This window comes from Mytilus galloprovincialis, chromosome 6, assembly GCF_965363235.1.
Source record: "Mytilus galloprovincialis chromosome 6, xbMytGall1.hap1.1, whole genome shotgun sequence".
Taxonomy (NCBI): domain Eukaryota; kingdom Metazoa; phylum Mollusca; class Bivalvia; order Mytilida; family Mytilidae; genus Mytilus; species Mytilus galloprovincialis.
In genome coordinates, this window is record NC_134843.1 from 11,870,657 (window position 1) to 11,932,407 (window position 61,751).

At 31.7% G+C, this 61,751-nt stretch overlaps 2 protein-coding genes and 1 long non-coding RNA gene across 4 annotated transcripts in view; all 3 read right to left on the minus strand.

The window, feature by feature from the left end:
- LOC143077985 (uncharacterized) overlaps nucleotides 1–5,175 on the minus strand; it is a 15,943-nt gene extending 10,768 nt beyond the window's left edge. The window contains exon 1 of the long non-coding RNA XR_012978977.1: nucleotides 4,911–5,175. This is a non-coding gene — a long non-coding RNA (uncharacterized LOC143077985). The remainder of the gene's footprint in view (nucleotides 1–4,910) is intronic.
- Nucleotides 5,176–30,612: 25,437 nt separating this feature from the next.
- LOC143078942 (uncharacterized) lies at nucleotides 30,613–46,177 on the minus strand. Of its 2 annotated transcripts, none has more exons than XM_076254018.1 (10): nucleotides 46,034–46,177; nucleotides 45,630–45,786; nucleotides 44,754–44,972; nucleotides 41,398–41,679; nucleotides 40,822–40,959; nucleotides 37,842–38,003; nucleotides 35,580–35,624; nucleotides 34,097–34,157; nucleotides 33,244–33,343; nucleotides 30,613–32,184 (listed from the first exon to the last, which is right to left on the minus strand). In XM_076254018.1, exons 2-10 carry the CDS (start codon nucleotides 45,772–45,774, stop codon nucleotides 32,011–32,013), a joined length of 1,326 nt encoding a protein of 441 aa, XP_076110133.1. In that variant the 5' UTR covers nucleotides 45,775–45,786; nucleotides 46,034–46,177; the 3' UTR covers nucleotides 30,613–32,010. The 2 variants fall into 2 exon arrangements, with proteins under 2 accessions (XP_076110133.1, XP_076110134.1); XM_076254019.1 differs by having other exon boundaries at nucleotides 46,004–46,085.
- Nucleotides 46,178–49,095: 2,918 nt separating this feature from the next.
- LOC143078943 (uncharacterized) lies at nucleotides 49,096–60,053 on the minus strand. Its single transcript, XM_076254020.1, has 10 exons — nucleotides 59,682–60,053; nucleotides 56,088–56,306; nucleotides 55,265–55,546; nucleotides 54,654–54,812; nucleotides 53,309–53,473; nucleotides 52,328–52,465; nucleotides 51,664–51,696; nucleotides 51,106–51,178; nucleotides 50,514–50,613; nucleotides 49,096–50,145 (listed from the first exon to the last, which is right to left on the minus strand). The coding sequence occupies exons 1-10, from the start codon at nucleotides 59,815–59,817 to the stop codon at nucleotides 49,999–50,001; spliced, it is 1,452 nt and encodes a 483-aa protein (XP_076110135.1). The 5' UTR covers nucleotides 59,818–60,053; the 3' UTR covers nucleotides 49,096–49,998.
- Between the last annotated feature and the right edge of the window lie 1,698 nt (nucleotides 60,054–61,751).

Below are 61,751 nucleotides of genomic sequence, written 5' to 3' on the forward strand. Positions count from 1 at the left end.
CAATGACCAAATAAGGAAACTTCCTTATAAGGTAAATATCTTTGCACTTAACGTCTAGTCAAATGACTTCAATACAGCCCTATTACTTTGAAAAGGTGCGCAACGTCGGTGCAAAAATAGTTCATAAGAAGTTATTACTATAATCAGAATAAAACTCTCTTCTACATAAACCTTACATAAAATACTCTAACATTTATCCCTATTTTGAAAAACATACAAAAATATAACTACAACATGTTCAAGACAGTCTACAAATTATACGATTTTTTCAGTATCTATATTTTTAGACAATATACGTATAGTGTCTTGAAATATGAAATATATTTATATGAGGCTTAGAAACGGGGAAAATGCGAGGTTCGTGCCGTGTAATATTCGTTACTTCTGGTAAAAGCGAAAGTGAAAGTAATGTACAATTAATCAAAAGCTGCCGGTAAAAAAAACCACAAGTTTTCTATCATTCTGGAACATACAATATTAAAACGATTAAACAATATAGGTAATAATGAAATAGAATACACACATTTACTGCTTTAATAAAATAATACAAAGTACGGTTGACAGAAATATAGACAAAAAAATGTAAATGGTATTTAAGTTCAAACATGAAGTCTTCATTATACATAAAGTATTTACCAGATTAGCTAAATAATATCAATAAAAATTTTAGGCACTGCTATCTGTCAAAAACGTCACAATATAATCTTGTTTATTGGACTACCTTCGTGATTATTTTGTAACATCACAGCTTCGATTCTACTTACACATGTATACAAAAACATGTATTTATAAAAAATATTTCCAATAGACCGTTAAAAAACACCCAGCTTTTCTGGAGTTTATTAGAATCAATACTGCACATTTTTATCACAAATTAAAATTTCATCCGATGGAATTTCATTGTTTATGAGTGAAAAAAAAACTCATTTAACAGTCACATAAACTTAGAAACATTAATTAAATTTTACAAGATCATGTTTCACTTTATTCTTTTATACATTTTTATAAAGAGGACTTGGTTTTTCAGTTTTAGTATGTTTGCGTCCCAGTTTATTCTTTTGCATTGATATCTTTGTTAATACAATTCTTTATAATTACATTAGATGTATGTTTCATTATGCCATGATACGTTATTTTGATTAGCTAACTGCACATCACGTGTTATTCCGTAAGCAATTGCATTTCTCAATAAAACTTTTCGTTCATGATAACACGTGGTCCCACAATAAAGTGCACAGGTGAATTAAATAAAATCATAATAAAATTCGTGTTTTCATGATCATTGCTAAAAAAAATGTAATTATAAGTATTGAATGCTTCTTTTTGTAACTTCATAGGGTTGTAAAAGTGTTGACCGTACGCACATTTTTAAGCGCTTCATACAAAATGTACTTCGGCCAACGCTTTGACACCCTAATGAAGTTATAAAAAGAAGCATTCAATTCTTAAATAAATGGCTTTTAACAAAGCGTGTTCATTCAAATTTATGTATGTTTATTGAAGAACACGTTTGTTTTACAGCATATTCTCTAAAAAGAATGAATGTAAATCCATATGTTGGTCAAAAAAACATTTACATGACAATAATGAATATTGAATGAATGAATACATAATACAAGATCTTTTTTTCTATTTTATAACTTATGTCTATTCTTATCAAAATGATTCGATTTTGACATATTTTTTTAAAACTGTTATATTCACTCGCGATACTCGGACACGCGTTCTTAAATAGTAAATTTGGTACCGATAAATTTGGTACGCTACCGAAATTGACCAAAAAATTTGCAAAGCAAAAAGTGTAAAATCTTAGACTATAAACAACAAACAAGACCACGTTCTTCAGTCACTATTGGATGGTTGTCCTATTGGCAATCTTGTGGATTTCTGTGTCATTTGGTCTCTTTTGATCCTCAATATTCTTCAACTTTGTACTTGTTTGGTTTTATAAATATTTTGATATGAGCGTCACTGATGAGTCAAGTATGTAGACAAAACGCACGTCTGGCGTACTAAATTATAATCCTGGTACCTTTGATAACTATTGAAGTGTTGTTTATTGGAAATCATATTCCATCTTCTTATTTATATATTCACCACATCTCATTATTATTATATTATATTGCACTAGTTGCCTCCTTTGGTCCCTGTTGGATGGTTGCATCATTGCATTTTTACCACATCTCATTATTTCTTTACGTATAAAGTCTATTAGATTTAAATGCCAATGTCATGTCAGCTCAACTTGAGGAAGATGTAACCTAATTTGTTTCATCAGGTACAATTTGAACAGATATTTGATGAAACATTAACCAAGAGGATACTGATTTACAAAGTGACTTTATTTATTGAAAAACCGCAGCACAGTGTATATTGTTTTCGTGAATTTTTACTTCCAGATTCGATTACCAGTATTTATATAGAATATAGGAAAATGACTGAATAATTGAGAAATAACACTTTCAAAATTTTGCACCAGTAGAGAACTTCATAAAATATAAAAAAAAATCAACATAGCGATCAATTGAACATATTGACTACTACTATAAAACGTGTCACGGTACTTTTCTATCCCAAATTCATGTATTTGGTATTAATGTTATATTGGTTATTCTCATCGGATTTTGTCTAATGCTTAGTCCGTTGCTGTGTGTGTTACATTTTAATGTTGTGTCGTTGTTCTCCTCTAATTTTTAATGCGTTTCCCTCAGTTTTGGTTTGTTACCCCGATTTTGTTTTTTGTCCATGAGTTTTGAACAGCGGTATACTACTGTTGCCTTTATATATGTTTCTACAAACATTTAGAAGGCATATTCATTTACATTTTGTCTCGACTTCATGATCTTACAAAGAAAAAAATACGAATCGTATCGATGAGTGGAACATTTGTGTATTCAACATTGCACATGTCAACATTTAAACTTTAACTGACGTTGACTTGGGAATATGAGCCAAAAGAAGCAAGCCTTAACAAATATAAAAAGCCGTTTGGGCGATATAAATAGTCAACATTTAACGGTTTCGCCAATATTTTTTAAATCAAAACTCAACGTTATGAATATAAAAGAGGGGCGAAAGATACAAGAGGGACTGTCAAACTCATAAATCGAAAACAAACTGACAATGCCATGGCTTAATAATTAAAAAGCAAAGAGACAAACCATAGTACACAAAATAGTTAGAAAACTAAAAACTAAGCAACACGAACCCCACCAAAAACTAATGGTGATCTCAGGTGCTCCGGACGGGTAAGTATATATACTGCTCTACACGTGGCACCCGTCGTGCTGCTCATGTTATTAAAAACCCGGTAGGTCACATTCGTGGTATAAATTTTTACATGAAATTTTAAAATAAAATTCTAAATAGCTAATAAGGGTAAAAAAAATCATATTAAAAGAAAAGTCGTTTTCACCATTAACAAAGAATTTCTTCATAGCTAGGGATTGGGCACTTGCATTCAAAATTTTTAATTTTCAGCTCTGGAGGAATCAAAGTTTAAATATTTTTGAAACGTTTATTCCTTTTCAATAAACAATAAAGGAAATTCTACTTTCTTTTTATGACAAAAATTAAACATCAAATAATATATTTTATGATTCCTGTATACACTGTTTTTGTTTTGTTTCTTTTGTGTTGGTTATTTGCTGCATCGTAAATGTTTTATCATTTTACGTTAACTTGTCGATTTATGATCGAAAATTATAGAAGCAATTAATTTTCAAGTCACATTAAAATTATTTTCATGCTACGCCGACAGATCGTTAATTTCTCCTCATGTCACGAAGACGTTACACAACTTTCAAAAGAAATACGCAGCATTCAAGATGTACAACACACAGTACATGATCTCAAAAACAAAACTAAAAGAAATATTCAATTCCCAGAATTTATGGTTTCCCGCAGAAGTAAGTGTTATTTTATATGGTTATCTTATTAATGATTTAAATTTCCTCAACTGTAGAGAGCAATTGTAGGTATGCTTTCTAGCTTCGTGATATTTTCTATCATTACATGTATAATGAAATATTCCCCCAAAAACTAGATCTAAACAGAAGTCTTGCTCAGAATTTACACATTATTATTATGAGTTTTACATGAGAACATCATATATTTTTCATATAAATAGTTATAAAAAATAATATTGGTGAATAAGAATAAGAATAAGAATAGTTATTATTCCAATCAAGGGCCCTTGATGGGCAGCATAACATGTACTGTGTAACACATAAAACAATACTTCAGGATTTGTAACAGAAAAACATTTTTATATATTGAAATGAAACATTGAAAAGTTCAGACAGATGTTATCATCTTCATTCAATAAAAATCACATAATTCCAGGCAGGATCAGAACTATAAAATCATTACAATTATCATGATGTGTGTTTGTTTATTTCTAAATTGGCTAAAGGTATACAGGGGAGGGTTGAGATCTCACTGAAATGTTTAACCCCGCAGCTTTTTTTTTTTTACATCTGTCCGAAGTAAAACTTCTCTGGCCTTTCTTAGTCTTGTATGTTTTTGTAATGGTGAATTTGACATCCATTTCCATTTCATCAACATACATTTTTGTTACAAGATGTAGGAAAACATCTATTTCGATGGGATTGGCCACGATTATTATACATTTTATTTTTATTTTATAGCTCTTCATCCTTTAAATGAGCTTTGGATTTCCAAAGAAATGTACCACAGTTAATTCATTGAATTTAAAACAAAAAACAATTTGTATATTTATAAGTTTTTACAATAAACCATATGTTTTGGCTTATAACCCTTTATCGAATAGAATACGGTATTCAACAGAGAAAACAGAATACATGTGCCGTTTGGCGGACAAAATATATCGGATGTTTAAATATAAAGTTTTCTATATCGCAAAAAAAAATAAAAATATATCAACATACCTTTGCTTTCCGTAATCGACGTGAAGAAACTCCCAAATATAATTAGTTTGATGTATATCATACCGTGCGTAGTATATCATACCGACTTCCAAATATGATTGTTTTGATGAATATCATACCGTGAACATAGAATTAAAACATCCAAATATTAAAACTTCTTGGATCGAGTGTTACATTTTATACCCTTTATCTGATCAACTCTGATAAAACAATAATTATTAAAACTAATATTCCCGCAGAAGGAACAAATAATCATTTAAAATGGTTAAACTATTCATTCCATGTCAATCAGCATTAATTTTGCTTATGATATTGTTCAAAGTTGGTTCAGTTTAAACAGTTTTATACTTTTCTCTCTGTAAATGTATACTACGTATTCAATCAATAATAAGTTTGTATAGAATTCCACAGGGTTCTTGCACTTTGAATTTAATCTCATGATGACAAGGCTTATCCAAAAATACACAGCAACTCAACCAGAAAGAGGACTGATATATAAGAAGTTGAGATCCACCAGATGCATGTTGCTTAATGCGACAAAAAAACCGTCGAACCAAGGGCAACAATATTGGACGCATTTTCGGATAAAAAAAAAACTTCGGACAAAAAACAATACCAAATAACGATAATAAATTGTTTCTGTACAACTTTATAATATCTATTATATAGTTAAACTGTCAAAATTAAAGAAATATCAAATTGCACGGAGAACTGTAGTGGAATCTATTTCTCTCCTTATTTTTAGACGATATGTTTGCAAAAAAAAGTATAACAAAAATATCGAACTTCGAACAAATTCAAAAAGGGACAGTCCATAAAAAATCGAAGAATCAAACTCTATATCAATTAACGGAAAAGTAAAAATGAAACTGCCGTCTTCTTGACTTAATACGGGCATTTCTGGAAGAAAATGGTGGTTTAAACGTGGTTTATAGCTAGCCAAACTTCCTCCCTTGTATGACAGTTATTTATTGTATCGTTATATTGACAAAATTGGGTAAGCAACCGAAACATACATAAAAGGGTAATGCAACAATATTTTGGATCCAGCAGTCAAAACTTTATAGTATACATTACTGACAACAACACAACCGACTAAAAAATGAAAACAAACATAAAATTAAATGGTAAAAACATGGTCCTAAATGCTCTTTAACATTTTACTTTATTTTGTCTTTTTAACCATTTTAATTTGAGCGTCACTGTTCTTGCAGACGAACAGCATGTTTGCGCAAATTCAAAATGCCAATATTGGTATCTATGATCAGTTTATTTATATTAAGCTCGTACTTGCTAGAAATATACGACACCTTAACATTAGTGTACTTTTGACACAAAACATGCTTCAATGGATTCACGAATGGGAACAATTGAATTGTCACTGCATACGTTTAATGTTCTCCATCAAGACTAACTTTTAACATGTTTTCGCGTGTTTTCATCTTTAGATATCAGAATAATCGTATAATCTGTATTTACTAATTGTCTATTATTCCTGTTTGTCACATTCTAAGTGTGGATTCGCATGGCGGTTGATACGCGCCTAGCTAGACACGGACACGGTCTCTCTTCTTTTCAAAATCGTGAAATCTAAGTTTGCAGTGTGGCTTGAAAATGATGCACTTTTAACATAAATTACAAAATAGTCTCGCGTCATTCATTTCTAATTCAGATCATGAACACCACTGCATGGTACTATGAATAATTGAAATTTGACGTTATCAATAAATGCAGTATGTCGGTTAAATGCAAGTATACAATGTCTTTTGTGTTGTATTTGAATGGTTTCTTAGTTAATAATATATTTTATTTTGAAAAATATTCTTTGACAATTATTGTAAGCATTAAAGTGTAAACCTGCTGATTGGATATATATAGAATCTACCACTGCATCGAGTGCGATACGATAAATATAGTTTTTCAAATTTAAATCGTGAGGCTTGCCGGTCGAGTGTTTAAATATTTAAAAATTAACTGTTAACAATGGATAAATATCGTTTGACAAGAGATATGGTGGTGGAATCAGTTTCTCAAATGATTTTTATGCAGTATGCAGGCAAATTTATTCCTCCTTTTCGAGAGATGTGTTCTTTCTATGTGACGTTATCAGACATGGTCGCCTTTTTTCATATTCAAAGGAAAACGATAAGTGGCCTAAGCATTAGACAAATGTTTTACACTTATGTTCGTACTTCAGCGAAACGTTCACAAGATGAGGAACGTTACGAACCAAAATGATAAATTAATAGGTGAGCTTAATCGTCCTTGATAGGGGTATCTTCTTTGTTTATTTTGTTTCTTTTAAGCCATTTTCTTATATCTTTTACAAAGTTTGCCCATTTTTCTCTATATTTTATATTTCAGCACCCCTTTATTCTTTGTTTTTTATTGCCTTTACTTTTCTATTCTTTATTTTTTGGTCCAAAGTCGAATGGATAAGTCTGTACTATAGTTGAAAACTGGACCGAGTTCAATCTTGGAAACTCTAATGCTACTATACAAAAATGAGATAGTTGCAGTTGTTGCCAGTATCAGTAAAACCAGCTTTAGACTTATAATTATAATCAGAAATGAACCCATTTATACAAAATCAGTTATTTGCAAGATACGGCCTAAGAATGGAGATAGCATGTCAGTAATTGATTAATTATGTTTATCATTGTCATTTTGCTTAACTTCTATTTTAACTTTTCGGTATAGGGGAAGGGTTGAAACCTGACAAACCTATTTCGCACTGCAGCATTTTGGCATCTGTCTTGTGTCAGGAACCTCTAGCCAGTGTTATTCTTGTGGTGTTTATTTTTATTATTTTGGTTCATTCGTATGTTTGGGAATGTAGCGTCATTTTAAAATAAAAACAAATATCTTCACAAAAGTACTTATAGGCTCTAAAGTGAGCACATTTGGAATTTGATGTAAGACCGATAATGTTTTGCATTCTTCACACCAAAATGCACCAGAAAACTTTGGTTGCAATCTACAAACATAATGTTCTATGACCAAAGTTCCAAATATTTTAATGACAATAGACACAGTAATTTCGAGTAACAAGCATAATGCTAAACTCAAAAGCTGTTGTGTCGTCTCTCTTATGCGAAGCTGACTTGCATTAAGCGTGGCGATGTCGCCATTATTTCGAAGTTCAGCATTAAGCTCTAACAGTATATACAATATCTAAAATATTTATTCAACTGGAAGTTGATTTATATTTATTTATTATGTTTTAATATCATTCATATAGAAAGAATGAGATATAGAATAAATGTTCATATGTTCGCGCTTCATACAAAATGTGCTTCGGTCAACACTTGTTTGCCCTTATAAAGTACTAAACGGCCAGCATTCAATGCAGGGGCAATTTGAAAGTTTTTTTATATTTCGAGAGCGACACAAAGTAAAGAATAATTATAACAAAACAAACTCTTTAATAAGAACGTTCAATGAAATGGTGAAAATTTGATTAAAAAATGTGCAAACTATTCGCGAAAGGTAAAGAAAAACAACGAATTGAATTATTTAAACTTTTTATTATTTCTAAAACAATAAAAGAGTATAAACTAAATAATTGTAAAATCTAAGCGATTTCTGTAATTTAGTTCTTTTTTTATTTCGATATTATCGCTATTTCTCCTATTAGTTCAACAGAGAGAAAGGACATTAACATCAATGTATGCTGGCAGATTGTGAGCGTAAATGAACGGTGGTCCCATTTTTTATTTCTTTTTTTCTACTAAGTATAAGATATATAAGTTCATTTATAGAAAAATACAGCGAAATCCTATATTAAATAAAAAAAAATTGATTTAGACCCGCGATCCCCCTTGTGTAAGGAAACAAAATATCAAACCAATAAATTCGCCTATCCGGTGATTCTAATCTGTTATTTTGACTCCATTGTATCTACATGTTGTCCTGATGTTCTCTGCGTTAGAACATTTTTTTTTAAAGCATCTCTCAGTTTTTCACTCATAACTATATTTGTAAGAATTTCCGTGAGAAGTTTTAAATGTTCCAAGTTAATGTAATCGGTTCACTGTACGGCGGAAAAACAAGTTTCCCAACAGAGTTTTCAAATTTCTCTGTTTTATGATAACTTTTGATTATTTTTTTTTCTAAAAATGACATGTTTTCTTATACTATACTGTAAGATGTTATCATTGTATAATCATTGTTATGTGGTTTATATTTTTGCTCATTGTTAAAGGCCGTACAGTGACCTATAGTTTCTAACATCCATGTCATTTGGTCCATTGGTAGGTAATGTGTCACTGGTTACTCTACAACATCTCAAAATACACACGATTAACAAAGTGATGATATATTGTGATTGGGGCTCGTTCGTCCGGATCAATTTCTTCAAAGGATTAATTCCACAGAAACTTTCTTATATATATTTGTGTTTCTGCTTATTTAATTGTTGATCAGAATTAATAGGAGAATTTTCTACACAAAAAAGCGTGGACTTTCTATACTAATTATTAATATATTCCTCATCCGCAACTCCTCCAAATCTAGTGAACGGATTTAATCAAATACATAGATTTTTCATGACGTTAATTTTTTTTACTCCGTTTTATTATTTGTTTTTTTTACCACATCATGGACTTTGTGATTGCATTATTTGGGGGTCATATTTTGTATATTGAACTCTTCCTTAACCGCTTATTACAACTTCCCACTATCCTATCTATACAATGCTAACAGATAGGTTAGATCATATCTAATTTCAAACTAAATTCAATTATTTTTTATGTATCCTACAAGTCAGTCATCAATCCATTTACCAACATGTTTTTCATACTGTACGCACGAACTCCATTTTGGTTGAATATGGTGGTAGGGCCAATAACTGCATACCTTTCCTTTGTGATGAACATTATCATGTTTGTTGCTTTGTTTCATAAAAAGATAAGGTCACCTACAACCTTATTAATGCAAGGATTAGCTGTTGCCGACGGACTCACGGCTTTTTGTACCTATGGATTTGAACCTTTTTTTAATTTGCATTATGAAGAGATAGGAAATGATATTTATAGTAACAATAACATGAAAGATACACAGATGGAAGAATTCAATAAGCTAGTTGGACTACAGTTTCCTTACTGTTTGATGCATTACTGTCTTACAAACTTAGGAGACACATTCCACCTTGTGTCTATACTGCGAACAGCGTGCCTTGGGTTACAGAAAATTTTGGCTGTGGCATGTCCAACATGGAGCAAAACAAGGATCAATAAACGAAAATCTTGCATTGTTTGCTGTACATGTTCTATGTTTACTCTAGCCGTAAATGTGCCAAGATTATTCATAATCAAATTCAGTCGTGGGAAGGAAGAAGGTGTGTGTTTAGTCTCCAAACCACAACGTACCTTTCAGAAGTATATTCTATCATTTTATCCGATTATGTTCTCCGTTATTCTGGTTGTTGCAGTAACAATAATGCTTATATCAACATGCTATATCATATATATACTATGCCGACGGAAACATGTACGTGGACATGCCACGGCTTCCAGAGCTGAAAAAAAAACTTGCATTTTAATTGTGTGCGTCATGATAGTATTTTGTCTCGCAGAAGTACCAAGGCTTTATGTTAACTTAACTCTGTTCAGTACATATGGATTTAATTTGGACACGCAGAATAAATCCAATTTGGAAATGCAAAATAAATCCAATTCGAGTATGCAGAATGTTGCTATACAGAAACTGACGACAGAGTTTCATCAACTGTATTCAGCATGTATCGATGCTAGCCTCAGTCATATCTCGGGGGAGCCATGCCTCTCTAGTTTTAATGAACTGCCACCACTTTATAAACAAAAAATGATAAATCATTTGGATAGATCATTGTCTACATTTGACAAAGAACAATCGGTAGAAGCTGCTCGGCTCGCAGTCGATATAATTTATAAAGATCAATTGAAACAAACGTACTATGAATATCTAGTTGACGACTTTGTTGATGTTTACACTTTTCGTGTAAAGGAAAGGATTAAATTGTACAAGCAGTCCATTAATGATGTTACATTGATAACATATTGCAGAATAATGTCAAAAAACAAGTCGTTTTTAGAAAATGTAATCACATGTTATGATCATAAAACACAGAAATTTAAAAACTCAGTTGTGGTACTTGTTTCTTCGCCGTACAGTGAACCAATGAACTACTTACTGAACATTATATGGGGACATATTAACATTAACTTGGAACATTTGAAACTTCTCACTGAAATTCTAAAATTGTCAATGATCATTGGCTGTGCTTCAAACTTTCTTATCTATATAGCCATGAGTGAAAAACTGAGAGATGCCATGAAAAGGATGTTCAAATGCAGAGAACACCAGGAAACAAATGTAGATACTATTGAGTCAAAATAACAGATTAGAATCACCAGATAGAGAATTTATTGTTTGTTATTTTGTTTGCTTTCTTAATGAAATCTGTAACTGCTTTTATTGATTTAGAAAATGAAGAAAAGTTTGAATTATTTAAATATGTTTTTCCTATATCGAATAGTTTGCACACTGTTATTATCAAATTTACTCCATTTTATTTAACCTGCTTCTTTTCTGTGTGTCTCTCTCGAAATAGAATTTAAACCACTTGATCTACCCTTGCATTGAATACTAGCCGTTTTAGTTCTTGATTAGGGCATATACAAGTTTTGACCGAAGCACATTTGTATGAAGCGCGGAAAATCTTTCGAAGAACTTCTTTTATCTCGGACATAGCCGAAAAGCTTAGATTCTATAGACATAAAAAATTCACGACCAATGTGGGGACCGCATAGCCGCGACATTGTTAATTCAAGCATGGGCTTTCATAAACTTTGCATTTTATTTGAAAATAAAACCTAGCATTGTAATGACTCGCGATTGCAAATCAACATAACGGAATTTTATGTATCATACATGTAATGTAGTTATTGAGGGAAATTTTGGCGTCAGGATTTTGTGGCTGTTTTCACTCAAAAGGCATGTGTTTTATTTTGGGGTGTATAATTTTGATGCTTCGCCCAAAATGATATGTTTAATTTTGGAACAATAGAAGGGTGCAAGTTCATTCTTATTTGCTAAAATTTACCCGTTCATGTTTATTGACATAAGATATTTGCCCCAACTATTAACATAAACGATATCTTCGTACCGGTCCTCAATTTTGGCGTTCAATATTTAGTGTTTGCTTTATTTTCATGTGTTTAATTTTGGCACTTTCATTGGAGGCACCAAATAAACCAAAATAAAACTACAACCAACATAACCCAATTTACGGTATATGATATATACCACAAAATTGAATAAGCGGGTTGAGTGTAAACACAATTTTTTTTTGGTGTTATTGTGAGTTGCAACCTCATCTCCTTCTTTCTATATGAATCATATTAAAACAGAATAAATAAATATACAGCTGAATAAAAGTTTTAAAAATTGTAAATATTGCTTGAGCTTAATGCTGATCTTCGACATAAGGTCAACATCGATACTCTAAACGCAAAGTTTGCGTCGCGTAAGAGACAACACTACCCCAGTTTCGGAGCTTGGCATTACACTCGAATATTGCTGTGTCTAGAAAGTCATTATAATCCATTTTGGTCACAGAATATTTTTTTATCGTATATTGCAGTCAAAGTTTTCTGTTGCACTTCGGTGTAGCTAATGCAAAACATCATCGTTTTTACACCATAATCCAAATGCGCTGTCTTAAGATATTGAGATCAGACGTGGCACGGTACTTGTCTATCCCAAATTCATGTATTTGGTTTTCTTGTTATATTTGTTATTCTCGTGGTGTTTTGTCTGATGCTTGGTCCGTTTCTGTGTGTGTTACGTTTCGGTGTTATGTCGTTGTTCTCCTCTTATATTTAATGCGTTTCCCTCGGTTTTAGTTTGTTACCCCGATTTTGTTTTTTGTCCCTGGATTTATGAGTTTTGAACAGCGGTATACTACTGTTGCCTTTATTTAAGTGCTTAGCCTATAATGTACTTTTATGAAGATATTTGTTTTGTTTTAAAATGACGCTACACTAAATTCCAAAACATACGAATGAACCAAAATAAAATTAAAAACACACAAGACTTACACCGGCTGGAGGTTCCTGACTTGGGACGCGTGCCTGAATGTGGCAGAATAAAACATGTTTACATCCACTTAATTTGAGTTTAATCATTGGTAATCATACCACTTTCATGTATATATATTTATTTTGACAATCTATGTAAATTCCGAATCGCATCGGTGCGCGTTATTCATGCTCGTCTTCATTTTGGGAGGGCTCGGTTTTTATTCAGTCTAGATTCTTTTGCGTTATTTCAGTGAAAATAAATTTTCAATTTTAGATCATTTGGTCAAAGGACCAAGTAAGATTTTCTCATCACTTTTAGTCTGTGGTCCGTCGTCGTTGTCTGAAACCTCTGGCCACAATTATCCTAAAAGTATCTCATCTAAAAATTGTGCCTGCCCGTCATCCAAAATGACCGACATGGCTAAAAATAGTGCGTAGGGTTAAAATGAAAAATTTGTCCATTAACCTTTAAATAAAGGCAACAGTAGTATACCGCTGTTCAAAACTCATAAATCCAGGGACAAAAAACAAAATCGGGGTAACAAACTAAAACCGAGGGAAACGCATTAAATATAAGAGGAGAACAACGACATAACACCGAAACGTAACACACACAGAAACGAACCAAGCATCAGACAAAACACCACGAGAATAACAAATATAACAAGAAAACCAAATACATGAATTTAAACGGCTGTTAAGGTAGAAAATCTGAATTGCAGAAATGTTCAAAAGGTCGGGATCTTCACATAGAGGTTGGGAAAATTTGGCTAATAACTCTTTAATGATGAGTTTTACTTTAAAAACGTGTTTTTGCATCTTATCTTAAATTTTGATTTCGATGATAGCAAACTATGTTTTTTTTCTCCATAATTATTTTATCAAATGATATCTTGAAATTTACAACCAGGAAAAAGAAACGAATGTTACCATTATACATTCCGAGATATTGTGATAAATTCTTGTCACGATGTTTCTTCAGTTAACGTATACAATCTTGTTTTTAATGTTCAATTTAGTTAAATTTTTTCATCAATTTTCCGGTTTCCTTTTCTCAGAGATTTTATGATAAATCTTAGTTTTCCCACAAATATGATCATTATCACAGCGTGGGAACGGAACTTATCTTATAAACTATTTGAGATATCATATAAACCATTTACGAGGTCTAATATCACATTTAAGAGATATTTATGGAACGCCACAGCTGTCTTATGTGGAATTCTGATATTACTTTATGTTGTTTTATTATTACTTAATGATATTTTGTCTTTTCTTAATATGGTTTTGACATTACGTAATGATTTTTTAATATAACTCAATATGGAATAGTCATTACTTTATGATATTTCGATATTACACGATATGGTTCCGTTTTGACTTGATATAGTTTTGTCATTACTCAATATGGTTTTGTCATTACTCGATGTGGTTTCACTATTATTTAATATTGTTGTGTCATTAGTCAATGTGGTTTTAACATTACTTGATGTGTATGTGACTTAACGTAATGTAGTTGTTTCATTACATGATGTGGTTTTGTTATTTCGTAATGATGATTTGTCTATTCTTTATATGGTTTTAACATTACGTAATGATGTTTCAAAATTTGACGATTTTACGCTACTTGATGTGTTTGTTTCATTATTTGATGTGGTCTTGTCATTCTCATCGTTTAAATACATTGGGTGTAAGAAATCATAAATAGGCAACCGTACAGCCTTCAACACTCCGTATAGTCAGCTACAAAAGGCAACCATGCACTATTAATCTATTTTTGAACCGATTTCAATATGTCGTTTGTTGAAAGTGCTTTGGATGGGTATCACCAAAGTTAAAGTTCAAATTTTACATGTTAAACTCCGCCCCGTGCACTTTCTTTATGTACCTACCCCAAGTCAGGAGCATGAAGTTCAATTGTTATCCTTGTACACATATGTGTCAAATTTTTTTGTTGTAAAATAGATCGTTAGTTTTTTCGTTTGATTTTTTTTTCACATGGTGCATGTTGGCCTTTTGTAGCTTACTATACGGAGTGTTGAAGGCTGTACGGTTGCCTATTTATGATTTCTTACACCCACTGCATTTAAACTCTGGTGGATAGTTGTCTCATTGGCAATCACACCACATCTAACTTTATTTCAACTCATATGTTGCGTTTTGTATACTGCAACATTATTAATTTAGTACGCATATCCCGGAGCCCTCTTACCGGAAGCCCGAGCAAAAGCCCTTGTTCCGCGATAGAAAATTTAATTACGAACTCAAAAAGACATATAAAATAGCTCGAATTTCAACTCGAAATCTTAATTAATCTAAATTAAACTTAAATTCGAATCTTACTCAAACTCTACCTCAAGAAGTGACTCAAATTCAAAGTTGTAACTAGAACTCTGCCTTTAAATGTGACTCAAACTCGAAGTCCAACTCGAAACTCAATGCTAACTAGAACTTTAATTCTAAACATGACTTGAATTCGAAAACTAACTCAAAGTTTAATTCAAACAGTAACCCGAACTTTAATTTGAACACTAATTAGATCATTCAAGGCACATACAACATGGAAATCTATCTAAAAATAGAACAGGGTTTTCCGAATTGGTCACGTGGTTTTACCTCATCAAGTAATGGGATAACCCCATCAAAGAATGACAGGACCACATCAAAGAATGACAAGACCACATCAAATAATGAAACAAACACATCAAGTAGCGTAAAATCGTCAAATTTTGAAACATCATTACGTAATGTTAAAACCATATAAAGAATAGACAAATCATCATTACGAAATAACAAAACCACATCATGTAATGAAACAACTACATTACGTTAAGTCACATACACATCAAGTAATGTTAAAACCACATTGACTAATGACACAACCATATTAAATAATGGTGAAACCACATCGAGTAATGACAGAACCTTATTGAGTAATGATAAAACTATATGAAGTCAAAACAGAACCATATCATGTAATATCGAAATATCATTAAGTAATGACTATTCCAAATTGAGTTATATTGAAACATCATTACGTCATGTCAAACCCATATTAAGTAAAGACAAAACAACATAAAGTAATATCAGAGTTCCACATAAGACAGCTGTGGCGTTCCATAGATATTGTATACTTATATTTTATAAGATATTTATAAAACTAGTTATATTAAGATCTTAAAAATATCTTTCAAAATTTAAAAATATCTTTCATACTTTTTAAAATATCTGATATAAGTTATAAGATATCTGTTATAAATCTTAAGATATCTCATATTATTTTTTTTATAAGATATCTATATAATTTTCCTTGTAAAATATCATTTAATTTCAAAATGTATCTTATAAACTATAAAAGATATCTTTTATACTTTACAAAATATTCTTTATACATAAAAAAGATATTCTATTAACTTTAGAAAATATCTTATAAGGTATATTACATATCTTGGAAAGTTTAAAAAATATCTATGAAAATAGATTATATGTTTGTATCTTAAAACCTTTATGAGTTATTTTGTTTTCCGTTTGAAGAAAACATTTAGCAAAATTAGCAGAATCATTTGATGAATATGATACCTCGTATAGATCTATTGCAGAGTTTGTACTTTCCTTTAGGGAGTATGTGTGTTTTTTTGCTTACGATCCCATGATTAACAAAAATGTGTCAATTGTACACGGGTGCCCCATCCGCACTATCATTTTCTCTTATTCTCTAACTTGGCATCAACCTTAGAAAGATCATAGCATAGGGATCATGTGAACTAAGTTTCAAGATGATTGTACTACTAACGAACGGACGGACGGACGGACGGACAGACGAACGAATGGACGCGCAGACCATAAAAAATAAATAAGGATACAAGCAAGTAGCAGGGATCAGAGCGTTCGTTTGAGTCATAATGTTCCCTATGTCTTGCCTGTTATAAATTATGGACATGTATATTGTTCACGTCCACAAGAGGAACACGTTATGTTTTGTTGATAACGTTATCCCCATTGTCGCCTTATATGTTGATAATAGTTATATGACTATGACAAAGAAAAGTATTGTGACAACATAAAAAAGAAGATGTGGTATGAGTGCCAATGAGACAACTATCCACAAAAGACCAAAATGACACAGACATTAACAGCTATAGGTCACCGCACTGCCTTCAACAATGAGCAAAGCTCATACCACATAGTCAGCTATAAAAGGCCCCGATAAGACAATGTAAAACAATACAAACGAGAAAACTAACGGCTTAATTTATGTAAAAAAATGTATCATCTTTTCATGTGGAAATGTTTCGGAACAATTGGATATAGGTTCCTAATAAAGTCAATAAACCGCACTTTTTTAAACGGACATTAATTTTTCCCTATGGGAAAATATTTAGCTGTTGTAATAAAATGAAATTTTAAAAGATAATAGGCAATTGGCTATAAACATAAAAAAAAACATAAAACACACATAAAAATACAATAGAATTGACTTTCATCAATATCTATATCAATTATTTATTACAATTCATATTTTCAGTTTCAGAATCTACTCATCTTAAAAATAAGTCGATTGGCTTGCCACAATATATATCTGTTTCACTTCGGTTTATATTACGATATAAAATTGTTTCTATGTGTATATATTTGTAGTCAAATCCATGTTCAACCTAAAATCTACGACCTGTCTTCCTTAGGTAGCACTCCACATTTAGATGTTTAGTCTCGTATTTTGGCCCCTGTGGATTTTTCCAATATGAGAGCTAGTGTCACGCAATAAAATTATTTTTTGGATAGCTGAGGATTAAAAAGCCATCATAGTGGGTTTATATGAACCACAAGATTATGTAATGTATGTAATATAGTCTGTTTTCTGTAGGTCGGTCCGTATTTGCATATCCATACCAAACCTTGGTCCGGCAATTATTGTACTGTTTTTTTCCCAAATGTTTGAAAATTTTACGAAAAAATGGGGCGAAAGACACCCATTTTTCATATGATCACTCAAAGGCATTGAAATTCTAGTTTGATCCAAATTTTGGAGGTATATGTGACATTTTCAGCCCCCTTTTTTGCAATATTTTATTGAAAATAAATGCAGAATGTTGTCATGAATACACAAGAAAGGATTATATTTCACACTTTTAACTTTTAAAAATCAAATCTATGGAAGATACTGATTACATACATATACACATGCATAACACTAACATTTAGGTTAATGTATTAGAAAGCCAGAAATAGAAGATGATAAAACATTTTGTAGTTCAATTTTTATTTTATTTTCTAACTGTGGAGTGCTTCCTTCACGTAAAAGACACTCACATCTTAGACCCTTGGTTTGTTCTGATCAGTGTCTTTATTTTATGAGATAGACAATAACAATTGTAGCCTTTTACGTGTTGCACTTAAAATATCTGTTTTCGTAAATTGCAGGAATTCAGGAATTGCGCGTCTAGCGGAAGTTTGTTTGTGATATTTTTACGGCAGTATTGCAACGCTGACAGTTTATGTAAAATTGAGAATGGAAATGGGGAATGTGTCAAAGAGACAACAATCAGACCAAAGAATAAAAAACAGAAAACAAACCAAAGACTGAAAGGGCGAAAACAGCCCAAGTCCTAAAATTCTTCTTCAACTCAGCGAGAAAATCTCGCACCCGGAGGCGAGCTTCAACATGTAAAACATGTTTTGTGAGGTCTCAATCTCCCCCCTCATACCGCGCAATGAAACAGAATCTAAGCAATACCTCAATTGTTAGCATAAACTAATAATAACTGTCATGCTATTTACAGTATTTAAATAAACTAATTGAAATGTTATGTCTTCATAAAATAAATATCAGCCACAGTCCCCGCGTTAAAGGTTAAGTATTATGAAATTATAAAATATTCAAGGAGAATATACTGTGAAAGAAATTTTGTTCTTGGGTACCAATTTTTGTGGTTTGCGCAAAAGGAATATGTTTGTGGGTTCTTAAATTCGCGGAATTTAGATATCTTAAGAAATCGGTCTAAGAATTTGAAGCCATCGGAAATGATGTTCTTTAAAATAATTAACTATTGTTTTTTTATACTGATTTATGGGACATTGCAAAAAATGTGTTTCTTTTCACTTACTTGTTCGTCTTTGATAAATTTTGCAATTAATATTAATTATGACAACATTCAATAAATATTTAGTAAAATAATTGTCTTCGGATATAAGCTATGCTTACAAATTGTCTCGGTTGAAGGATATTAAAAAGTAAAAACTTTAAATGTTGCATACGTTACGTCAGAAGTGTTGACATTATTTCACCTTGATATCAACAGATCAAAGATTATCAAAGGTGTTTATTGGACCATCAACATGTCACTTTCAGAAAACGCGTTTTGAAATAATAAACTGTTTTATATTGATTTGAGAGACATTGCAAAATCAGGTGTTCTTTTCAGTTCCGTTTTCGTATTTCACCAATGACAACATTCATCAATTATTTAATAAAATAATTGCTTTCGGATATAATCTATGCGTACAAATTGTCTCGAGTGAAGGAAATTGCAAAGTTAACATTTTTATTGTTGCATACCTGAAAACAGATGTGGTGACAATAACTAACCTGAGATCAACAGAGGTTTTAATTGGGCCAAACACAATGCCATGTCACTTAATTGCATTGTAGAATGTAATGCTTTAAATTTGAAATTGACAAAATCCAATCCAACATGGGATTTTATTTGGGGGGGAGATATTATCTCTTGAAACATACGACAAGGAAAAAGAAACTAATGTTTCCATTATACATGCTGAGATTTTATGATACAAATCTGAGTTTTTAATCAAAATAATAATTTCTGGTCACGACGTTTTTTCAGTTTCCGTATACATGTATAATCTTGTTTTTACTGTTCAATAGAGTTAATTTTTACCAATTTTCCGGTTTCCTTTTTTCAGAGATTTTTTGATAAATCTTTATTTCATCCCAAATATTATCATTAAATTTCCTTGTACAATTATCACAGTGTGGTGGACCTCCGAGTAAATCGATAAAAAAAAAAGTGACACAACAGCGATAAAAATGTGTTGTTACTATATTTTTCACATGTACATATTCTGATATATAGTCTTACCTACCTAAAAGTTTAAAAGACATTGTCCCAGTAGAAATCCAAATGTATTCATTATCTCAATGTCGGGTGTTTTAATTGACTCTACAATCGCTTGCGAAATTGCTACATACAATCACTTGGGCCTTTTTCTTTTGACAGGCTTGTCTTTATAAACTATAGAAGATATCTTATGAGCTTTGGCATGTATCTTATAACGTATATGATATAAAAATAGATTATATCTTTATATCTTATAAACTTTATGTATTATCTGGTTTTCTGTCTGAAGAAAATGGTTAGCATAGCTATTCGATGAAAATGACACCTCGTATGGATCTATTGCAGATTCTGCCCTCCCTTGTCCGACAGGCGGTGTGAGTGTGTGTGTAAGGGGTTAAATGTTTTTTTTGCCTACGTTCCAATAATTTAAAATAAATACGGATACAAGCAAGTAGCATGGACCCTTCGCGTTTGTTTGAGCAATAATGTCCCCCTTTGGCATGCCTGTTATATTTAACGGACATGTATATTGTTAACGTACACTAGAAAACACGTTATATGTTTTTTGATGACGTTATCCCCATTGTCGCCTGGTAGGTTTATAACCGTTATATAACAAGGAAAAGTATAACTAAATTTGTTATGCATGCTTATCGTGACAAGCAATGTATCATCTTTTCATTGAGAAATGTTTCGAAATAATTGTCAATAGACCACACTGTTTTAAATGAACATTTAATTTTTCCCTATGGGAAAATATTTAGCTTTCGTAATAAAATGGAATTTTAAAAGTAAATAGGCAATTGGTTATAAACATAAAAAAACCATAAAACACACCTGAAAATACGATTTGAATCTATATCAATTATTTATTACAATTCATATTTTCAGTTTGAGAATCTACTAATCTCAAACATAAGTCGATTGCCATAACATATTTGTTTTACTTCGGATTATATTACGATATACAATTGTTTCTAAATGTATATATATATATATAGTCAAATCTATGTACAGCATACAATCTACGTCCTTTCCTCGGATCTGTCTTCCGTAACGTAAAAGACACTCAAATCTTTGACCCGTTGTTTATTCTAATCATTGTCTGTGTTTGATAAGTTAGACAATAAGGTGCAGAAATTCAGAATTGCGCGTCTAGTGGAAAGTTAAAACACAAAAATACTGAACTCAGAGGAAAATCAAATCGGAAAGTTCCTAATCACATGGCAAAATCAAATGACAAAACACATAAAAAACGAATGGACAAGAACTGTCATATTCCTGACTTGGTACAGATATTTTCAAATGTAGAAAATGGTGGATTGAACCTGATTTTATAGCTCTAAACCTCTCACTTGTACGACAGTCGCATTAAATTTAATAGTATTGATAATGATGCGTGAACAAAATAAACAGACAAAATAGGTAAAAATGTCACAAATAAAGGTAAAAAGTCTAAGGTAGTTTGTTTAGGACATTTTTACGGCATTGTTGCATCGCAGACAGTTTATGTAAAATCAAGAATGAAAATTGGAAATGTGTCAAATAGTTATCAAATGTACCAGGATTATAATTTAGCCAGACGCGCGTTTCGTCCACAAAAGACTCACCAGTGACGCTCAAACAAGTACAAAGTTGAAGAGCATTGCAAAAAATTCCAAAAAGTTGTGCCAAATACGGCTAAGGTAATCTATGCCTGGGATAAGTAAATCCTTAGTTTTTCGAAAAATTCAAAGTTTGGTAAACAGGAAATTTATAAAAATGACCACATTATTGATATGCATGTCAACACCGAAGTGTTGACTACTGGGCTGGTGATACCCTCGGGGACGAAACGTCCACCAGCAGTGGCATCGACCCAGTGGTGTAAATAGTTATCAAAGGTACCAGGATTATAATTTAGTACGCCAGACGCGCGTTTATCAAAAGACTCATCAGTGACGCTCATATCAAAATATTTATAAATCCAAACAAGTACAAAGTTGAAGAGCATTGCAAAAAATTCCAAAAAGTTGTGCCAAATACGGTAATATATGCCTAAGATAAGAAAATCCTTATTTTTTCGAAAAATTCAAAGTTTTGTAAACAGGAACTTTATAAAAATGACCACATTATTGATATTCATATACACTACTGGGCTGATGATACCCGCGGGGACGAAACGTCCACCAGCAGTGGCATTGACCCATTGGTGTAAATAGTTAAACATATAAATAAACTAAAATGTTTATAATAATGTTGGTTTTTTTTTATGTAAGTCAGTTTTTTTGTTTGCCCAAAGATTTTCTGTAATAATTTTTTTTTAAATATTGAAACTATTTACAGTTTTTTTTTTAATTCTGTGTTGACCCAAAGAATCAAAGAAATATCTTGACAAAAACTGTTTTACCATTCTGTAAAAAATGATAGCTTACTTGATATATTATATTCGTCATGTGTGTTATTCCAGCTCCACTTTTATCCCTCTACGTAATCATTTTATATCCACAATGTCCTTTAGACAACACCTAGGACAGAGCAAGACCTGTTAAAAAGAACACAGCGTAGAGAAAAGAAAGGATAATTTTTGATTTGTCACATATATTAAAACAGTATTAAAACATTTGACTTTTCTACTCTTTACACAAGTATTCCACATTCCAAACTAAAAGACAAATTGAAAGAGTTGGTATTACTTTGCTTCATAAAAAAGAATGGCCAACGTAGATACAAGTATCTTGTCTAAGGGAGGGATAAATCATACTTTGTAAAGAATCACTCTGATTCAAACAAAAAATTCTCTGAAACCGATATTATCAAGATGCTTGATTTCTTGATTGACAACATATTTGTAACGTTCGGAGGACGTGTTTTTCAACAGACTGTCGGCATCCCAACTTGCCGACTTGTTTCTTTATTATTATAAGGGTGACTTCATGCAGGAACTTCTTATGAAGAAAGATAAGAAGTTAGCAATATCCTTTAACTCTACTTTCCGCTATATAGATGACGTTCTTTCACTAAAAAATTCAAAATTTGGTGACTATGTGGAACGCATCTATCCCATCGAATTGTGGATAAAAGATACTACAGATACAGTTAAATCGGCGTCATATCTTGACTTACATCTAGAAATTGACAATGAGGGTCGGTTGAAAACAAAACTTTACGACAAAAGAGATGATTTCAGCTTTCCAATTGTGAACTTTCCATTTCTAAGTAGCAACATTCCAGCAGCACCTGCATACGGGGTATATATCTCCCAATTGATACGATATTCCCGTGCTTGCATTTCCTATCATGATTTTCTTGATAGAGGGTTACTGCTCACAAGGAAGCTATTAAACCAAGAGTTCCAAATGGTGAAGTTGAAATCATCACTTCGTAAATTTTACGGACGCCATCACGAGTTGGTTGACTGTTATGGAATAACCGTTTCACAAATGATATCGGATATGTTCCTTACGTCGTAACTACAAATCCCTCCCCTTTCATGAATGTGACCTACCGAATTACACTATTTACCGGATTTGTAATCACATAAGCAACACGACGGGTGCCACATGTGGAGCAGGATCTGCTTACCCTTCCGGAGCACCTGAGATCACCCCTAGTTTTTGGTGGGGTTCGTGTTGTTTATTCTTTAGTTTTCTATGTTGTGTCATGTGTACTATTGTTTTTCTGTTTGTTTTTTTTTCATTTTTAGCCATGGCGTTGTCAGTTTGTTTTAGATTTATGAGTTTGACTGTCCCTTTGGTATCTTTCGTCCCTCTTTATTACCACTGGGTCGATGTCTCTGCTCGTGGACATTTTGTCCCCGAGGACATCATCCGCCCAGTAGCAAAACCACAATTGCATGAACTTACGAAGATCAAACAGGAAACTGGCTCGGACGTCGCCTAGTATAAAAAGGTCCGAAACAGACGTGACCATGGACACGGTGTCGTCTGATATGGCAGGTGTCCCCTCATCACCAGACATGACAAATATCTCAAACACGACTCATTCAGATCATCGTCCTAGTGACAATAGCAATATTACACATATACAGCCATGTTCAGTTCTCCTTAAAGACATTTTGGTTTTTGATGACACAGTACAACACTGTCGCATTTCAAAATGGGAGACCAAAGGCTACAAAACTTGTGCTATTTTAATTACAGATGCTGAATTCACTAGCAATTTGACCAAGAAGTCATATTTTACCAGAAGTTACGATGATCTGAATTGTAAATCGATAAATGTCGTCTACGGATTAGAGTGCAACCTTTGCGGATTGGTATACGTCGGTGAAACGAAAGGAAGGCTAAACAAACGTATGTGCGGTCATATATCAGACATTAACCTCAATGCTAACGACATTCTATACCAGCATTTCAATCAGCCCGATCATTCCATCGTTTCTATGACAGTTCGCATTATCGATGATATACCATAGCTCTAACAATCCTAATCTTTCAACGACTCTCCGTAGACAAAAAGAAGACTATTGGATTAGACAATTGGGAACTGCAACACCGTATGGCTGCAATGACAAAATTGATGGTATAGGTATTCTATCTAGTCCTTCGTGTAACTCGGTGAATGTGATGAATATTTTCAACTCGACTACTCGACGTAGACGCAGTCATGGTCATCGTCATTATACATCACCTTCTCTGCATGATGTCTCTATTAATGACTTGCTGTCATTCATACAAAAGCCGTTAGGTATTCATCACATTCGCACGAAACTTTATTCATTACTCCTTTCAAAACTTCATTCTCTGTTCTATTTATGTTTGGAATCCACTGTTACAAACCCTCATTCAAACCAATACAAACTTCAAGCTATAATTTCGGATATTGCAAGTCACAGACTTTTCAAGCCAGTGCGCATTGGAAAAGATGAAAAAGAGAAAAGATCTTTTCTAAATCTTTCCTTTGCCAACAAAGGTCTCGATGGCGTCAACCTAGGCAATATCCTTCATCATAAATTAGTTCAATCGAAAATACCTCCTTATTTGAAAGACCAGTCTGTACCAATAAATTCTTATACCTATACCAAACCTATTGCAACTAAAATTTTCAATTACAAACGCGTTTTGCAGAATCTCGATATTGACGACTTCAAGTCTAAACCTCCTGGTTGCACTTGTGCTAGTTCCCAATTCACATATAATCCTGCTGGCCACGTTATTACCGGTGACCTTAACATTGTTAATAACACTTCTCTACGAAATGTGTTATCGAAAGGTCCGAAATATCGTGAGCCTAAATCCATCAATTGGAAATACAACTTTAAAATTTTGATAGACTCAGTCGCGGATTATGCCAGGCAATGGGCTTAACGTGAAAAGGAAGACGTAGACACTCTATCCGAATGGATTAAGGCAGTGAGGTCGTTAATACAAATCAGAATTAAGAAACTGAATGGGTCCATCAATGCCCATGCTACGTCAATCTTTAAAGACCCAAATGTTGCTAAACACTTATCCGACCTCCATGATAAATATGTTGTTGTCCCCGCAGACAAAACCCCAAATAATATCGTTTTTGTCTGTAAAAGTCACTACATTAATTGCTTGATAAACGAATTAGGTATAGACAATTCACTTGGAAACTCAACATATACCCTCACGACACTTACTAAAGAGGAAATCCTGGATAATCATAGGTCTGTTCTTTGTTCCTATGGTATTTCAACCAAAGATGAAGAACTGGATCTTCCATCACTGTATTGGATACCTAAACTACATAAGTGTCCTTACAAACAAGGTATATTGCTGGGTCTTCCAAGTGCTCCACGAAACCTCTTTCTAAATTATTAACATCTATTTTATCAGCAATCAAAGGCGGGCTTCAAAGTTATTGTGAAACTGCCTATTCTAGAGGTGGCGTGAATCAGATGTGGATACTTAAAAATTCCAAAGATCTTTTAGAGTACATACAATCTAACTCTCTTTCATCTTGTAACAGTATTAAAACATTTGACTTTTCTACTCCAAACTAAATTTCATTTTCCTAATTCAGAGACTTATTTATTATTAGACAAAATCAATTTCCCTATTATCTATTTTAGAAAGCATGAATAAAAATACTTTTTTTGTAAGAGTTGTCTCGCATAACAATTAAAAAAAACAACAGTCTGTTGAATGGCGTTATAAGCCAATAATTACCACAATACCAACATCCTGAGACACAATTTACAAAGTAACCACGTGGTGGTAGTCCATGAATTTCCTCCGATAGTTGCCAGTAGATATGGACATTATACAATTACTTTAATGATGAGGAAAATAAGCTGTTTATTCTATAGAAAAATATTTTGTAAAAAAAAATTAGATTCCATCACTGCAACAAGTGTGTTACAATATTTTTCTTTTCGATACGGTTAATTTTGTTTTAATTTAAAGCGTGAGGCTTGCTTTTAAAATAACTAAAATTCAACTGTTGAGAGTGGAGAAATATCGTAATACACGAGTTACAGTTGTCGAATCTGTCTCTAAATATTTTTGTTCTACTTTTTCAACGATTTGCAGAAAGTTGTGTTCTCTCTATTTTACGTCATCAGGCATGGTCGCCTTTTTTCATGACGTCGAAATAAGAAAATTCAGAAGAAACCATTAGAGTTTGACATCATAATTGAATTTCGACCAATTATTTGGTAAGAACAATTATCTTACTAGTGAGGAGAAATATTTTCTTACAGTAACACCGATCAAGAAATATGAAAAAAACTTTTTGTTTAAGGTCAAAAACAAAGGGGATAATTCTTATACGGAGCAACTTAAAGATTAAATCTTAAGACCTTATCTTTTAATTGAAAAATCTATGGGTTATGTAAAAACTTAACATATGTCGAACATAGATATGGAAACATGCAGATATGTATTGTGACAATCGACTGATTTTTAAGATGAGAACAAACACTGAAAATATGAATTACAAATAATTAATGTTGAGATATTGAGGAAAATCAATTCATTCGTATGTTCAGATGTTTGTGTTGTTTTCATGTTCATAGTATATTGACTATTACATTAAAAAATTTCATTTTGATACAAACGCAAATTATTTTCCATCTGGAAAAATCAAATTTCCGTTTTTAACAGTTCGGTCATTTAACATTATGTGGAATCTATATTCCATTCTTTCGAAACATTTTCAAATTAAAAGATGATACTTGTTTGTCATGCATATTAAATAAATGAGCATAATTATTCTCGTAATATACACGGGTAGTAACCTCGCCATATCGAGAAGCGTTTAGTACAGTGATTTTGTCATAGTTTGGTTAAGTTAGACATGGTTGTGTTATGTAACTTCCCCGAACGATTGCCTCAGTTCTATTCAAACGTGCAAATAAAAAGCATATACTATGTTTAAATCTGTTTCCTAGTCAAACTATATACATTAAGATTATTGTTTTCAACTGTTCCAGTCATAATGACGTTCGATAACTCTGCATGTGACTGGTTTAATTAGGATTTTGTAAAATGCACTGGTTACCCGTGTGATGATTTTAAAAATATATATATAGATATTTCATCTTTGTTACCATCCATTCGAGGTTTTGTTTTGTTAATATAAAATATTATCATAAAATGATTTCATAAACAATCGCACAATTAATATTAATATATATATATAGGTCTTGTCAAAACATCGTGATTACGCCATGTTGCCATGTTTGTTTTCTTTGGTCACGTTGATGACTTAATAAGTATCTAGCTATATCTTTGATTATGATATAAGTTACAATAACGTGTCGTTTTTAATTGCAATATAAACAGTTAAATCATATTGAATTATTTGCATAGGCAAAATAAGTGTCAAACATTCTCTACGTTTGAAAATTATTTGGTCGCTATTTTGTTTTATGTAACTTCGAAATTTTATCAAAACCAATAGCATGTATCCAGTTTAACAGAGAGAAACAATGTTTAATTCTATGATGCTTTAAGGTAAGACAATTATTGAAAAGCCATGCATCTAACATTTTTTCGATTTTCATCGTACAAATCTTTAAAAATATATATTCACATGTCGACCCAAGCTATCAATGTAAACTGCATGGTTTATGCATATAAATCTTTATTTTTAGTGTGAGAGACTGTTTCTAATTAATATATTAAAGAACATGTAAAAAAAGAAAATTTTTAAATACAAAAAGACACACTCCGATAAATATTTGAAATAATACTTTTTGGTTTATACTTAAATGAATACCGGCATGTCGTGTCGTTGCTATTTTGAAAATATTGCTATGAACGAATGCCAAAATATGAACTTTTCAATCAAATTTTGAAGCAAAAAGTTTGATACCTAAACTGATATGGTTTTCGATTTTATTTAAATGAATATGTTGTCGATCTTTTTAGGGGTTGGGAGGATATAAGTAACAATAAATAAGTTTAGAAAATTGATAATACAAAAAGGTCCCATTGCGATTTTATCGAGTTTTAACGAAGAAGTCAACGGAGGCTGTGTTGTTTTGTTACCTCAATTTTCAAACTTATTTCGAAGCACGGAATCATATATCTGAACTGAAACTGAAAACATTTTTAATTGTAAAAATTTGTATACTGTAAAACGCGGGGTTGGGAGGTAAAATACACAATATAACAAAAAAGTTATGACCGTTTAATATATGTACCCCGTTCACTTTCATTGATAACCAATCGGCCATTAATGATATACAACTTAAGTTTCAAAGTCACGTGATGGTTGAATATGAAAATAAGTAAATTATCGAAATTGCTATGGTTTGGTAAAGCTATGACATGGTTCAGTTAAGGGTATAGAAATTCGTTATGGTTTTGATCAAATTTGTCTTGGTTTAGATCCAAATTAATATATATGTGTTTCAGCTCAATATTGGTAGAAAAGGGCCTTTTAAACCAAATTGACATGGTGTAAATGGCAAAGTGTACATTAAACAATTTAAATATTCGTGACTTGTCTTTGTATGCAAATTGTACTACTACGAGTGTCGTGTAAAAGAATTAAGAATAAATTAGCACTCCCGTAATCCCACAAACAAAAACATCTTATGACATACTTATATGTCACGAATATTAAAAATAACTGAGCATAATTGTTATCGTAATATAACGGTTATAAACGTACTAGAAAACACTGCATGGATAATTTGTTATCAAGTTCGGGTTCCTATTGTGGACCATGATAATTATAAACATGACTGTTATATTATAAGAATATTTATCTGTTTAATTTCAATTATTTTTTTTGAATGAAAAATATGTCTCTTTATGTATATTTTACAGCCAATTCCTAAGTAAAGGCATCATTTTTTTCCAAAATGCCTGTGTTTTTCAAGCATTTTTATAAATTGTCTATTTTTGTCATGCCATCTTTGAAATGCCTGAAAAACATGTATAGTTTTTCATAAAATGCCTGAAAGTATAAAACAATAAAATGTATACAAAAATAGATCGATTTCAATGGATTTGACATACCATTGTAAGAAAGTAAATGCTACTTTAAGGTTTTTTGGAGTATTTGACCTCTTTTTGCACTGTTCCCATGATAACGGCAGCCATTTTGGCAATGTTTATGTCAAATTCCACATCTACAAATGCTGCCCATCGTTACTGTGAAGTTTCTTAAAATTGAACGCATTTTGATATTTTTGAAATTTTTGGTGTAGTTTCCATGGCAACATAGTAATTCCAATGATTGTGAAAATCAGCCTAATCCTGTATATTGCGGACAACTTCATAATAAATTTAATGATTTAAAGTTAAAGCATTCTCAAATTATTAAACTAACTAAAAAAAAAAAATTTTACACCTTTTTCAGTTGCCATGATGATGGCAGCAATTTTTTAGTTTAGTTCCAAAGTTAAGCCGAAGAAATGTGTTAATCCTGTTGTCTATGACGATAAGGATAAATGAAGCTTACTGAACATGGATCAAAACTAAATAGTGAGTATTTGTAAATCCAAATAAATATTAACTGCCAATGACACTTCATTCGGTTGTTTTGGTAACGACGGAGCACATGGAAAATCTGTGATTATTATTTAACTAAATAAATGGCTGGTGTCAATTGACTTTGGAGAAACAGAAATTATGATTTTCCCAAATCTTTAGTGTTCAAACTTGTTTTCTTTAATGACAAAAATACCCCTATAAGTTACATTAAGAATTGACTAAACACTGAACAATGTAATTGAAACGAAAACCACACGTGTAAAAAAACACCTTCTGCATAAACATAAATACATAGATATAGGAAGATGTGGTATGAGTGCCAATAAGACAACTCTCAATCCAAGTAACAATTTATTAAAGTAAACCATTATAGGTCAAGGTACGGCCTTCAACACAGAGCTTTGGCTCACACCGAACAGCAAGCTATAAAGAGCACCAAAAATTACTAGTGTAAAACCATTTAAACGAGAAAACCATCGATCTAATCTATATAAACACGAAAAACGAGAAACACTTATGAACCACATAAACAGACGACAACCACTAAACTGTTTCGAAATAATTCCGAAAACTGTACCTATGTTTGAATATACCACGGAAGTGTGGGATAATTGTAGCACTGTGGATAAAACATGAAAACTTGAAATTGGAAGCTGAAATAATTTCTTGTTTTATAACATGAATACAATACACTAAAAAAGAACCCACGTAATCTAGTCTCTTCTCGTTTAAACAAATATCCTTCTAAAATGGTTAATATATCATATATATCATAGTTAAATTTTGTAGACTTTCATTTACTATTAACTCTAATTTCTTCCACCATACGAGAATGCAATGAGATTGATCTAATAATTTGCATTATCGATTCGATAATTTTTAAGACCGAATTGCAAAGAGTACCGGTGTATTTTCATGAGAAACACGACGAGTGCTACATTTGGAGTAGAATCTGTTTACGTGTCGGAGGACCCGATACACACTCGAATTTTTCGGATGTTTATCAGTCTTTGTGTTTCGTACATTTTTTGGGGTCTTTATTTATTTAAAACAATGTTTTATTTATTTTGACTTAATTGCGATGGTCCGCTTCATTTTAAAACTATGACATTTTCAAAGAATATAAAACACTATACTAGATTCTGCATGGGTCAGTATAAACACAGAACCTCTGTCATGCAAGGAGGGTTAGATAGCTATAAAACAAGGTTTAACAAACTATTTTTCTTCGAAAAATGTCTGTTCCAAATTAGGAATATGACACCGTATTCTAGTTGTTCCGATGAATGTTTGCTGATGCTTTTGGTATTGTCGTATTTTATGGCTTTCACTCTTTGAATTAACCTTGGAGTTCGGTATTTTATTTTTTAATATACATTTCGTTAAGATATTTAGGGATAATTTTCTTTTCGTTTGTCCACAAATATAACATGTAGAGTAACTGTACTTCTCTGTTAATTTATTGTTTATGAAATGTTGAATTATTCTAAATACGTAAGCTGTTTCTTTCATTAGTCATACACATTGCTTATATTTTCTGAAATCCATTTTATTTAGAACTCTAGTGGATAGATGTCTTTTTGACAATCATACCACACCACTTAATGTTTATGTAAATAGCTTCAGCTGTATTTGGCAAAAGAATTCGGATTTTTTTTTTTTAATTTAAATGCTATTTACTTTCATTTTATATTTGAAAGTTCAACTGTTATGATTCGAATGCTACTAATGAGTGCAAAGAAGACAAAATCCATGCACCTCTGGATTCACAAGTTGAATATCAAAAAAACTCAGACATGCATACGTATTTAACTGTACAATAATTACTCTCTCTCTCTCTCTCTCTCTCTCTCTCTCTCTCTCTCTCTCTCTCTCTCTCTCTCTCTCTCTCTCTCTCTCCGGATTCACAAGTTATACATTTAAGAACTCAGACAAACATGTATTTAACTGTACAATAACTACTCTCTCTCTCTCTCTCTCTCTCTCTCTCTCTCTCTCTCTCTCTCTCTCTCTCTCTCTCTCTCTCTCACACACACACACACTTTTAATCACTATCACTGGAGTCATCATCGTCATCAGTGTCAATATAATATGTAGATAATTGGTTATAATCAGAGCCTTCTTTTTCTGCAATTGCATCTTCTATACTGATCAAATTTAGAACTGCCGCATAAACCTCGTCAAAGATTTCACTATTGACTAGTCTGTGTATGTGATCCTGAAACATCAGTTTTATAAAGCATGAATTGACAATTTTTTATATTGCATGAAATTATTTTCCATTAAAAGTTACTGATATAATTTACTAGTCACAAAAGAGGGACGAAAGATACCAAAGGGACAGTCAAACTCATAAATCTAAAACAAACTGACAACGCCATGGCTATAACACACTTTCTTCATATGAGTTTAATATAAAGGTGAAATTTAATCGTCCTTGTTTCCTTTTTTTGTTTGTCAAACAACTTTTATTGTTCTCCAGTCAAATATCTGACACATTGTAAATAGATTAAAGTGAAGGAGCATTTTCGACTTTTTTCTGCTTTAGAAATATCTGCATATTATATTTTGTATCTTATATTTTATTTTATTTAAGTTCAATTTATATTTTATTTTTACGATACGAACTAGTTTTCACAACGGAGTGGGCACAAGATATGTAATGCTCTTTGTATCAGATACTTAACACATAAACATATAAAAATCATTTGCAGTTAAATTTGATTTTGTAATGAATAAAAAGTGCGCACCCTGACAAATAAAACAAACTTTCCATAAGTAATTCTTCAGATATTTTTCTCATGAATATAATTTATGTATTTCCATCCTTCAGTGCATAGTACTTTGTCATGATAGATATACCTTGTTAAGCGAGCATCTAATGAAAATCTCTCGACTTTAAATGAATATTTAAGGTGGGTGGCACTACAAATGATCCACTTTTTTTTAACAATAACATCTTTCTGAATTTCTATGGATAAGCTTTGGTTTTATTGAGTGTGAACTAAGTTATGAATAAAAATAACAGAAACAATATAAAAGAGTACATTTAGAAAACAAGAATATAGACAGAAGCAAACTACTGATTGGGTTTGGCAATGTTTCGTACTTTGGACAATCATGTGAATATTTGTTGAGATTAAAACTGTTTGAAAATGTCTGCATGATGTCAGAATAATGTTTTCGAATCGTAAACATTTTACCATCATTAACACAAATAAAATTAAACAGCTGCAATGTCACTGTTATCACCACATGTGATATAACATGTAAATACCTTTAATACGTCGATGTCCTTTCTGTTTTTCTGTACAGTTCTCATTATGTCGGAAGTTATTTCACATGCTCTACTGGTTTGAAGTGCTTTTATAATTTGCCTTAAGAAACATACATTGAAAATAACATTTGTTTGATTCGGAAATTTTGACGTAGCAATTCTGTCATTCTTTCAATGAAAAGTTTTCAACTTTGTTCTTGTTTAGCTTTATAAATATTTTGATATGAGCGTCATTGATGAGTCTGATGTAGACGAAACGCACGTCTGGCGTACTAAATAATAATCCTGGTACCTTAACTATTATCGACACTTTCATACCGTAAATTTTGTTATCATTTTTAAACTAAGGATGATAACAGTTATTCTGTTCTATCAGAAAAAGAAATAAGTATCTTGTCGACCACAAGCAGCGTCATTCGTACATAATTATCTATGTTTTTACAATCAGAATATTTTGTTTAAAAATAGAGATATAAAAAGAATGTATGTTATGATTTTTTTTATTCACCAACACAAGTAATCAAGTTAATTTATTTTTCCTTGACATTACAAAATAATGATTTATAAAGTGTAACACAAACGTGATAATCAAACACATTTTTAAACATTGGTATTATGTTACATGTCAGTTTGCCTTTCTTGGGAAAACCTTTCATTATTCATGATCATTATCTTCTCATGTTCATTTTATTGGAGTGATTGTATCATATTAAGACTTTGATAGAACATTTCAGTGGTAATTTTTCCAAAATAAGCTATTAGTTAAAGACTGTATTTAAGAGGTAAAGTTCTCTTGTTATTTCTCAAGTTATTAAATGATAATCAGATAACTCTATTGAAAAATATCTCTTACCATTGGAAGAAATTAGACTTTTTCTCTAACTCTGCTTTATTTGCCTGGGAAATGGTTCTTCCTTAAATGTAAGCAAAGTTAATATAAACATGTGAAGCAGTATAGGCGTATATCGCTGTCTAATCCTCACAAAATTAAGTCCTCTCGTACAAATTTCGACAACCGCACTCCACGGTAATTTCAGCAGCAAAAGCTAACAGTTTTAATAATCAGATAACATTGTTGATCAACAATCACTGAATGAAATCCTTTTTTGTTATTTACACGAAGGATTCAAGTTAAAATTTTAACAACGTGCGTAGATTAATTTAGTACACATAATATTGAAATTGGAAATGGGGAATGTGTCAAAGACACAACAACCCGACCATAGAACAGACAACAGCAGAAGGTCACCAATAGGTACCTTGGTACGACAATGTTCTTTGCATTATAACAATAACCTCGTTTTATATATAACTTTAAAACAAGTATAAGTAGTACAGCTTTTAACATAATTTTACAGCCCATACCATTAATGTAACATCATTTAACATAATTGTACAGTTCGTCAAATAAATAATACAATTCTTAACATATATAGAACAATTTATAAAGAGTTTTTTTGGGTTTTTTTTAAACAAAGGTAAAGATGGTTGCATGCTTGTTCTCGAGTGTATCATCAACTGAGTAGTCAGTGCTTCGGTACTGATATGATTGTTAAATGATGAAGTTAATTGTAGAACGTTTTCTAAATTTCCTGTTAAAAAAACTTGGAATTTTTCGAAAAACTAAGGATTTTCTTATTCCAGGCAAAGATATCCTTAGCCGTATTTGACACAACTATTTACACCACTGGGTCGATGCCAGTGCTGGTGGACGTTTCGGTCCCGAGGGTATCACCAGCCCAGTAGTCAAAACTTCGGTTTTGACATGAATATCAATAATGTGGTAATTTTTATAAATTTCCTGTTTACAAAACTTTGAACTTTTCGAAAAACTAAGGATTTTTTTTTATCCCAGGCATAGATTACCGTAGCCGTATTTGGCACAACTTTTTGGAATTTTAGATCCTCAATGCTCTTCCACTTTGTACTTGTTTGGCTTTATAAATAATTTGATATGAGCGTCACTGATGAGTCTTAAATAGACGAAACGCGCGTCTGGCGTACTAAATTATAATTCTGGTACCTTTGAAACAATATTCAATTGATAATTGATACATTTTGTACATTATCAAATAACTAAGGTTCGAAAAACGCAGTCAAAATGTAGAAATTTGTTTAGGTTTCTTCTAGTCATTTAGTTTCTCAAGTATTTATATATTCCTGAATTTCTAAATTTTGGAGTTTGACGTTCCTGATGAAAGTTATTTCAGAAAAGCGCTTCTGATAAACCATTTTCTTTAAGTGCTATTTTAATATTATTAACACTTATAATACAGATATAACCAAGAAAAGTATGGCATCTAAACATGAATATTATCATCAACTACCAAACTTACGTAATACAGTAATTCCACCACTTTTACGTGAGTAAACTTCTATTTCTGTTGATAAGAATTTAGAAACCAAATCATTTGTTATTTAATTGATATAATATTTGCATTGTTAATTTTTCGAATAATCAAAATCTGAAGCTCAAACACATCAAACAATTGGAAAACAAATGTCATATTCCTGACTTGGTAAGGTATTTCCTTATGTAGAAAATAGGGGACTTAACCTTGATAAAACCTGGGATAAGTTTCAAAGTATTCTTAAATAATTCAAACTATTATATAAAAGCGTTATAAAAATGGGAAAGGAAATGGGGAATGTGTCAAAGCGACAACAACCCAAAATGTAGCGAGACACTCCCGCACCCGGAGGCGTCCTTCAGCTGGCCCCTTAAAAAATATGTATACTAGTTCATTGATAATGGACGTTATACTAAACTCCGAATTATACACAAGAAACTAAAATTAAAAATCATACAAGACTAACAAAGGCCAGAGGCTCCTGACTTGGGACAGGCGCAAAATTGCGGCGGGGTTAAACATGTTTATGAGATCTCAACCCTCCCCCTATATCTCTAGCCAATGTATAAAAGTAAACGCATAACCATACGCACATTAAAATTCAGTTCAAGAGAAGTCCGAGTCTGATGTCAGAAGACGTAACAAAAGAAAATTAACAAAATGACAATAATACATAAATAACAACAGACTACTAGCAGTTAACTGACATGCCAGCTCCAGACCTCAATTAAACGGATTGAAAGATTATGTCTTCATCATATGAAAATCAGACACAATCCCTCTAGTTTGTTATCATACTAACATAGAATGTATGAGAAGAACATAACCCGTGTCATGCCAACAACTGTTTTTTTTTTTTTAAATACATATGTCTAGTTCCGATGCAAAGAACCTATAAGTGAATCAATATTTAAGCCAAAATATGCGATCTTTAATGACCTGACAACAGTATCGTAACTATATCCCTTCGTAATAAGTCTGTTTAAAGGTTTTGTAAGCTTTTGAGGTGAATACTGACATTTTTGTGCTTTATAAAGAACATTACCATAAAAGATTCGATGTGAAATACCTGAACGTATAAGATGTATGCATGTTGATTTATATTTACGAATTATTTCCTTATATCGATGATATATCTGTTTCAGAAGTAACCATTATATAGATTTCTGGCCTATGAATTCAACTTTTTAAAACATGTATTTTGTGTAGTATTTCATTATACAGATTTTATTTGCAGATGTGTCCTCCATTCACCTAAACTGCTGCGTTATGATGAAGATTGCCTACATAAGTTTAACGGTCACCATAACGGTTACCCGACTTCTTTGTCTTAACTAACTAGCTACATGTTTTCGCAGTCTTAGATCTTTTGGGTAGTAGTCTTAGTAGTTATAAAGATCATATTCTATTCCAGATTGTAACAATTTGACATAGAGTGGATTCGCATGGCGGGTGATTCGTCGCACCCAGTCTCGTTCTATTTGGAATTCAAGCGATTTCTTTACTATTTGCTAGTTACCTTGATTTTTTTTTAATCGTCCATGAAATTTGAACATCGATAAATAAAGGCAACAGTAGTATACCGCTGTTTAAAAGTCATACATCGAATGAGAAAAAAAGAGGATTACAAAATAAAACTTAGGGAAACACATCAACGATATATGTAAGAGGAAAACAACGTAACAGAAACACTGAAGTACATTAAAACAACCGTCAATGTAACATACATAGAAACGATCTATTTGACAACAACTGTCAATCCCTGACTTTGTACAGAACATTTGGTTTTATGGCTAGCCAAATAAGCTTTTATGACAATGTTAAAAATACGATTAAAATGACAACATTACGTGACAGGAATACAGATCAAGTAAATGCAAGAACACTACGGACACAGAAATACATAAAACAAACTATAAGGTAAACTACTGTTGTGGTAATTCAGACTGTATTAACACTATTTCAGAATTAAACACAGTTGATGACATGGGATGGCAGTATGTTAGAGCAGTTATTTAAATGTTTTGCACTCAAGATTGAACTATCGTTTAAAGCCTTTCAGACTGAACTGTTATCAGAAACCGAGGTACAGTTCCTGTTTGAGGCTTCCCAAACAGCTGTTGACCGCATCTTCATTCAACAATGGTTCCACTTCATGGCATAACAGTTACTTATTACGAATTGTCTTATCATAACCATGACTTATTACGTATATCATGAAAGTTACTTATTCTTAATTAATATTACCTTGATCGTCATCGGTTAATATTGCTTTCCGAGTCTTTTCAAGATCATTTGATAGTTGTAAGCAACTCAGTTGATACTCGCGAATCATATTTTTAAGTTTTCTTATATCTGCATGTAGTTCTTCGCTTCTTTCTTTAGCATTTTCCAGTTCTCCTAAATATTCTAAAAAAGATTGATTATTAAACGTTAGTTTTATAAAAAAAAATCTTTTATGATTCCTCAAATGTAGTAAAGGTTTGTCAGAAATAAAGGTTGGCTCGAATCAAATTTGTAAAGCAATTTATCAAGCGTTGAAATTCAAAAACAAATGAGACAACTCAGAACAGCCACGAACCCTGAACAGGGATAACTATTTTGTGTGGTCCGTGTTGCTCAGCCTTTATTTTTCTACGTTGTTATGTACATGTATACAGCTTGTATTTTTTCATTTTTTTTCCATGACGTTGTACGTTTACACTGTTTACATTTTTTTGATTTTTTTGAAATACTAAGGCTTTTCTACCACATGCATAGATTACCTTAGCTGTATTTGGCAAAACTTTTAGGAATTTTGGTCCTCCATTCTCTTCAACTTCGTACTTTATTTTGGCCTTTTTAATTTTTTTGGATTCGAGCGTCACTGATGAGTCTTTTGCAGACGAAACGCGCGTCTGGCGTATATACTAAATTTAGTCTTGGTATCTATGATGAGTTTATTTACTCATGAGTTAATATTTTAATTTTCCTTTGATATCTTTGTCACATCGTTGTCAGTATAAGGGAATTTAGTGCGACTGGCATACAGGCGAGAGGTTTTGCTAGCTATAAAACCAGGTTTAATCAACCTTTTTCTACAAAAGAAAATGCCTGTACCAAGTCAGGAATATGACAGTTCTTATCCATTCGTTTGATGTGTTTTAGCTTTTGAATTTGCCATTTGATTACGGACTTTCCTTTATGGATTTTCCTATGAGTTCTGTTATTTTGAAATTTTACCTTTTACCTCTATTCGAAAATAATTGGGATGAATAAGCCACAATTGTGTGAACATACAATACAGACATACAACACAACTTGCTTAAAAATTCAAATAAAAAATAAATATAAAAATGCCAGAAATGCCAACAATTACGTTTTGAGTAAAAAGTACATAGAGCGTATTTTAACGCAATGCCGTACAAGTGTACAGTTTCTCAATAAAGAACAATTAAAATTTATACTACTGAATGCATAATGAAAAAAAAACTTTTAAAAAAACCTTGCTTTCTCACACCAGTATTAAACGCATAATGCCAAAATCCCGATAGCGGGATGCACAAATATCTAGTCACGTCACGAGTCATGCGACTAAAAATTAACATGATAAGACAAATATGAATATAGGGAAACTGTAAAGTAGATAAAAAGATTTAAAACTTCAAAAGCTAAAATCTATATTTCAAAACCATCACTATTTAAAATAGATACTAAATATTTGTAATCTTTTGGGTTTTGGAACGTTTCAATTATTTTTTGGAGAAAAAGCATGTGCATTTCTTTCGAAAAACCCTGTTTCATTATTTACAAATAAAGTCTCCTGTTACCCGCTTCCATATTGAGCAAGCGGTAAAATGTGTATTTCTTTCAGAGTAACAGTTCAATTTCTTGGTAAAATCAGAATCAATGATTTGGATTTAAACAACTAGCGATCAAGTACCGGGTGTAAATTGCAGGATAAAAACAATATATATGTACATAGTCGGGGGAAATAAATGTATTTTTACTAGCTACAAAACAAGAGAAAAGCTCGACGAGCCTCGCTTTTCGTCTTGTTTCTAAAGTTCGTACAGATGAATATTGTATTTTCCGACAATGTCAGTATATCGTTTGTCATAGATTCTATTATTGGGATGACAGGTGTAGTCAAATGTTTAGTATATATATAATGTGTCTTTTTTACAAAGTATTTGAGCCCAATATCTGTGATGACCTTTTAACAGGATTTGATACCAAATCTATGATTTATGTTTCCTAGACACCATGTTTTCAACACAATAGGTCACATTTTGGGGGAATTTATGATTTCGAGACTCTTTAATTTGATTTTGTTATGGCCTCTTTTTTCTATTTGACTGCTACAGACGGGAACAATACAAATGTCTAGTTGAAAAACAAAGACAAAAAAAATAATAATAAAAATAATAATCATATGCTTCGAAAGGGTAAGCAATTGCTGATCTATAAGTGTCATTATATGTGCTATTCATAGCACGTAAATCATCAATTTTACAATTGAAACGAAGAGGATGGGACTGTGGAATGTTATTCCTGGTAATCTGGCAAAGTTGTTTCTCAAAACTGATTACTTGTCTGTTGAAAAACACTAATTTTTAACACTAACGAAAAAGTCGACGAAAATTTGAGACAAGAAAATTATGAGTATGCCTGAAACTATGGAAAACCAAGGAATCAAACTTTAAACATTGTATTTCTTTTTTAATTGTTAGTATGTAACTTTTAATAACTAACGCTTTAATTCTTCTGTATATGTTACAATGCAACTCGGTGAATAAACGTCAGATAAATGAAACTCGGTAAATTTATGCCTGAATTTGCCTGAGGGATTTGATGGCTCAATTTCTTCAATGAAAGATATTTTGTAAATCATATCAATAGTCAGTAACAGCGGAATCGATCAAGTGCTGTCAAGTGCTGTAAAGATTAAAACTTAAAATCGCAAGTGTCCGAAGCGCGTTTTTGGATCTATCATCATCCGTGACGCTCAATGTTGAATATTTGAAAGGTAAGAATGTATGAGTTGTGAAGCTATATAAAAAAGGGATAAAAACGTAACAGCAAAATCCAATTAAAGTCAATTTTGCATGATCAAGTTGAAACTTTACATAATAAGAATTGCAAAGTTGAAATGTTTTCAGCTTTTGGCTTTCCTTTAAAAAATAACTTTATTCCCTTAATTCAATTTAAAGGCATAGTTTAAAAATGTGAATGATGAAAGAAATACCAGTGTGATATGAAACCTGATCTTCATATGCTATCTGATACCGTTCCAAATCTTTTTCAAGTTGTTTTTTAGTTTGCAGAAGTTTTGTAACAGCAACATCTTTATCTAAACTAGGTATATGTTCGTTCTCTTTAAAATCTGAAATGTAGGATAAAATAACAATAATTTATTTATAGAGTTTTATAATTGATTGATATAAGACAACTAGTATAAAGAAAAATCATCGGAAAGAGAAAACGGAAGACAAATACATATTTTTATTTTGTTAGACACTTACCTTGTCGATCAATGTCGAGTTTATTAAATACTACCCAAGCTATTTTGTTTCTACGTTTGTATATCTCCAATTGATTTATGCGTTTATACCTAAAGTTATATACTAGTTGTCCTAGTCATACAATATACTTTCTGTTCCTGCTGAACAGATATACATAAAAGCGCTTCGGACGCACTAAATTTAGAAAGTCAACATATATTTTTATGTAATCTCTATTTTATGAAAATAAAGAGATTTGTATATCTATCTACAAAACACAACATAAAATTTAATCATGTCATTGCACCTTTCTACCTTACCTATACAATCAACGAGCTGTTCTTCGACTTTGAATCTATCTACACCACACGCATATAATCGTCCTTTGTCAGCTTCTGTTATCGTAAGTAAGTGTTCAATGCAGAACTCTGGAATCATGAACGTTATGTGAATACTACTTGTTGGTTCTATTCCATCAATGATAATATGTCCAGGTGGACAACAAAGCAGATTTGACAAACTATTTCGGAGCTCTTCCAGATCTTGTAGACGAAAGTCTTTTGTACCTCGGATGTGAAAATCAACATGGATGTAACCATTTGCTGTTAAATTAGATCGATCAATTTAGGGAAGGAAATTGAATTAAGTTATACAAACATACATAATTATCATTATAAGTGTTACGAAACCTCTGTTTTCTTGGTAATAGTAAAACGTAAATACAGTCTAACACATCAACATTTTAGGAATGAACATAGGGTTAAAATCTCACAAAACATGTTTAACCCGTCGCAATTTGCGACTGTCTCAAGTCAGGAGCCTCTAGCCTTTGTTTGTCTTGTATGATTTTAGTTTTAGTTCATTTGTATGTTTTGGGGTTTAATGTGACATCCATTATCACTTAACTATATAGTACACTTGTATGTAAGGGGCCTACTAAAGCACGCCTCCGGGTGCTGCATTGAAGAACCATTGGTTCGGCTGTTTTCTACTCTTTGAACGGGTCGTTGTCTCTTTGACGCATTCAACATTTCAATTCTCAATTTTACACTAATTACAAATGACATTATTTAATAAATATGATTTGGCAGGTAGCATTTATGCACGCTTTGAAGATGATTATTTTAGGTCCCTTTTGTTCCACATTTTGTATACACGTGCATTTGATATTACTGTTAATTCTATCACTTAACGTATGAACCAGGACTTGATGTTTCTTTTTATGTTTATATATCAAAATGATATACAAATGCATGCATTCTACAAAATCGTTTCTTTCTACACTGTTCATTGCGTTGTTGTATTAATAAATAAAGGCAGCATTAGTATACCGATGTCCAAACTCATAAATCGATAGAAATAAAACAAAATCGGTGTCACAAACTAAAACTGAGGGAAACGCCTTTAATATAAGAGGAGAACGACGACACAACATTAAAATGTAACACACACAGAAACGAACTAAGCATTAGACAAAATCCGATTAGAATAACAAATATAACATCAAAACTTAATACATGAATTTGGGATAGAAAAGTACCGTCACACGTCTTATAATGTGAATTCACACTTAAATATAAGAGGAAACAAACGACACAAAAGAAACACAACGTTAAAATGTAACACACACTGAAACGAACTATAATATAACAATGACCATATTCCTGACTTTGTACAGGACATTTTTTAAAGACAAAATGGTGGGTTGAACCTTGTTTTGTGGCATGCCAAACCTACGGCTCTAATGGCCATGTTAAATATAACACCAAAATGACAACAAAACATTACAGGACTACAATACAAATAGATAGGAGAACATATTAGACAAAGAAACACACGAATAATAGCTAACAAAAGGCACCAGGTTTAAAATTTAATACGCCAGAAGTGCGTTTCGTCCACACAAGACTTACTAGTGACGCCCAGATACAAAAGTTCGAAAGCCAAAACACGTACAAAGTTGAACAGCACTGAGGACCAAAAGTTCAAAAAAATTCTGCCAAATACGGCTAGGGTTTTATGCTTGCGATAAGAACATCCTTATTATTTAGAATAATTTATACTTTTGCAAACAGTAAATTTTATAAAATGACTATATAAAAGATATACATGATAAAACTGAAGTATTAACTAATTACAGAAGAAAGAAAAAAAACGGATACATAAACCAACCCGAGATAGTCAAGGCCACAACGCAAAAAGTGACGTCACATTTGAAATTGTAAAAAAGTACAAAAAATGACGTCACATTTGAATTTCTAAAACAGAACACAAAAAATGACGTCACATATGAATGAATAAAACTATATATCAAAAATAAGATAGAATAAGGATTGATTTAAGATTATATTTGTACTAAATACTGATATTACATTTAATAAAAATGAAAATTGCAATACTGAGGTAGCAATTAGACAATTAACTATATTCTATGTCGGGATAATTCTGAATCAAACTGCAAACGTAATGCATCGTACAAATTACGTTGAACCAAATCAAATCTAATAAATGAAGGCGGTGATTAATTTTCTTTACCATAACACATGAATATAACCGAAAAGACGTCAAGACATTTGTCAAAATCTGATGAGAATTACAAATATAATATCAAAACTAAATACATGAATTTGGGATAGAAAAGTACCGTAACACGTCATATAGCAATGCGAATTCACACTCAGCAAAACAGTCAAAATCGGGAATAAGTCACGTTCGGTAATTAAAAGATTAGACGATGTAATGACAAACCACAATCTAACATGTGGTAAAAATGTCCATAGCTAGTTTGGACAAAGACACATCGTATGGATCAACCAATTTATGATGTTGTCCGTAAAATTTCCGGAGTGTCAATTTTAATCTGTCCTCCTCATAACTTTGTTGGAGCAGTTTCTGCGTAAGGAGCACACTCCTGTATATGAAGTCCGCATAGTTTCAACAAGCACGAGAATAACGTATCAATTGAGATATGTAAACACCATACGAAGGGGCAGAGGGTATGTTACTGCTGAGAAATGGGAAATTGATAATTAAGAAGTTGAAATCGTCCCGTTTATCATAGATTTTCATGTGACGTCGTCCATCTGCGTCAATATTGAGGAAAAGATCAAGGTATGAAGCAGTCCTTCTAGTATCAGTAGTATCCTTATGGAATCTCCTCAAATTTACAGCTGTCAATATAGAGTGTAAAACAGATGAGGCGAGGTTAAATATTATGCATCTCGCACTTTAAGTTCCATGCGACTTAATGGTAAACTTTAAAAATTATCTATAACCCAAAATTCAGATTTGAACATTAAATATGAATAAAAGTATATGAATACAATTATGAATGGCGTATATCAATACCTAAAGCCGTCAAATTACCAACCAAATGAGAATTTTTTTTTATTTCTATTGGTAATTAATATAATAAAATCTTGTATCTAAAGTTTCTGTCTTAAGATTGAAATAAGACTAAAACTTGACTTATCAAAACAAGACACAATGAAGTATACGTTATCAGATTGAAGCAAATCATTTAAATTAGGAATATATGATATATTGCTTGATAGTTCTGAACCAATTTTGTTGGTGCCACGCATTTGCATATTTTGCCAACATTCCGAGAGAAAATTATCAATGTTCTTGTTTATCTTTCACAAAATATGTATTTTGCTACTGTTTAAATATTTACCTGGTTTATCTGATGATGCAAAGAAATGCAATATATCCTCTCGATTTTTACAAAATTCTACAAACTGTCTATACAAATCTTTTCTACCTAAGTGCCATATCATTGCTTGGAACGTTGCAAGATTTTCATTTGACAACATATTTAATTCTTTCATGTGTCTGAAAAGGCTAATACAATCCTCTATTTTTTCTAAGATTCCCTTTGCCATGCCATTTTTTCCTGGTGATAAAACAAATGAAAAGGTACCTTTTTATACATTTAAACATACACACAGTGTGGAATATACTTCGTCTGAATTATCTCCCCGTTGTGCCACCTAATGCTTTCAATCCTAAAATGGAGGAATTTTAAGGATCACGCGCTACTGTTCTACTTTTGATAACCTTTAAATTAATCAACATGGTACCATTACTATCCTTATATGACAGTTGAAGTACTGTAAAAAGTTTACATATGTCTTTAGGCTCCAAACTATAGTTTGAGTCAAGACATGTATATGAGATGCAACAAATATTAAATTATGCACTAACATGATCCTTTCAAAGGTCATGGAAACAGATGTATGCTGTTTTTTGCTTTCTTAAAAAAAAGTTTCATTTCTTTTGTTTAATTTAAACTGTATAATAGCAAGGTCTATATATGTAATATAAAGTATGAAAAAATCAAATTTATCCTTGCACAAATAACGCACATAAATGAGAACAAATGTATGAATCCGGATGGAAGGTAACATTTAATAAGGTGAATATGTGGAGATAATAAAACAAGGGATTGACTAAGGATGTCCTCCATTTTTCGTATCTCCTATATGGTCTAACTAAATATGAAAGTGAAGCAAAGTATGAAAAATAACGAGCATTCTTTAAACATACGTACCTGAACAATAAAACTTTATTTCGTTGAATTCCTCATCTGTTATTTGCTTTGCAATTTTCATTAAAAATACATGAAGTTGATAATCATCTGATGGATTTAGCCTGATGCCATCCAAGTTTTTGATTTTAGCATTATCAGGTTCCATTTCTCATCATAGCTGGAAAAAAGTAAAATAACAATAATACCGAACTCCGAGTAAAATTCAAAGCGGAAAGTTCTTAATCATATGACAAAATCAAAAGCTCAAATACATCATATTAAAACGAATATAATAAAGATTAATAGCGAGCTTTTTGTTAAAATTTTAATGTTGCAAGAAATAGATGACATTTAATAAATATGCATTAATAATTGTAAAAAAACCATGACATTACCTAATTGTCTTGCATATTGTACGATATTACCTTTACGTCGTCCTCCATGTAAACAGCTAACATTACCTAATCAATTTACAACAATGGAATTTTACAGACGAATAAATTTAAAGGTTATCGATATTCTATACCGAATACACATGTCATATAACTTTTATTATTTTCACTGGCAGAATTCCAAATACATGTCATGTTTGATTTAAAGTAAGAAACTGCCGATAACCTATATTGTTGTTTATTTGTCAAATTGCAAAGTACTACCAAATAGATAAAACTCTGACATGGCTACATATTTTTGCACACACAAAGAAGGCTTGATAGGAGTATTGCATTTGCTGAAATTTTATTTAAAAGATGTATTTTGTACCAAAATTAAAACTTCTGTCCTACTGTTTTTGATACTTTGCATGCAGTACTGGTAGATTATTTCTATATCATGTATTCTAGCACTTCATCTTCAAATATATATACAAATCGAGTGCAGTATAAGTCCAAAATATTTATGCTAAGGATTGTATTTTCGTATACATGTTGAATTACTCTTAGATGAAATGATTCAAAAGCTTAAAGGTTGCATTTTGTAAATACAGCTGTTTCTCAAACCTCGCCTGTTTTTGGGGAGATATTTATTATTCATAGATAATCAATTTTGTTTACGCACTGGTTCCAAGATATGATCTTTTTGTTTCATCACGTAGAAACATAACTTGGGAATGTAACCAGTAAATATACATATGCGTACCGGTCAAATTAAAAAATATAAAAAAACAAAAGTTGAAAATATGCCGCACAGCCCTATATTTTGGCCTTTGAAAAAATAGTAGTGCATATGACCTTGCCATCCTAGGATATAACTTTTTTCATAACTTCATAGTAAAAATGGTACAGTTTTATACGTAAAAGGAAATCCTATAGGAATTGCATTGTCGTCATTTACAGATTGAAACCTGTAAAATCACAAATTATTTTAATGCTTTTGCACAATATACATATCTAATATAATCTCACATTTGATTGCAAGTTCAAAGATTTACAAATGTCAAACCGTTTAATATATTTTTATAAGAAGATTTGACGGCACCTGCAAATAGTTACATTTTCAATAACAGATTTTAGTTGGATATTTTTTATATTTAGAGGCCCTTTCTTTCAATTGTTATGGTTGGTTATTCGTCTTATTACAGACGCGCGTTTCGTTTGCATAAGACTCATCAGTGACGCTAAGATCAAAATAGTTATATAGCCAAACAAGTACAAAGTTGAAGAGCATTGAGGTCCAAAAATTCCAAACGGTTGTGCCAAATTCGGCTAAGGTAGTCTATTGCTGGGATAAGAAGAGTTTTGTAAACAGGACATTTATAAAACAACCATATAATTTATATTCATGTCAACATCAAAGTGCTGACTACGAGGCTAGTATTACCCTCAGGAAAGAAACGTCCACCAACATCGACCCAGTGGTGTAAATAGTTATCAAAGGTACCAGTTATAGTCAACTAACGTTGTTCATCATCTTAATAACGTTTTATTGAAGGAATATTTATAAGAAGATGTGGTATGAGTGCCAATATGACAACTCTCTCATCCAAGTCACAATTTGTAAAAGTAAACCATAATTTTTGGTAATGTCCATGATGGTGAATTTTTGTATTCTTGTCTATCATTTTTGCTGGTGTGCTGTGTCTGTGTACTTTTTTGTGTTTCTTTGTAGACATTCTAGTATTTGTTGTTTTAATAGTCATAATAATTTTATCACAATGGTAACTGCTGTAGCCCTTTTTTGGCCTTTTTGCCTTTAATGTCTGTTTGTTTTGTTCGCACATCATTGTCAATATATTATAATTCTATGCCACTGTCATACAAGTGAGAGGTAAAGCTAGCTATTTAACAAGGTTTAATCCACCATTTTCTAAATAAATCATTCCGTTTTGAACTTTCCTCGAAGTTTTGTTAATTAACTTTTTACATCTGCTCCTTTTCCTCGGTCGATAAGGGAAAAGGGAAGGAAAAATTCACACCAACTTTAACTGGTAATATTTTTCTTGTAAAATTATCATGCAGTCAGCGATTTGCACATATAGTATGATTAATGCCTCTTTTATCTGTTAATATCTCTTAATTTTAACACTTATAACAAGTTATAGTATCAGATATATTAGATGTAAACCTTGCTCATATTTGATATGTGCCTACGACGAAGGTCTTAAAATATTCAAAGTAACATTTTGCTGCCTTATCATATCATTAAATGTTGTGTAATGTATACTGCTGTTTGTCTCTATGAAATCTTTTTTGCAAGGCTGTGTCGGTTTATTTTTTGATTGATGAGTTTGAACGCCACTTTGGTATCTCCCCTCTCTCTCCTAACCGACATTTGGCATTTCCATGGGAACCAGCTGTGCCTCTCTCTTTTTTTTTTTTTTTTGTAGTCATTTGTTTACAAATCTGAACTCTCACGTCTGGCGATCATTTAGTCATTGAAAAATAATCTATCATAAAGCTCAAATTAATGGGCAGTGATAGTATCTAAATTTATCATTCGATGTTATGCAGTTGTTATTTGCATTGATATAGTACAGTCAAGTGGAGAGAAAATATATTTAGTTTTTATATTAAAAAAAATACGCGGATGCATTTTACAATGTGAATAATAAGTCCTCAAAATATTATTTATCAAGTAAATTAATTAACAGAACTTGTGCTAGAATATCAAAAGTATGACAAGTAGTTAACCCAAAATAATTTGTTTAACAAGATCCAAAATTGCTAACAATGAAAATATGCTTTTCGCCTTCTAGAATAATTTGTTTGTATTAACACGAGCACCACGACGGGTGCCACATAAGGGACATGATGTGCTTACAATTCGGGAGTATCTGAGATCACCGCAAGTTTTGGAGGGGTTCGTGTTGCTTAGTCTATAGTTTTCTATGTTGTGTCTTGTGTACTTTTTTTTAACTGTTTGTCTTTTTTCTTTTTAGCCATGGCCATAGTAAGTTTATTTTCGATCTATGAGTTTGAATGATCCTCTGTTATCTTTCGCCCCTCTCTCCTTGACTTGTAGCTTAAAAATCACTACTGATTTTTTTTCATATTTTTTTATTTAGTCATGCTAAGCCTCATGCAATGACCATAAGTAATATTTGTGTTAAGTAGGATATAATACATGTTTTATAATAACGACCTGTCAGTATTAATGTTATATAGTAAAAAAAAATACTCGTATATGATCAACATGATACATGTATAAAGAAAAGAAATTATTATTATTGAAGAAACATACATGTACTCATTAGACATAGAGTGACATTTTTTCTTGTAGAAAAATGCATCAAAGATTTTTGCCTATATATCCGTCACAGTTTAACGCTATAACTTCTTTTAATGTTTTTGTCAAGGTAGGAAATATGTATGATGTTATACGACGCAACCCTCATGTAACCGCGGCTTACTCGCGTTATGTTGACCTCCTCTTCCTTGCACTTGCATTATATAACATATATTTAGTTGGCCATGATACTGTTTATCAAATTATGTAATTATATAAAACTGAAATTGCAATTGTCTAGGGCGTAGACGACTTTAATTCACCATAGAAGATTTTAATATCCGGAAGTCAAAATTTGTTTTTACGGTCAAACTGACGAAAATTGTGAGTCCAGAAATGAAATCTGTTTTTCTTTTCATATATATTTAATTATTTGTTCAAATATCAATCTTTTGATGTAAAGTGTGGCATAAAAGTTTTTGTTTTTTTGGTCTGGAAATTCTTGTACGTGTTATTTAGAGTATTTCAATTATCAGTTAGTGCTTGCCCTAAACTTTTTCCACCCATTAACTGACTGCAAATGTTTATAGAAACTTTCCAACACATAACATATCTTTTGTATTAAACAGTAGACTAGTTATTTGGATTCCTTTGAATAAAAATTCTTAGATGGAGATAGTCACATTTTATCAGTTTTTCGTTATGGCATAATTGATCACTGTACATTTTATATTTCTAGGTCTGATGAACAAGTGGAAGATGTGTTTCGATGCCTTTTCTTTACTAGAATTACATCTTCTATTTTCTTTAACCGTTGAACAGCTCCATAGACTTTGTCAAAAACATCAACATCCACTAAATTCTGTATACTTTCCTTCAAATGAAAAAAGTCATTATCGATCTGATAACTTTAAATTATTTAGGTTAAATAAACCTGATTAAAAAGTTACGTTAATCTCAGTGTTTGCTTTACATTTTTATAACCGGCTTGCAAAAATTTGTACATCAAACCTTGCTTTAATTTTTCGACTTTTTTTTTAAATTATATTATGAATAATGCCATTTCAATATCAAAACACAAATACTGCAGTAAATGTCAATCACTATATCTATTTCACACTAAACAAATTGTTTACAATTATGATTAAATCGTAAATAAAATTCTAAATATCCAAAACCGTCAGTTTCTCATTTGATAATTAAATTTGTTACTCAGTCAACATAAATTATATTAAAATATACCTTAAGTTTTTCTAGATTTTTTCTCTCTGTTTGTACGCTTTGCATTATATCTGATGTTATTTCACAGGCTTGACTAGTTTGTAAGATTTCTATAATTTGCCTAGAAATTATGATAATACAGATATTATCTTCCAATTCTTTCAAAAGTACACTTTTGTATTTTAAATAAATCGATGACCATATAATTTAATGAATTCAAACATGTTCAATCAGCAAATGAAGAATATACCAATGTTTTTTTTTAAATGCTATTCAAACACACCTCAATCTAACAAAATATATTACATTCTAGACATTTCTACTGCACCCTTTTACAGTTTGATATAATGTTTCCCCATAATGTATCTGTGATGAGTTTTTATTTATAATTTAATTTAATTGACAAGCTTTTTTAGCCAAAAGTTCCAGATTTTCAAGGTCTTGCCTCGTAAGGAAAGTACACATTGTTTCTATTTTATGTATTTAACATTTTTTAGCACAGCATCATTTTAAAACGTCTTATCATTTTAATTCTGCACCGAAAACTTTTAACACAATTGTTATATTCTAAATGCTAAAAAAAGATATTAAATATTTTTTTCAAATAACTTACGACTGAATATCACACGATTTTTCCTCCAATTCTTCTATTCCTAACTTATCAAGCTGAGACAAAGGTCTGAGTACTATAAAATACATACATGTATAGCACAATAAAATAATGTCGTGTTATTTGCTAATATTTTTTCTCACAAGGATAAGTGATTCTTTTCAAGAAACAACTCCCACGATAAAAAGTTTAATATATTTTTGTATATCTCATTTCATCATATGTTTGGATTGTTTAGCGATTTATATCTGAACATACAAAAAAGAATATCTTATTTTATCTCAGTTTTGGAGTAACTAAATAGTACAATGTACTCAAGGATATCTTTATATTTTTATGATAACTTATGTTTTTCAATACGCAGTTTATGTATATTTCTTTTTCTCTCATGAATGAATTTGTAAAACCACTATTTCTTTCATTTCTATAGAAATTTTCCTTATGTTCTGCCTATTTGTTATTTAAGTTTTAATACAGGTAGTGATAGAGCAAGTATTCATGACTATTTTTTTACTTCTTTTATTATAAAGGAACTGCATTGATTTTATACAGTTAACTTACAATTAATATCTCCTCTTGAATACAATGACGTTTCTGAAAAATAAAACACAGACATGTATACAAAGCCAACAAATGTGTCTACAACTCCCAAGACAGGAATATGACAGTTGTTTTTCATTTGTTTCATGTGTTTAAGCTCTTGATTTTGTCATTTGTGACGGAACTTTTCAATTTAAATTTACTAGGAGTTCGGTCTTTTTGTTAAAAAGAGGGATAAAGACACCAGAGGGACTTTCAAACTCATAGATCGAAAATAAACTGACAACGCCTTGGTCAAAATAGAAAAAATACAAACAGCCACTTATACCCCACCTTCTTATATATATCTAAATAGTACACAAGACGCAACATAGAAAACTAAAGACAAAGCAACCCGAACCCCACCAAAACCATGGGGTTCAGGTGCTCCGAGGAGATAAGCAGATCCTGCTACACATTTGGAGGTACTTTACTTTATACTCAAACACTTTCAAAGAAGAGATTCAATTTTATCTTATGTTGAGTAAACAGTTCTTTATCTGAAGGTATTTAATCATTTATATTATATGATATAATGAAAATATATTCTAAAATGATTTTGCACGTATATCAAAGCAATTGGTAAATTCATAATGTTATACATGATCTCTATATTTAGATTTCTTTTTTACTTTTTTAAGATTACCTGTACACCCATATTCTGAAATTCTGTTTCTTGTTTCTCCAATATTACTTTCATCAACAATGTTTTGAAGTTTACAGATAATTTCTTCTCTTTCAATTTCACATTTTGCAACAGTGTCCTTAATGTCCATTAAAGCATCTGAAATATAAAAATTCTGAAATATATTTCCTCGTTGTTAAATATATATGTATCAATTTAGTCTTGAATTTCATTGTCTAGTTCTCTCAGTATGTCCATTGGTACACTGTCGGTCCTTTACAAGAGAGTATTAAAGGTTACTCAGAACAACGATTGGTACTCAGTTAAATAATATTTTTTTAAATATAGGTTAAACTTCAAAACGCAAGATATTATCAAAAAAAAAAATAACCGTCTAAGACCGTTCTTTTTTTTCAAATAATCTAACAGTTTTACTATTCCTTTTGTACATCGGATACAAGTTCTATCAAATAATTGTTACATTTTTAATGTTACTTTTATAAAATTAAGGAATAACATCATGTTTTGAATATATCAGTTCGTATGAAATGCACAAAATTCAGGAATTTGTTTGAAACTAAGAATTAGGGAAGTCAAAATATAAAATATATGAGAATTTCAAAATAAACAATTGTTTAACAGAACAATCAAAACTGTTTACAGACATTTTACGTGACTGAGTTGCGACACGTAGGTCTAAAATATCAAAGTCATGTGTAAGGCTTGAAAATAAATGTTAGGGAAGTTAAACATATATAGACCTACATAAAATAGTGAAATTTATTCAGACCAAATTCAACCGTGACATTTGCAATCGTAGTTTTAGTGCAATTGCACAATTCATAAATTAAAAATAAAAATATATATCGTTTGCACGACGAGTAAATTCAGAAGTTATAATTTGATATTTGATGCCTTATACACCTAGACTATAGATTGCTTTAAAATTCTTCTGAAAACTTTTAATCATAGTGATATGTAATAATCTTTTATAAACAATACCTTTGCAGAAATTTTCCGTCGTCACAATATCAGCATTTTCAATGACCTTGTTTAATTCAAAACATCTCTCATCGTATTCGTCAATAATATTCTGAAGTTTTCGAGTTATTTCATCTTTTTCTTCCTCACATACTTCCACTGCATACCTTAACTCTAGTAGGGCATCTGATAGTAAAAGATCGTACTAACATATGAACTGATCAAAATTCAAAATGTTCAATTTTCTTGGTGGTTGTGTAGATACAAGAATATGTGTCTGATTTTATATAACTTCTAGGTATGGTATTCTGTTAATATTGATTAAATGTAAATTTAAAGCCTTTTTCAACTTCTGGTAGTAGGTGTTTTTGGAAGTTTGAGATTTCTGAGAGTCGTGGGATGCATACATGTTCAATAATCAAGGATTGAATTTTTTTCTGGTTTTGTATTTCGTGTCATTTCATTAACAGTTCACTTACATTGTTAGTTTGTTATATTTGAAGAATATGAATTAGGACACAAGTATAAGGTGAAGACATACATGAGTACATTGGTGAATATATTGTGGAGCACAACACATGTTCATTATGTGGCATATAATTGCTTATATCCACTTCATGTGAACTTTACTTAATAATTGTCTCATTGACATGCAATCATACCATATCTCCTTTTTGTTATATATAGTGTACTTTGGGCTTGTTTCTAACAACAGAGCTGACTAAAACATAAGTGTTTTCATGAAGCCGGATTTGAATCTGCACTTAATAATTTCGATTCCATAATGTTTTTGCTTTTGTAAGCTCGTCCATACGTCACCTAAATGAACAAAATGGCAATTCAAAACGGCAATCTAGTGTCAAATATATTGTTATTAATAAATGTGCATATTCACCTTAAGTAAGTAAGACAAACGAAGACAGCAACACAGCCCAATTAGCCACATTTAATATAATTCTCGTTGTGTAAGAAGTCAATTCTACACTGTTAACTGAATATGTGTCAGGACAAACTCTGACAATCAATTTGAAAAGACAAAACTCGTCAGGGCGGTATATAATGTAAATCATCGATACAAATAATAAGATACTAGTATTAAAATACCCATCTCAAAAGCCTTGCTGTTAATGAAATAAACTTTGAAATCTATGCTATGTTTTGAAGGCCTAACTTGACCTATAATTCTAAACTATTCATACATTGTGAATCTATGGAGAGTTCTCTCATTTGTAATGATACCACATCTTTTTATTTATATTAATCGCATAAGATCTTTGCAAAGTTTTTACAATTAAAAGACTTTTTATTGCTAACCGGAATACAGTTGAAGAGATTTAAAGTCAAATCATTAAAAACAAACCGATACCTGTCATATTTGATATATATTCTTTCGTGTTTTGCTTTTCTTGTTCAAAAGCGAGTTGGTAGTTCTCAACATCCATCTCCAGATCTCTGTTTTGTTGTAGAATTTTCTGAACAGCTGCATCTTTATCAAGAGTTGGTTTTACCTCATTTTCTTTAAAGTCTGAAAATGAGATAATTCGCGTTACCCAAGTAGGGACTGCCTTTCTTTTTATAGTTCAGATTTTAATAGTCGGGCAATTATCACAATTTTGAGGTATTTTGAATATTACAGACTATATGAACACATTCATGCGAGAGAGAAACATATTACAGTTAATACTAAAACAAGAGGACGTTGTATAATTGCCAATGAAACAAATCTCCACCAAAGACCAAATGACACTGAAAATAACAACTATAGATCACCGTTCGACCTTCAATAAAATGAATAAAACTCATACCGCAATATTCATACATACAGATTTATTCATTGTCTTTGAACAAGAATTATTTATTGCTTTCACTGGAAAACCAATTATTCCAGATTTTTTTCTCTCAGTATTTTGAGACATATTGATTCTTGAAAACTTGAATCATTAAAAGCAGCGGATAATCAAAATATAGAATAATTACCTTTGCAGTCTATAAGTTGTTCGTCTACTTTAAATCTATCTACCCCATGCAAAAATAGTCTTTTTCTCTCCTGGTCGTCTAAGTTCAAGAGAATTTCAATGCATACATCTGGTATCATAAAAGTAATATGAATGCTGCTTGTTGGTTCTATACCATCAATAATGATGTGATGCATTGGACAGCGAAGTAAAACTGACATGGCTCCTTTCAATGATTCCAAGTCATCTGAACTAAAGAGATCAGTTCCTCTGATATGAAAATCCACATGCTTGTAACCATTAACTATCATCAACACAGAAAGAAAAAAAGTTACAAGTAAGTGATGTCGTTGATGAATTTATACGTGTGTATACTTGGATGTGTTTAAATATTTATAACTGATTAATGGAGGATATACGTTTTTCTTTATAGATTAATAATTTGATAGTTGTAAAACTGAGGAAGATATATGCATTTGAACTATCGATGGCATTGATGGGCTTTAAGTACGATCATTGAATGTTGTTTCATTTACGTTGTTTCAAGTGGCCTATATACCATTTCATTTGAATTTGAATTCTAAAGTACGAACTTCTTAACTTTGTAATAAAAAAATCACCAATACTTGAGAAGTGGCCAATCAATTATGAATAAAGGCAACAGTAGTATACCGCTGTTCAAAACTCATAAATCCATGGACAAAAAACAAAATCGGGGTAACAAACTAAACCCGAGGGAAACGCATTAAATATAAGAGGAGAACAACGACACAACACTAAAATGTAACACACACAGAAACGGACCTTATGAGCATAACAATGGTTCCTAAAACTTTCTGTCTTACCTGGATGATCAGAAGGAACAAAGAAGTGAAGAGTTTTATCATGTGAATTACAATATTCCAGGAAATCCTTATATAAATCTTTCCTTCCCAAATGCCATATCATTGCTTGTAATGGTGCAAGGTTGTATTTAGTCAGAATCCGTCGTTCTTTCAAATGAGTAAAAAGACTCATGTAATCTGTTATCTTTTCTAAGACATTTTTCGTCAAACCACCCTCGCCTGAAATACATAATCATACACATGGTGAATCAATTCGATCGATTTCTGCCTATGTTTTATACATTGAATTGATATGATATTTCATATCTACAATATGTTTTATATACTTGAATGGCTACCATGAAACATGCGTACACACATATTTTTTTTTAAACAATTCTTGATTTTAACCTTTTATTAACCATTTTACAATAACAGTATATACATATCTAAATGTATTGATTATAAGGTTTTTCTAAAATGATTATTGAGGGCCATACTGTGACCTATAGTTTGTGTCATTTGGTCTTTTGTGGAGAGTTGTCTCGTTCGTAATCATACCACATCTTCTCTGTTATGTATAGGATCTTTAATCGGCCGCTTTTAACTATCCCGAAGATTCTAAATACTGCTTCTACGCGTTTTCTGGAGAGGTTGAACCTCATTTAAGATTTTTCTCCTGGAAACGGTTGTCTGCTGTATGTGTTTCATTTAGTTGGTATTTTTATCAATAGTTTACCAATTCATGATTATGACAGTTGTTATTCATTCGTTTGGTGTGTTTTCGCTTTTGATTTTGCCATTTGGTTTGTGAGTTTCTGTTTAGAATTTTCCTCGGAGTTCGGTTTTTTTATTATTTAACTTTTCTATTGAGAACTCAGTTCATGATCTCAATTTGCAATTAATACACTGGAGCAGATCGTTGGTCTCTTTTGTGCGCATGCCCGGAAAATTTTAGCTCGATTAATTACAGGATTTCAAGTTTGAATACGGAGTGATCAAATTTCCGTGCTATTACTTGAGGCACGAACTTTTTTCCCGGTATAAACATAAACCTAAACACTGATGACACTAGTAAACGACGTAGGTATTGCATTTCCCTTCGTGATTTTTTACCACATAAAAAACTGTAGACGACGTCAACCGTCCATCCCTGTCGAGTCAAAGTTAAGCAACGACTTGTGTCTAATCCATTTGTCATTTTTGAACAATAGAAACTAACGCCATCATAGACTACTCCTACTTCTTGACGTTTGTGGTGATATCTAGAAAATGTATTATGTACACTTGAAAGAGATCGTGCTGTTTTAATTAATTGGTTTAGATTTTATTGTATGCAGGCAAATCAAATGATAGAATTTGAGCGGTGATATTTTACTTAATCCATGACCAGCTAAAAACTGTGCAAAACCATGTGAGGCTTGCAACTTCTGGTGACACATTAAAGATGTCAATATGTCACCTACCACTTACACTGAACTGTATAATTCTGGTGATCCATTGTTATGCAATGACTGCAACCCATTTTTTGATATTTCGTTAAACAGTGAAAATTCTATGAACACTAGCAACTTATCGAAATCAGAAGAAGGTTTAGACAGAGATATTTCCTGAACTTAGAGAAGATGGAAAAAATCATATGAACAACTGTTATATATGCCATTTAAATATTGACAGTGAGCATTACAAATTTGACGAAATCAAACTGATTTTACTTGATAAAATTGCTGACTGTCTGATAATTTCTGAAACTTAATTAGACTCTTCTTTAAAAAACTCCTTATTTGATGTGAATCGGTACCAACTACAGTGAAGAGACCGTCCTGACCATAAGGAAGGTATGGCTACTTTCATGCGAGCTGACATAACAGCCAGAAGAAGACTTGACATTGAATGTAAGACCTTTGAAAACTTTGTTTACGTGATTACTCTTGATAAAACTAAATGGTTAATTTTTGACATTCATCGTCCCTCGTTAATATATTTTATGACTCCATAAATATCCTCTCAGATAAACGTTCCAAAATTATATGGTTTTTGGTGACCTTACTATGATTTTATGTTTAAAAACAAATTACAAGTGTTGGAGGATATATGTGATATTTTTTATCTGTCAAATATTGTGAAACAACCTACATGCTATATGCATGGGTATGAACAATTACTTGTAAATGTTATTCTTTCAATTAGAACAACTCTTTGTTTCAAAACACCGATGTGAAACTAGTGTTAGTGATTGTTTCCATATGATACATGTATCTACTTTTATAAAATATCATACACCTAGAATTAGAAACCAGAAATTTCAAATTCGTACAAAATACGTACAAGTCAATCTATGCCTAGCATGGAGATTCTTAGTGTTTCGATTAATTGAATCTTTCATAAACAGATGATTTACAAAAAATAAACTTTCAAATGGTATATTTTACCAACACAGATGTGCGACCTACTGGCCTTGTGATGCTCTCGAGGATGAAATGTCCACCAGCACTGGTATCAACGCAGTGGTTGTAAAAAGTCACTCAAGGTGCTAGACTTCTGATTTGGTCCATCAGATTGTTGTGTTTCGGCTACGTAAGACTCGTAAGTGTAGTAGATTCAAATCCACAGATTAATTAACTTGCCTTAAAAAACCCGAACACAATAAATGTCTGGGCACTGGAAATCTAGTTCTTCGAATAATTCAACTTTTATAAACAGTACATTCACAGCACATTTACTTATCAATGACATATTTCACGTGAACAAAAAATTGTGAAGTAACCAACCTTTTGATTTAGAACGCAAGACGCGGGTTGCAACTGTGTAAGACAAATCAGTGGCCTCAAATCTAAATATTCTGGAGGTCAAATCAAAATTGGAACTGGAAGAGCATTATAATCATAAATACTTAAAATAAACATGTGCCAACAACGGCTTGTGTATTTTATACATGACGATATAAAAATCCTTATTATACGAATATTCCAACATTTCATAAACAGTGCATCAATAGAAAATTAACTTATCAATGATATTTCATGTCAGCACAAATGGTACTATCCTGGGCTGGTTATACCATTGGGAACGAAAGTCAACCAGATGTGGGGTCAATATTGTGGTAATTGGCTAAGGATAATCCAATTTTAACTTTCTTCATTCGACAGTAACAAGCATTAAAGTATAAAGTATGTTGATCCTCTTGGTGATTCTGATAAGTAGTTATCAAAGGTACCAGGATTATAATTTAGTACGCCAGACGCGTGTTTCGTCTACATAGGACTCATCAGTGACACTAATATTAAAATATTTATAAAGCCAAACAAGTACAAAGTTGAAGAGCATTGAGGATCCAAAATTCCAAAAAGTTGTGCCAAAAACGTCTAAGGTAATCTGGGATAAGAAAATCCTTAGTTTTTCGAAAAATTCAAAGTTTTGTAAACAGGAAAATTGACAGCACACAGTTTAAAGAAGAAGTAATACAGACCAAATAATTACTAAAAACTCACAAAAAAAAAGACTTTGTTTGAAGGTTAATAACTCATCTCTTATAAAGGGGAATCTTTTGTTATCAAAAAATAAGAAACTTCAGTAAGTTTCTGCCTTACTAAAGCTATGTATAATACTAAATACCTGCACAGCAGAATTTGAGTTTTTTAAAGTCCTCTTCTGTTAGCTGATCACCAATTTTGAGTAGAAACGTGTGAAGTGGATAATCATCCGAAGGAATAATCCTTATATCATCCAATTTAATTTTGTTTGGTTCCATTTCCGGTTAATACAACTTTAATTTTTTTGAATGTTATGGTAAAAAGAGAATGCATGAAAATTGAGTGAAAATCCAATATTATTGTTATTTGAACTATCTTCATATAATTCGTTTGAAAATCAACGAATCTTCATAACTTCCATTGAAAGTGTACAAATTATAAAAATCCAGACAATGCCATTATGCCAATATCAAAGGTACGAAAAGTATGTTGAAAAATTCAATAACGATCACATTAGAGCTATCTAATGTTGACCTAATTCTTGCAAATATCTATTTTCATGTAAACTGCCGACAAAACTAATCAATACATAATTTAAATGGACCTGAACATAAAATGTAATATTATGGTTGTAATATCACATGTTTGTGATCTATAATAATATAATGCACTGGATCATAATATTACCTTTGGTACCTTTCCAAATAAAAATTAGGTTATAATGATTAAATTTGTTAAACTTTGGTTTAAAAAAATTAACAACAAGTTAATTTATAAAAATGAATGTGTAGTTTACCTTGAAAAAAGCAGTGCAGATATAAATTGACTTTTAAGTCAAAGATCTTTTCTAGTTAATCCACCATTTTCTAAACAAGGAAATGCCTGTACCAAGTTTGGAATATGAAAGTTGTTTTCCATTTCTTTGTTGTGTTTGAGCTTTTGATTATGCCATATGACTTTCCGTTTTGGATTGCCATTGGAGCTCGGTACTTTTGGGGCTTTTTTTTACATACTAATAGAATACTATAGAGTTATTGTACAACAAAATGACAAGAAAGCAAATCACAAATTTTAACATATACCAATTAACGAAACATAAAAGCTTCTAACAACCTTATGTCACAGATGTTTTTTGTTTTACTTGCAGCAGTCTTGATTGTCATTTTTCTTGATAACATCTACATAAAATTGAAAATGGAAATGGGGAATGTGTCAAAGAGTTTTTGTTTCACATCCGACCAAATTCTTGTCAAAAGTATGAATGTGTACTGATGACATCCTAAATTAAGTTGGTTGACAGTATATTTAGAAATGGCTGTCTTTTAGTTGCTTTCTGTCATATGATTATTTCAGCCGTTGGTTTTCCTTTTTAAACTGTTTTGCGTTAACATGATTCTCATAATAGTAACTGAGAGCAAAATAATTTAAAGAAGATGTTAATAAAGACGAAAGTTGGAACCCTAAAGATGCCTATTTAGTTGTCTTGTGTTGTAAAGTGGATTTCTCTCAGACTTATCAAACATTACAATATATCTGCATGGTGCATTCAAACCTGGTGATATATTATTTTCTGTCATGTCTGTATTCCAACATTAAAGCTATTCATGATATTTATCTACAAAAATGTAAATGAGCAGAGCCTCCCCAATAAACGTTTTTCTACAGTGAATTAACTGTGATGAAAATGGATTTTTTTTTATGTAAACCAAATTGGTTTTTTTTTTATTACAAAGGCATTCACTTTGAAAATGTGTTCCAAAACGCCTTCATACAAGAAAGTCGAAAGATGCCAAAAGGACATTCAAACTTATTAGCCGGTAATAAACTGACAACACCATGTCTGATCAAGTAAGTACAAGCCTGGTGATAAGTTTAATTCGCAATATACTTCACATGCATATGGGATATACATCTCCCAACTCATTCGGTAATTGAGAGCTTGCAGCTGCTACTCAGACTTTGTTAAACATCACCAGTGTCTAAGCAGAAAGTTGATGAACCAAGCTTAGGAAAAAAAACGTATCGTCCTTTTTCTTGATTAGTGCAGCGGAAGATAACAAGACCTTGTCAATAAATATTCAGTAACCACTTCACAAATATCACACGATGGTCTTGAAGTCCAGATTCAAAGTGCTGACGTTGTTTATCATCTAAATGACGTGTTGTATATTGTTCTTTTATTTGTGTTTGTAAATTATTACTTTTTCTGTTT

Excerpts from the sequence above, each read along its gene's own strand:
- LOC143078942 (XM_076254018.1), bottom strand. The coding sequence starts at position 45,774 with ATGGAACCTGATAATGCTAAAATCAAAAACTTGGATGGCATCAGGCTA. Across the intron at positions 44,973-45,629 it reads AATAAAGTTTTATTGTTCAG|GAAAAAATGGCATGGCAAAG; the intron begins GTACGTATGTTT and ends TTTTATCACCAG. Across the intron at positions 41,680-44,753 it reads TGCATCATCAGATAAACCAG|CAAATGGTTACATCCATGTT; the intron begins GTAAATATTTAA and ends CTAATTTAACAG.
- LOC143078943 (XM_076254020.1), bottom strand. The coding sequence starts at position 59,817 with ATGGAACCAAACAAAATTAAATTGGATGATATAAGGATTATTCCTTCG. Across the intron at positions 56,307-59,681 it reads ACTCAAATTCTGCTGTGCAG|GCGAGGGTGGTTTGACGAAA; the intron begins GTATTTAGTATT and ends TATGTATTTCAG. Across the intron at positions 51,179-51,663 it reads TTCAAGAGGAGATATTAATT|TACTCAGACCTTTGTCTCAG; the intron begins GTAAGTTAACTG and ends TGTATTTTATAG.